At 30.2% G+C, this 72,089-nt stretch overlaps 1 protein-coding gene across 1 annotated transcript; it reads right to left on the bottom strand.

Moving 5' to 3' along the window:
• Nucleotides 1-26,660: 26,660 nt before the first annotated feature.
• LOC107447591 (lachesin) lies at nucleotides 26,661-60,780 on the bottom strand. Its single transcript, XM_087153613.1, has 7 exons — nucleotides 60,649-60,780; nucleotides 56,141-56,250; nucleotides 53,749-53,880; nucleotides 46,154-46,253; nucleotides 35,949-36,221; nucleotides 33,339-33,626; nucleotides 26,661-30,066 (listed from the first exon to the last, which is right to left on the bottom strand). Exons 1-7 carry the CDS (start codon nucleotides 60,692-60,694, stop codon nucleotides 29,942-29,944), a joined length of 1,074 nt encoding a protein of 357 aa, XP_087009739.1. The 5' UTR covers nucleotides 60,695-60,780; the 3' UTR covers nucleotides 26,661-29,941.
• Between the last annotated feature and the right edge of the window lie 11,309 nt (nucleotides 60,781-72,089).

Below are 72,089 nucleotides of genomic sequence, written 5' to 3'. Positions count from 1 at the left end.
TGAATTTATTTCTTATTTTATTGCGATATAATAATACACAAATAATACTTTTAAACTCGATATATTTTTTTAAAGAAAATTATATTAAATTGAAATAGTTTATCATCTTTCCTAATATTTTTAACATATCGAAAGAGTAACTCCACGCGAGTCTACTATTAACTGATAAATAATTTTTAAAAATATCATGGCACATTATGTTCAATATTATTATTTACAATAGAAAATACATAAACTATTAAAATCTCCTTTCATTCAACTGCAATTTAATTATAATTCATTTAAAAAAATTACCTAATTTTTTTAAATGATCTTAATACTCTAGAGCAGGGATGGCGAACCAATGGCACGCGTGCCATTTATGGCACCCGACACAATATTTTGGGCACGCCATCGATCACATTTGTTATTACACTATGAATTGTTATTACACAAATGTTATTACGCTATAAAGCATATGTAACAATTAAATTAAAATTCACAAAAACACACAAAATAATAAACAATTATTAATAAAAAAATTTATAATTAATGCTAAAAAAACAATTAATAACCATAAAAAACAAGCTAACAAAAAATAACTAGCAAAAAAATTAACAGTCCTGCTTAAACTAACATCTTGCAACCTAATCTAAGTTATTTGTCATCTAATCTGCAACAACCGAAGTCAGACTGATGTTACTTTAAGTTGAATTACGCGTATAACTGAGACATTGCAAAAGTTTTTCTTTTTTTTTTCAATGTAAATAAAGAGTTTTGAGTTGATAGTATTTAGTATTATTATTTTCCCATTAATCACGAAGTCAAAATTATTTGGCGGCACGTGTATGACATCATTAAACAATTTTTTAGAAAAGAATGGCACGTTGGTGTATAAAGGTTCGCCACCCCTGTCCTAGAGTAATAATTTAATTGCATTAAATTCAGATTCAATTATTCGAACCGAATCGAATATTAAATTTATATAATAGTTAATAAGGTTCGTAGCATTTCCATGTCACAGTTACCTCTGAAGTTACCTCGGCAAGGTTGACTCCGCCTTTCATCCCTTCAATGATTTGATTAAACGAATACTGAACATAAGCTTGGAAACTGAACTTTGGGATTTTCGGGTTTGGCTGACCACCTAACCATCTGCTCCTTCACCCCAAAGTCAAAACAACTGGGATGGTCCTTGGCCCTCCATGGGTTGTCAGGCTATTTGATTCTATCGTTAACGGGACGTCAGCTAAAACGGCACTATGGACCTTATCCCAGACAGCAAAATGAGGTTTATTTTCCACTCAGCAAAAACTTTTCAATGTAAACCTAAGAAGGTTTGTAATATGGTTTACGTGTAAACCTTCTAACCTTAAAAAAAGCTCTGTGACAATCTGCTCTATTCTACGCACATTACAATAATACAAAAACCATGGAAAACAACTTGCTATATAAAAATCTTAAATTGAGGTTGTCTTAGGGTTTCCAAGCGTTAAAAAATTCTTATAAAGAAGCTAGTCTCAAGGTGAAAATAATCTTAAATCTAGGTCATTATAAGGTTTCTTTTCGCAAAAACTTGTGTCCTCTCCTCAGCTAACATCCACCTGGTCATGAAATTTTCATGAACGATGTCATTTGACTAGTGTGACATCAGCTGACTTTACTTTTTGTAAAGCTTTAAATAAACTCTAATAGCAACAAGCTCAGACTGAACTGTTATTAAGAGTTTCTAAAATATCTTTGTTCTCCTGTTTTTATAAGGACACCGTTCTTCCAGAGTCAGATCTACTTCCATCAGTGTAGAAAACGAGTGCTCGGGACGGAATACTATTAAGGGAAGCAGTTCTGGGGTGTTCGTTTTGCTTGGCAAACTAAATATTCAAGTTTTAAAAGTTACCTTACTAAGAGTAGTAGGTGTCAATAAATTTTAAAAAAAAAACATACCAAATTATTAAGCGCACTATAAGATTTAATTATTCAGGTGATATACTATACAGCTCTAATGTTTTTATGAGACTGTTTACACTTGTTTACGTTCTTGCAACAACTGGTTACATTAGACGATAGATAACATAAGTTGACGATAAAATTAGACGATATATTATTTAAATATGGAATATATATTATATCAGGCATTATATTAGTATACTATAATAATTAGATCAAATGATTAGAAGCACTGTAGTTTTTTAATAATGACATGCTTTGCACGAGTATCTATGCCAGAGGTCGCCAAAGTGGTCTATATAGACCCCCAGGGGTCTATTTAACATAAGCGGGGGTCGATCTAAGCCTGGGGGTCGATCCGAACCGGAAGGGTCAATTGGTCAAAGGATTATCAGTAATTTTCAGATAAGTGACAATTAGAAATAAAAGAAGAAGACTTGGAAATATATACAGGTAATCTTCAAAAATTGAGCGACGATTTTAAACTGCGTTTTGTTGATTTGGAAAACATTGACATCTCTGATTGGATTATTGTGCCATTTTCTGCTCAAATTGAAAACGTGGACATCAACCAGTAAGATGAGCTTGCTGAATTATTAAGGGGATTTGAAGCAAAGACGCTTTTTAAAAATTTATCAATAAGCAAATTTTGGACAAATATAAATATAAATATAATGCAAAAATTTGTAAGACTTTACGAAATAGCTCAGCCATTTATGATAGCATTACCAAGTTCCTATATGGTTGAAGCCGGTTTCAGTCACGTAAATTCAATCTTAACTAAGAACAGAAATAAATTAAATGTGAAGTTTCGAGGGGATTTAAGATTAAAATTGACCAATTTTGAACCCAATATAACGAACCTTGCAACAAAAAAAAAAAAAAAAAAAAAAATAACTCCAGGCATTGATTAAGAAGCAATAAATCCGTAGTTACTTTACTTGTTATTTCTACTTACTTATAATTACTTATTATTTCATAAATATTAAGGTATTTATGTTTCAACATTAATATATTTTTCATAAAACTATTGTTACACTATGTACTATTACTTTAATAAATGTTCAAAATCATAAAATAAATGTACAAACACAGTATCTAATAGAGTTTTATTTTAATTAGCAGAAAATTACTTTTATGAGGGTCGATGGGGATTTCGAAAAATTATGTAGGGGTCGATGATCAAAAAAGTTTGGCAACCCTTGATCTATGCAATACTTTTATATTTAAACATACATGTAATGGGTTGTTATTCAGGAGATTTTTTGTATATACTTCCTATTTGTATTTATTTTTAACGTATTGCATTACAATGTTAACCCATTGATAGAGTAACGTAAACGAATGCAAACCGGTGTCATCCGAGTAAAAACAATACATCTGTACAGTAATTATAATTTTCCATAAAATCTTATAGTGCGTGTAATAATATGGCCAGGGATTGTAGAGCTCTGCTCCAATATCCAACATAGTCTGTCTCCACATTTAACCAAGAGTGCTATACTATCAAATATCTTTCTGTCAGGAATATCATAAATCAAACTTTAACTACAGAAATTGTAGTTTTGTAGCATTTACCAGCACAATCCACATTTGAGAAAATTTTATATAGTTGCGAATCAAAGTCAAACTTACTAAAATATTGTTTTCAAAGTGAAAAGCAAACCCTTTGATTAAAATTTATTGAAAGGGTTATTCAATTTTTATGACAATTTTAAAGTAGGCGGGGAAAGATGAAGAATTTCTATATTTCCTTCGTTAATATTGGCTTAAATTTTAAACTAATTGGAAAGTCACGAACGGCTTTGTCATCGAATCTCAGATTACTAGCATTTTCTCTCGTTGTTTCTGCGACGCCGTTTTATTTTATCTTCACATTAAAAAGTCACCTGTTTAAATATTTTTTTTCCAATTTTTAATAATTATTAAACTTTGAGAAAAGTTATTAATTTCTAAAGACGTTTTGTTGTATAAAAAATAAGAAACTAACATTTAAGGATGATCTCACCTCGTATAATTCAGTCATCGAATTCGAATCCCCTTGTATGATTCAGTTTTATACCACCACCAATAAGTTAAAACTAATTTAACACTTTCATAAGTTTTGAAATGTTTTATTTTATTAAGAATAACGTCACACTTTAAGTTGAGAAAAAAAAACAAGTTGACTGCAAATTTATCAAAAAACACACTTTAAAGTGAGGGAAAGAGAAAAAAAAACTTTGTCTGCAAGCTATTAAAAAAAGCACGCTTTAAAGTAAAGAAAAAAAACAACTTTGTCTGCTAACGATTAAAATGTGCTTAAAGTAAAAAGAAAAGAAAGAATCCAACTTTTTCTGCAAACGATTAAAAAAAAAACATGTTTTAATGTGACAAAAAAACAACTTCGTCTGCAAACAATTCAAAAATACGCTTTTAGGTGCGAAAAATACAAATTCGTGTGCAAACGATTCAAAAATAGCAGATTTCCTTTAACAGTTCGAAGCTTAGCTGTTGAATGGAATATGACACTTCCAAATAACAAATTATTCTACTGCAATAGCTTTAATTTCTGCAAAATGTGAAAACTAATTTTGATAAATTTCTTATGGAAAATATAAATGAAGAGTTTGCTCACTTTAACATTTGAAAACATCAGTCTTCTTAACTAATAAAAAGAATGAATTTCTTTCATTTATTTAACAAGTGTTCTTCTTAAGTTGAAAATTGACTCTTTTTTAACAGCTTAAACAGCAATTTCATTTTTCCCCTTCCATTCCAAGAAAAAAGCTCAAAAGAAAGCTCTCAAAAAAATGTCCACTCTTTAAAAGCCGACTAATTACCCCACGAGTCCCCTCGACGATTTTTTTTTTTTTTGAATCAAAAAAGTACCTTTCCCGTGCGGTTTTCCCTAAAGAGGATCTGAAGCGGATGAATACATCAAAGGCGGCGGCACTACTTGTCTCCGCATTTTTTATTTCCGTTAAATGGCTATATATGCAGATTGAAGGAGCGACCACACCCACGCTCCCTCTGTGAAAAATCCTGTCTTTTTTGATGAAGAGGACGATCAAAGGAGGCCGCAGAGCAATCATCGACAAAAACTGAAATGATTTTGGCCGAGTCAGCAACCGCAAGATCACGACGCTTTCTCATTAGACTTAGAAGAAAGTAATCCCTGCTCATGGAATTTTTTTTCTTTTCTTTTTCCTCCTTCATATTTTTTACTTTTATTTTATTACTTGTAAAAGAAGGGTGTTGTAGCAAATGATTCAAAAATCATAAGTGAGGAAGAATATTAATCGCAGCAACATCAATGGTGTTTTTATTCGATTAAAGAAGTAATAGCGGCCCAAAAAATAAGTTTACATTGTTTCATGTTGGTTAGATTAAATTTTGCTACTCCCGTAAGACAACAGCTAGGAAATAATTTCTATCTTGTAGATTTGAGTAAAACGGGTCTAACCAGTGGTAGAAATTAAAACCCTAAATCAGCTTCGATTTAAGGTTTTTATATAGAAGGTAGTTGTCCAAGGTTTTGGGTGAGGGTAATGTGCATAGAATAGACCAGGTTGTCACAGATCTCGTTTTAAGGTTAGAAGGTTGACACGTAAACCACATTACAAACCTTTTTAGGCTTACATTAAAAGATTTTGGCTGAGTGAAAATAAACCTTATTCTGCTATCTGGGTATGTCTCTGTCTTTTTAGGTTATTAAAGTGGATTAAAATGTAAAATTACAAAAACAAGTGATGTTAAATGTTCTGATAAACGCGCTACTTTCTGACAACAACACACATATCAAAGCAGGAAACTGAGAATCAAGAAACATATGAACAACAAATGCTGGTCTGGTCGATCACTTATTGTTATTTTAGGATGATTCGAGTCAGATTTTAGTGGTCCCTGTCAACCGTTAATTTTAACTTCTGTCAAAGAGATGGAAAGCAAAGAAATACATAGTTAATTCGAACCATTTATACGAATATCAAGTAAAATGAGTGATTCAACTGACATTCCGAGGATTCAAATCAACTATTAAACAAATCAGTTTATATTCCTAAGCATTCCAAATAATGTATTGGGTGTACAAATTAGTTCGGTTCGTTTTCAAAAGATGGCTCTGGCTGTCATGAATGTTTCATAGTGACAGCTGGTTTCGATAGTTTCAGAGAGGTTAGACATCTGTCAATAATATTCAGTTTATATCACTTTGAGTTTCATACCATGTTTTTTTTACTTAGAATGTGTCAAACTTTGTGGTAACTAAGCACCATTTGCGGAAAGCTTTTATGTTTTTGCTTTAATTGCAAGAAAAGTGCAACTGAAGCGTATCGAATGCTTGTAGAAGTTAATGGTGACAATGCTCCAACTGATAAATCATGTAGGGAATGGTTTCGACGTTTTAAGAATGGGGAAAGAAGAATGGTAAATGGTGTTGTGTACTATGAGCTGCTACAACAGGAATTTCCATTACGGACGAACAGTATAGGCTATAATTGATTCGTTTGAGCCATGCATTACGAGAAAAACGGCTGGAATACGAGCAAAGACATGAAAAAGTTATTCTTTTCCATCATAACGGTTGGCCGCATGTCGCAAAAAACGTAAAAATTTTTTTGGAAACACTCAAGTGGGATATTTTACCACACCCGCCGTATTCACCGAGCATTGCTCGTTCTGATTACTGGTTGTTCCGACGGATGCAGCATGATTTGGCAGGTCACCGGTTCACTTATTTCGCAGAAATCAAAAATTGACCCCTTAACTTGGATGGCCTCAAAAGACGAGACATTTTTTCGAGATGGAATATGAAAATTGCTTGAGAGGTGGGAAAAAGTAGTAGCCAGCGATAGACAATACTTTGATTAATCTGTTTATTCATTTTGTTCAAAAATAAATGCATTTTTGGCAACAAAAAAAACGGACCGAACTAATTTGTACTCCCAATATTACGCACCATAAAGGGTAGGAAAAATTATGGAAACACTTCTATACTAACTCATTTCTTAAGAATTTCTAAAAGAATTACTTTGTAACTTGAGGAGTGTTTTAGTTACTGTTTAGGCCAGTGTTTTCCAACCTTTTTTGTACCATGTCCCACCTAAGCCTTTCTAAAATTCTTATGCTCCCCTATGTAACATATACATAATTTTTAATATTAAAAAATCGAATTGTTCACTTAAGAAACTTAGGAAATTGTTAGCGAAACAAAGTAAGTAAATTTTCAGAACATATAATGAAAAACTAAAATTCAAATTCGAAATAATTTTAAGATTCTTTATACAGATTAAGTCTTTATAAAGATTTTTCTATAAATTTAATTTATAATAAATTTTTTCTATAAATTATAATTTCTATAAATCAATTCTTCTTTTTAATTTAGTGAGATTCTTGCCCTTGATGCTTGCTGCACGTAGATTTTATCTTATGTTCCAATTTGGTTAGCTTCAGTCTCAAGTCTTCCCGTTGTGTTATATCCAGACGATTTCTTTCTTTACCAATAAAATCATTTACAGCACTAAATCCACATTCAGCTAAATATGAAGATGGAATCGGAAACAATAGTTTTCTTGCACATTTGATTGAATTTGGGTATTTGTTTTTTGTTTCCTCACGAAGCCATGTCCTCACTCCTTTCATATTAAATAAAGTTTTAACTGACTCATCATTTAGCATTTCTGCAAGTTTTTCTTGATATATTTGATATACCAGACAAATCCACTAACATGGACTGCAACATCCATGTTGGAAAATAAATTTGTTTTAAATCAGAATATCTTTCTTTTAAATCAGCCGATAGAATTTTCAGATGATAGACAATAACAAGTAAAGCGGTATCATTTACTTGACATATTTGGAGCCAATTAAACTGTTCAAAGTTTTTGTTGTTAATATATTTCTGACATAACTCAATAAGGGTAATGAAGCCAAATATCTTCGCTTTTGCATCAACAAGAGTTTTATCTGTTCCTTGAAGTTTCTTATTTAATATATTCAGTTTTTCAAAGATATTGACTAAATAACTCGCAAATACTTTACCATCAGCAAACAGATACTTCATTTCAGGTTCGTCGCTTAAAAAATCCCTAAGTCACATAATATTTATTGACCGCAATTATTTAAGAATTTGCTTTTTTCTTTCGATTTTGTCACCGAAATCTCGCATTGCGTTTAAATCGCACAGAGCAAAAGGTTTAAACTCATGTCGAGTCCATTTTTGAATTGCCCCCCTTTACAATCAAATTGCCCCCCCCCCGGTGGGGCGTGAGCCCCATGTTGGGAAAAACTGGTTTAGGCCAAGTGATTTCTGTTACATAGCAATAAGGTTTAAAGCATACATAGCAAATTGCCCCCCCCCCCCCGGTGGGGCGTGAGCCCCACGTTGGAAAAAACTGGTTTAGGCCAAGTGATTTCTGTTACATAGCAATAAGGTCGAAACAATAATGCATACATAGCAATACATATTAATACATAGCATATACAGAGCATACATAGCAATACATATTAATAAGATAAAAGATTTGAGGGACCAATAATGTTGGTCGTAATTCCGTTCAGTTTTTATAACTATACTATACAATTACTGTACATAATAACCAAAGTAATTTATACAAGTTACAAGCTTATTACTATATTTTTTTCACAAAGGGTGTTTAAAAAACGCTCTTTTTCGTTCGTAATTTATTGCCAGTCCCTCAAACCACCTCTGAAAGGTTTAAACCTTTTTGAGATGTATGAAGAATCACATGACATAAGCACTTGTGAAGTTTTTAAATTATTCCCTTCGCATTTTTTGAAGAAAAAAAATATGAAAAAATGAGTTAGTATAAAAAATGTTTCCATAATTTTGTCCTGCATGCTGACCAAGCCAGTGATGAATCGTGGATTTCATATGAAAGATTTAATACTGATGAATCAGTTTAGCTAGTGTGATTTGGACCGATACGCATCAACATTTAATAAAGCAAATAATCTGCATCAACTGATTCAGATGTATACGAATCAACTGATGTCTGAAGAAATGAATCCATTATTAACGATCCATTATTATTTTGTGAAAAAAGTTTATAAAAGTAAGGCAGTTTTCGATATAATTTTAGATCATATTACGATACAGAAAGAAAGAGCCGTTATTTTTCTTCCAAAAAAAAATTTAACTGCAATTAGTTTTCATTCAAAACAAACTTAATTAATTTTAAAAACATTCCTGACTTTTTATAGCTTCAAATTATTTTGAAGTTCCCAAAAATTTTTTGATAAAAAAAAAAGCACGGTGAAGCAAGAAAATAAACAAAAATAAAAATTGTGATCCAGGTTACCCATTGTCAAAATGGTTGTTGTCTAATTTTTTTTTACCCTCTTTATTCGTGATATTCACCTGAATAAGTATTGAAAACGATCCTGTTTGAAGTGTAGGTTAGAATTTCTGATTCTTAATTAAAACAATAAAAACAAAAATATCGTTCAAAAGATGAAATTCTCATTTATTCGCAACTCAAGAAGTATTTATGGAATCTCTCTGGTCCCATATCTCAAAAATAAACTTCCCAACTTAATGCATAACTAAATTAAAAGTGAAAAAAAAAGAATTCGAAACGAATTATCACACAGCAGCGGTCGCCATAGCAACGCATGCAACGACGACGCATGCGTACTGTTTACTATAACTCTTGAACGCAGTTGAAAAGTGAGATGAGATCCAAATAAAGTGCTCACACCATCAAACACAAAACAACACTCATTTTGCCAATGGGTAAAAAAAAAAAAAAAAAAAAAAAAAAAAAAAAAAAATATATATATATATATATATATATATATATATATATATATATATATATATATTTTTTTTTTTTTTTTTTACCTATTGGCAAAATGAGTGTACCTGCTATATATATATATATATATATATATACCTGCACTGATTAATTAGCTTATTTGAGGTTACCCCTCGTGCCATTAAGATAGAGTCTCGTGAGGATCTGATCATAAGATCAAAAATTAATCAGGTTAATTCGTTTCTTTTCCCTCTCTTCTTATTTTTTATTTTTACACACTAAACATTTAGCTTGTTTTGGAGCAGGTATTTCCTTGAAGGCATTTTCTAAATAGATTTTATTTAAAAGAAACAATAAAATAAAAACATTTTAGTTAAAGTTGAATAATTTTTAATGCATTAAAAATAAAAAGTGAATAAACATATAATATTTTTCAATTATGGTTTTGGGCATTCGAAATTCAAAACATTCGAAAATCATTGATCAAAAACCAGGTAAAAATTACTAATTTAGATTGCTCTGAAAGTGTAAAATAAATTCTTGAAACGGTTTCAAAACATTTATCATATTTAATATCCAAAAATAATTTAAAATTACTACTTCAAAATGCAGCAAAATTGCAAGATGGATGCTCTAAAACTCTTCAAAAACATTAAAAATCGTCCAATCGCACGATCATAAGTATTAAAAAGCAAATAAATGGTAGTATAACACTTATTAATTACGCAACAAAAAACTTTGCAAATTTATAGATATCATTAAAAAAAAAGACATTTAAGAATGATTATTAGTTAAACTTGTATTGCTTTCTCGTTGTTCTGGTGTTTGTCCAGATATAAATTTTATATATAGGATTCTTTAAAAGGAAAGAAAGTTTTGTGAATGGAATGAATGGAAGTCTGAAAACTCATTCGTTTCACTACGGAGATTTGCTACCTTCAACTTTAGGAAAGAAAAATAATGTCACGCAAATTATTCTATCTTTTTTTTTTCTTAGTTTATTTATATCCGAGCTATTCGTCTTGTTGACAGAATAACAAAAACGTCGGAATAGTTGCCGAATTTATATTCGGTGCAGAGCGATAAAAAAAAATTGTCTCTACTAAAAAAAGAGAATAATGGTACTAGAATCTAAACTAGAACAGTTTTTTTCCTTCCTTTTTTCAAGTACACCGTTTCCTTTTCTCTTACGTATGAAAAATGCTTTCTTCGCTCAATTATAATTATCTAATGTTGTCAAATAATAAATAAATGCCCGATATACTTTTCTCCGATTTTTAAAGAATACATAAATGACCAATACACATATTGACGAATTAAGGTGTTGTTATATTTGGAGTTGGTATAATTGACTAATTGAAGATTGTGATGAAAACAGGATAATGAAAATAACAGTTGGAGAAAAAAACTGGATGATAATTAAAATAAAACTTTTATTTAGTAGTACTTGTAGAGCTCGAAATACAAATTATAATTTTATCCATAAGACTAAGTTAAATAAATTTTGCATAATATAATTAATAAGGACAGGCCATGGGAGATAAATCCCCCATAACCAGCCTAATTAAAAGATTAAAATTAAAAAGTGATTGAAATGTTCCCAACGGTCAGTTATGAGCATGGAAGAGATCCAAGATTGGTGATTTTATAACCGTCGTTGAACAGCCGACCCAATTTTATGTGTTTACGACCACTAATGTTCAACTCCGTAGCCTTGTAATTTTGAATCCAATCCAGAAAACAAGGGAACTTCTGGATCGAGTATTGGGAGAAATTTGTCTTCGCGGAGGACTTTTTGATGGAACCAACCCGCATTTGCGTTACATGGAGATGAAGACCACGAGAACCACCCATGGTTAACCTGACGGCAAGGGAAAATGATCCGTTTACCACTGTTTATTTCACATCAGCACTAAGGTCGGTGCAAGCCGGATGCGGAATTCCTATCGTCTGGGATTCGAACCCGATTCGCTTTATTGGTAGGCGAACGCTCTATCCCCTGAGCCATCGCGTCTCAAGATTAGTGATTTATAGAAAGATAACACAGGCAAAAATATAGCCCCCCCCCCCATATTTAATGTTAGGTTTCAAAATACTTTGGCAATCTCGAATCGCCAACAAGGCTGTGAGAATTCGTATAACCATGTAAGTGAAACATATTTGTGGTAAGAAATTAATAATAAAGAGTTATAAATAGATTTTTGTTTTCGATTAGTTTCGAGACGGTGAATTAATGAGTCTACATTAGTATTGAAATAAAAAGTCAACCGTTAAATTGAACAATAAGAAAAGAATAAAATATTTTATGCTCACTTTTTGTAAATTTTAATGAAAATTAACTAATTGATTTAATTTAATTAAAATTCGGTAAAGAATGATTAAAAAATATAACTTTAATAAATTAAATCAATTTTAAAATTTAGGAAATATGCAATGCCTATTGTGGCATCACAACACTGTTTCCTTGTGTCTAATATACTTTTCTCTGTTGATTCGTAATAAATACCTGATACACCTAACTCTGATTTTTCCTTGATAAATGTCCTGTCTGTTGTTTCATAATAAATGTCCGATACACTTTTCTCTGTTGTTCCATAAATGTCCAATACATTTTTCTCTGATATTCCTTTATAAATGTCCTATACAGTTTTCTGTGGTGTTCCAAAATTAATGTCCGATACACTTTTCTCTGTTGTTCCATAAATGTCCAATGCACTTTTCTCTGATATTCCTTTATAAATGTCCGATACAGTTTCCTGTGGTGTTCCAAAATTAATGTCCGATACACGTTTCTCTGTTGTTCCATAAATGTCCAATGCACTTTTCTCTGATATTCCTTTATAAATGTCCTATACAGTTTTCTGTGGTGTACCAAAATTAATGTCCGATACACTTTTCTCTGTTGTTCCATAAATGTCCAATGCACTTTTCTCTGATATTCCTTTATAAATGTCCTATACAGTTTTCTGTGGTGTTTCATAATAAATGTCCGATACACTTTTCTCTGTTGTTCCATAAATGTCCAGTGCACTTTTCTCTGATATTCCTTTATAAATGTCCTATACAGTTTTCTGTGGTGTTCCAAAATTAATGCACTTTTCTCTGTTTTTAATGTCCGATGCACTTTTCTCTGTTGTTCCATAAATGTCCAATGCACTTTTCTCTGATATTCCTTTATAAATGTCCAATACATTTTTTTCTGCTGTTCCATTGAAAGTGCCCGATACACAGGTTCTGTTGCTTCATAATATAAGTTAAATTCTCCAACAGATGTGAGATTAAAAATTTTTTTTTTGCTTCGTTGTAAATTATGTAATTGCATTTTAATCTTTCATTCGAATTTACATTAAAAAAAATCAATAGTATTTAGTTTTTTTTTCTTTTTTTTTTAGTTATATTTCTTCCAGTTATTGAAAAGTTTTGCGTCCTAGACCCTTTTAATCCCACTTTACATATTAGTTCAATATTTTATTTACAGTGTAACTGGCCTTACTTTCATAATAACCCTTTATTCTGAAAATTAATTTTTAAATTAATTCATATAAACACTTATTTAACTGTTTAAAAGATTTTAGTTATTGTTCTAAAATTATCTTTATCTTTTACCTATATCTTATCTATTCGTGTATTTTTTTAAAAAAAAAGAACATTTGTTTATCCGCCTTTAATCGTTTTTAGAATGAATTAATCGAGTGTTTATATAATTATAGAAAGGTTAGATTTCTTAACCCCTAGCCAGTGTCACCCGAATCCAGTTCGGGCATCCATTATTTGTGATGCCCGAATTGATTTCGGGCAGGAGAAAAATTAACGTTTCTATTTTATGAAGCCCGAGCTGAGTTTGTTTCTAATTTAGGATACTTAATTCACTATTTTCCCAGTAGATGGCATTAGTGGTATTAGTTTTCCACCGATTATGACTTCAGTCAAGAGAGGGAAAATGTGGATGGGGGTTTGGAGATATACCATACTGTAAAAGATTTGCAAAATTTATGTATTAAAAATCATATTGTTGTGTTTTTATGTTATATTATACTAGTCATATTATACTTAACTTCAAAATTTTGTTTAATTTACTCTAATTGAATAAGATGTGTGTGTAATCCAGTACTTTTTTTATGATTATGTAAAAATTATAAATACTGTAGTTACTGCATTTAAAATTTTATTTTTGCAATAAAAAACCACTAATGCCATTCATTTTAATATAAAGAACAAAATTAAACAGTCAAAAAAATTTTCCGTTTTTGGTCAATTTTTCTGAAATACGGTTAAGGGGTTAAAATTGATTACAAATTTTATGTAGTAATGAAAATAAAAAAAATCTAGGAGCTAGCATGGCTGACTGTTTTGGTATTTAACTCACTTCCGTAACTTCGATCTGAGGAAATATTTTCCCAAATGTTTTTATGAAGCTCTGACCAGGGCAGATTCACTTTTAGAATTTTCTCATCTATCATATTTTGGAAACTCTTCCGAGGCTGGCTTGTCGCTCGTTTTCACCACATTACTTTCACAGCGGGGAGAATCGAATCTTTTTTCTTTTTTTTTTTGAAATATTTTTGAACAGCAAGTCGAACGTTCTTTTCACTAAATATCGAAGTATGTAGGAAGAAACATTAAAAAAAAAAAAAAAAAATGAGGAAGAAGAGAGTAGAAAGCGCATACGAATGTCGTCGCCACGAATCGAATTTTGTTTGATTTGTGGTTCCTTTCCACCTCATTACTCTAAACCCCCCGTCCCCTCTATCTATCTACTCCTTGGAAGGAATCCCTCTTTTCTTGGACACTCTTTGTTTTGAGAGGAAAAAATAATATTTCATTTCTTGATAGTGGATTGAAAATGTCAAACTTAGGGATAGTTAAGTCAAATACTTCAGAAACCGAAGTATCTGTCGTTTTGTAATGACCGCCTGTACACAGTAAAAAATTCCGAATGAAATCCTGGTATAAAGTACATGCACCATTACTATTTTAAAAATAACAAAATCCATTTTTCCCGTAAAATTTTATACCGTACTTTTTACAGTAATATTTATTTTATTAAAACGATTCAAGAAATTTTGCAGTAAACAACGCTGTTCCTAAGTGTAATAAAGTAGTAATAATAATAGTACATTAAGTACTAATAATATTCCTAAATGTATTTTTTTAATGCACTTTTGGTTATTTTTTCAAATTCAAGAAATTGTTCATTTTCTTAGGATTAACATATTAAGAAAATATCCTTACATAAAATTATAATTATATATTTCATAAACAATAAAACCTTGAGGTATTTTGTTCATACATTTCTATGATGTGTATATATACATCATAGAAATTATGAATTCGTGCCCACAATCAGTATTGCTTGTAATCATTGATTTTCATGAATCGCTACATGCTGTAATTATCATGATGAAAAGTTACAGTTACTTGATTGTAAGCATATTAGATACCTATTAACTAGTTATTTAATTAATCATGATTACAAATAATTGATTATAACGGAATTATTTTCGTAATTAACTGCAACTGTAATACTCATATTTGAAATTTACTCCATTTGTTTCAAAATTGATTATTAGTCAAGAATCGTTCTATTCAATTCCTGAGAATTGAAAATATTTTTAACAAGTTCTTTCTGAATAAAATGAAATATAAAAAGATTCTTTTAGAGATTTTTCCATATTTTTCTTTAAGGACATCAACCGCAAGTGAATCTACCGAACCCATACAGATTTGTTCGAAAATCTGATGCAGGATTTACAATATAGAATCCAGAAACTAAATAACAATTACTGAAAAGTCAAGAAATGCATTTACATAAATAAATCCAAGAGAAATCCCATCTTCTTGCGAGGAAGGAAATGCATATTCCTACTTAAGATTTAGTAAGGTTTTATTTTACTATTTCCAGGAGCCACGAACGACAACAATATCCGATTACTCGATTTCAAAAATTTTCCTTCTTTTTCTTTCCTCGTTTTAAGAAGAACGTCATTTTGTGGATTTAAGAGAATATTTCCCCACACGAAGACGAACCCAATAGATAAAGAATTCTTTTTCAAAATCTCTTTTCTCTTAAACAATAGGGGAAAAAATGAATCACTACATAATAACAATGAATCTGTTGTTGCTTTAATAAATAAATGGCGGTCTCAAGTTTGAAACATAAGTTTCGTTGAGACTTCTTTTCGAAGTAAAGTCACCAAAATACTTTTGAAATTTTCATTCGTTACAATTTCACTACTACATTTCAAATTATCTACTTTAGAGCAATATTCTACAGGAAAGAAAAAAGAGAAAGAAAGAAAGAAACAGCTTAGTTCCATTGCGAAGGGTTTCTTTAATTGCTTCCCTTTCCAATTCTTTTAAAACAAAATGCAAAAAATCAAATTTTTTTTCTACGAACTAAAACAAGTAAAACAAAACATAATACACAACTTTTAAATTTAAAATTTTAATTTTTTTCATGTGTAAAAATCAATTTACCATCTTAATTAATTTACCATCAGTTTACTATCCCGAGCTATCTCGGACAAATGAAAAAAGTTAAGTATTAGTTTTTGTACATGTTCACATCCTTATAATCTGAAAAATCATCTGTATTACCTTCAGTTTTGTACGCGGATATCATTTTTTTACTCTTTTTTTTTCCTGTGTAAATTCAGCATCCATCGTATATACACTACCGGTCAAAAGTTTGCGAAAATTTTGAAATCTACGAAGAAAAGGTCTTAATTCAAATGTTCATAGAACTGCGAAAAATCATTCAAATTGCATGAAAGTTTGGTATGTTCTAAAGTAAACCCTCTACATTCAGTTACATATGATCAAATTGCAATACTTTGTTTTTTGCGAACTGAATCCAGCTTTTCATCATGGGTTGTTTTTATGGTGAAAAAATTTGTTAAGTTTAAATACTTGCCAAACTTGCAAAAAAAAAAATTTTTTTTTTTTACTTTTTGTTAATGGAAAATAGTTATTTGAACCGTTCTATGTAAGCTCTCAGAATTTCAGATCGATTTGATTCCTTTTGACGAAGTTATAGAATTTTGAAAAACATGTGCACTTTTCTCGATTTTTGAGCATTCCACATATGCAGTCTTTTGGTCTATACATCTTCTACCAATGAACTTTTTAATTTTAATGTTTTCTATATTTTCAAGTAATTAATATCAATTAATCAAAATTCCATAACTTCGTCAAAAAAAAATCAAATTGATCTGAAATTTTGAGGGCTTACATAGAACGGTTCAAATATCTATTTTCCATTAACAGAAAGTACAAAAAATTTTTTTTGGAAGTTTGGCAAGTGTTCAAATTTAACAACTTTTTTCACCATAAAAACAACCCATGATGAAAAGCTGGATTCAGTTCGCAAAAAACGAAGTATTGCAATTTGATCATATGTAACTAACTGTAGAGGGTTCACTTTAGAACATATCAAATTTTCATGCAATTTGAATGATTTTTCGCAGTTCTATGAACATTTGAATTAAGACCTTTTCTTCGTAGATTTCAAAATTTTCGCAAACTTTTGACCGGTAGTGTACAATCAAACAAAACACGTAAACGGTTCCACTATCCAACAGCAAAACTCTGAAACAAAACTTGGCAAACTTTTTATCACATATTATTACGTTTCATTGATCTTTTTCTTTTTTTTTTTTTTCGTTTCCAGCCCAGTAAAAACGTGATACAAAGGAACGTATTGGCAAATTCTGCTACGCCCGAATTTTCTCCAGATAATAAACGTTTGCAATATATTCACACCCGAGTCAACTGGGGATAACCAGGGGGTTAAACTACTACCCCTTGTTGCGTCATAAAAGTTTTATTTTTTAAAGAAATTTAAAAAATTAAAAAAAAAAAAACAAGAATTAATATTTTAAATTTTTTCCCGATATTCAGGATCCTATTGAAAGTAACAAAAACCTTAAAACTATGTTGAATCCTTAATTTCAAACTCTGCTAATGCGTCAGTACTTTAAAACCTTTCAGTGAATGTTTAAACAATAAATCAAAACAGTTAAAACAAGATATGAATTCACTAATTATAGATTTAACTTCCAGTGTATTTGCTAAGCCAATTTAGAAACCAACTTTTTTTTTTCAAATTGTTGATATGTCGGTTTATAAAATTAGCCGTTATATAAAATCAAGTGTTCCCAAAACGAATGATGCTATTTTAATAAGCGGTGGGTACTGTCATTTGAAAACCCTACTCGGAAGACAAGGGAACTCTTGAATTAAATCACAAGGCAAATTTATCAGAAAAGGAAAGAATTAGATGTAAGAAAAGCTGAAAAATAAAAAAGAATAAGAATTAAGTCAAAATTTTCGGTTTTATTTATTTCATTATTTGTGTCTTTAGAGTCATCGTATAAGGAAATGACTCAAATCTTCAAACAAACAAAACTGAATTCAAATATGTTACTACTATAGAATTTTACAAAGTATCTCAGAATGTTTTCTCGATAATTTTTGAATGATTTTCCGTAATATGAATTTGTGGTATCAATAACGACTCAGTGGAACTATAATGCCTCAGAATATCTAAAATGTTACAGAATACCTCAGAGTATTTTTTTCCAAAAGTTTTTGAGCAATTTTCCGTAATATACATTTTTGGTTTCAATAAAGATTCAGTGAAACTATAATGCCTCAGAATATCTAGAATGTTACAGAATACCTCAGAATATTTTTTTTCAAAAGTTTTCGAGCAATTTTCCGTAATATACATTTGTGGTTTCAATAACGATCCATTGGAATTATAATACCTTCAGAATATCAATTCGAGCAGTTCCTAGAATTGTTTGACAGTTTTTGCAATATTATTTCAAATCAATAAAATAAAATAAAATAAAAGCTCGAAATTGAAAGTGATTCAGTCCTTCGAATAGAGACATTTTCGACTTTAATTAAATTGAAAACTTCAAAAAACAAATGACTTGAAGCGAAATTAAAATTCCTTCACCAGCGGAGGAATGAAAGATAATGGTGGGGAAATTCCTAATGAAAAATTTCGAAATCAATATTTATGACAACTGACTCTTTTTCAATTGTGTGTATTTTATTTACGCTGTTACTCTCATTTAATAAAAATTCATTTCAAATGATTTCTTGAGGAGTTGGGTATCGGTTATAAAATACCATGATCTAATGACAGTTGAATAAACTCAAAAAGAAAATCTATTTTTCATGCAGTTTTAAATACATGAAGAGTTGATAATTATAATTTAAAAAAAAATTAAATATAATTATTATTATTAAAATTGAAATTAATTTAGCTATATTGATAACAAAAAACTTAGTGGAAGAACCAAGTAAGTGACATTTTAAGGAGGAAAAAAGAAGTTGTGTCCGAATTATTTTATTACCAATTTTATTAGAAGGTAGGGGTAATAATTCTTTGCTTTATTAAATTTACCACTGCCTAATTTTAAATGAAATCAAGCGAGCATGTTAAAAATGCATATGGATTGATTAGTTATGTTAAAATAAAAGTGAAACCAAAAACTGTTCTTTTGAATTAACCCCTTGGTATATGCAGACGTCTGGGAGACGTCATTTGTTTCTTATGTCAAAACAATAATTGACGTGTCTCAGACGTCTTCAACACCGAGATGCCAACTTGCTCGGACAGCAACTAAATATTTCAAAGTGGTAGTTTATCAATTGTGATTCTTGGTTTATTAAATTCAATTTAGTATATTTTTACCCACCACTATTTCTAAATAATTCGTAGGCTTATATAATTCACCACTTTATAGTAGTTATGTCATGCAATACCTTTTAAAAAGCAAGCGAAAATAGTCAAATAATTGCAAAATTTAGTTTGTGGTTATTTAACTTTTTTTTTATATATATATATTTATTATTTTGGGGTGTCAGCTAGTTTGTTTATAAAAAAAATTTAAAACAAATTGTTGAGATAATGCCTTGAAAAATATTTGTGCAACTGCAATTGCAGCAATTTTCTAGAGCTTATTTAAAACATTCCGTTATTTCTAAAGTTTTAAAAAAGAAAAACAATGCAAGAAAAATCTTAATTTAACCAAATTGTTAGTAGGATAAATGATAATATATTGCTATTACCAATTCAATTTTTAGAAAATTTGAATTCTTCATTTGCGTGAATTTAATGTTAACAATGTAAAATATTTTTTGAGTAGCAATATAGTTTGAAAAGTATTTACATCATTTATTTTTATTACTATTTAAATTTTCATTATATTAATTTTAAAAAATTAACTAATCATAAAAAAATTTTTTAAATTTATTTAAAAAAAAACTACTATAAAGGGTGGTTTAAAAATTTATGTCAAAAAAGTAAAGTTAGGTAGAAAAAAATTTATTAAGCCTATTTCATAAAAGAATGTGCGTGTGGAAATACTATTTTAAGCCGATAGAGAGCGCTGTTGTTTACAAATGTTTCTTGCTTGCAAAGTTAGTGTTACCTTCTTTGGAGCAGCTATTGTTAAATGTTCACAAATCATTTTTACAAGCTTTGAATCTTTCTCCTGACCAAACTATGGGAATCATTATTCCCAGATTGCGACTGACCTCTATATTTTGGGGGTCAAAAACCCAAATCTGTTGAAAAAAAAAGGTATGTTTATTCAGAGGAAGTACGTTTTTGTGTCCGATTTCGTAACTTAAAATATCGTCTGCACTTATTAATTAGCATATTTGAGGTCAAACCTTCGAGTTATTAAGATTGATCCTAGAACATGAATATCCAATAATTAGCATGACGCTGCAAGGCCTATATATCTGTAAGAGGGGGCAATACCCTTTTTTATTACTCTGCAACGAGTGTTATTCACAATCATGCATGTGTATTACAATTGTTGAATGGTTATCTGTTTTGTATTGTATCAATAAATGTAGATATCAAATTTCATTAAAAATCAGTTCAGTAGTTCTAGAGATAATCGACTAAGTCTGCAAATTCTCCTAATTTCTAACACCAGTGTACAGGGTAACAAAAAAATATAGGGATCATTTTTGAATGCTTTTATTTCCAAAATTTATTTCATAAATTCGGCGATTATTCTCATTTTGTCGTCCTTCGGCATAATAGATTTGTCTACAACGCTTCGGACATGATTTTAAAGCCAGCAAAATTTTTTCCTGAGGGATTTTCTTCACCTCTTCTCTAATAGCTCTTTGAAGGCTTCTCAATGTAGAAATTCTTCGCTTATTCAGTTTGTTTTTCAGATGTCCCCATAGGAAATAGTCGTATGGTGATGCATCAGGACTGTTTAGAATCCATTGTTCTGGTCTCAGGAATTGCACTTGCTGATCTGTTAGGAATTTCTGGGTGACCATAGATGCATGCGATGGGGCAGAGTCCTGATGGAACACAGAATTACCATTAGGGTACAATCTGCTGTAATCATCCTTAAGAAAGGGCTTTAGTATCTTCTGTATGTAATACTCAGAATTTATTTTGGGTCCCAGGTTTCACAAACCGAGGTTTGGTCACACCATGGGCGGATATGCCCATCCAAACCATTGCGCCTTTGGGATGAGGCACCGTGGTTGACGGTGTCAAGTCTCGCCTGTTCTGCCCACGGCTAAGATATTGAACTTCAGATTTAGCATTGATATCAGATGGATGGATCCAAGCTTCATCAGTTGTAACGAACTTTTGCCATCGATCCTTACGGAGAAGCTTGTAGAGAGGCTATGAGCGTTGCCTCCTAATCTGCACCGATCTCTCACTTAAATGATGATATTCAGGTTTTTTATGGCATTTTTTTCTTCAACTTTTGCTTTAGTTGGTAGCTTACAACTTGCTGATTCACGTTAAGAGCTTTAGCCATGCTTGCCTGTGATGGTGGATTCGGTTTTGATGTCATTTTATGAAACTTCTGCAAATCTGATTTCTTCAATTTGCTTGGCCGTCCACCTCTTCTTGGTTTTGCATCGATCCGAGTTTTGAATTCTTGATGCGACTGATATGGGTGAGTGAATTCGCAATACCTTTCTTTTTAAAATGGGTTTGTATAATCCTGTGGCTCCATTGAAGTTCTAAAAATGCTTGTACTTGACCAATTAGCTTTTTGTCAAATTTCTTCAAAGGCGTTTTTGTGATTTTATGAAATAGTATTGCAATTGAAAGTTTAATAGCAGAGCTTTAGATCAGTATGCTATATATGTAAAAAGGTTTTAAAACTTTAATGGTAGATAACTACAAAAGTGATCCCTATACCTTTTTTGTTACCCTGTATTTATATTTTTCTTGATACACATTTACTTTAATAGCACTTTAAAAAAATAACATTTGCAATTACTGTATAATAAAAAGTATTTTGATATTTCATTGTTTTTTTTTATTATTACCAAAAACAACTCCAATTCTTAAGTCAAGTTTTGAGGTTATGGAGCTCAATATTTATTCTTTTTATTAACATTTCATACAGACGAAGTGTAATTTAGAAGGAAAAAAAACAAAAAAACAAAGCAATACATTTTTAAGACCTGCTTGTTTCTGAAAATATTTACTCATTTTAAAGATGAATCTTGTAATGTTTACCATCTTTGGCTTCAAAAGAAATGATAATATCAACAGTTTTCATAATTGTTTAAAATATTCAATTCTTAAAAATGTTGCCTTTTTTTTAAAAAGTGGACACTGTTAAAAATGTTACAGCAGGTCACTGGACAATACCAAAATTTTCTAATTTTATCTTACAGTGAAGCAGGATTGGTGAAAATTTATTAAAAAACAAAAAGTAAGTAAAAAACCGGAAACAGTAGTGCATACCTGACAACATAGGAGAAATAAAATAACGGATATTTTTCTAACCGACCCAATTTTGAGTTTACGACTACTGATGTTCAACTCTGTAGCCTTGTAATTTTGAACCCAATTCAGAAGACAAGGGAATTCCTGGATCAATTATGGGGAGAAATTTGCCCTTGTGGAAGACTTTTTGATGGAACTAACCTGCATTTGAGTTGCATGGAGAGGAAACCTACGAAAACCTCTTACATTTAGCCTGACAACAAAGGAACTTTATCCCGTGATCCGTCTACCACTGAGGATATTTCAAGTCAGCACTGTGCAAGCTGGATGCAGAATGCGTTATCCCCTGAGCCATCGCGGTTCGACTTAAACAATTAACACTCAACATACTGCAGTACTGGCATTAGCACCATCTGTTGAAGAATAAAAGAAGTATTTTTGCCATCAGTGGATATTTCAACACCAATTTTTTTTTAATTTCTTCAACAAATACGAAGAAATTTGAGAATGTACAGGTAAACAGGAGATAGTTGTAAAATACAGGAGTCTTTGTTGAACAACAGGGGACTTGACAGGTATGGGAGTGGATAGAATAAACAGTATGCAGCAATAGGTAAGAAAAATAATAAATAAATCCTATAAATACAGCATGATTGTAATAAATGAAACAAAATATTTTATTTTAAAAGAAAATTTTATTTTTCTACAAAAAGTCTCACGATAAATATAAACTTCATTGACAAGGCACAAACACATACACACAAGTGCAATAAGGAACATCTTCTGGATGGATTAGTAGTAGTTATACATACACTTTTCATAAATAAAATTGCAGAATCCCTAAAATCTATTTTCATGTGTAAATTACCCGTTTTTATTTTATTTTTTGCTTTTCTCAAGCATTAACAACAACTTTCAATTGTTGATTCATTCTAATTGAACATTTAAATGCATTTGTTTAACTAAAAACATCATAAAATCATTGGAATAATGAAATATATATATTGTCGTAGAAAACTGCCACAATTTAAGATTTATTCAAATTCAACTTTTTCTTCTCCATTGAAACTACTGATACAAAATAATAAATGAAGTGGCCACAAACAATGAGAAAAAAAAATTCCAGTTTGATTTTCTCAAATTTACCTGATTTCTGTAATTGTTAACTTAAATTTAAATGTTAATTTTTCAGTGCTTGTACATAAAATAAATTACATTATTTTCTTATACGTAAAATATATTACAGAACACTTTTACTTATCTGGAAAAAAAATTACCCGTGTTTTCCCTGTACATATTACACACAATATGTTGAAAGGAAATTACTATTACTGTGCTCTTGTGTGAGCTACATTGGCCTAACTATATTTATTAGTTTTAATTGTTGGAAAAACAGCTGTACATATATAAATAATGCTATAGTAAATTAAATAGTTTAGTACAGTTGAAATATCATCCTTCAATATCCAATCGATTACACATTTAGTGTTCACCATTTTTTAAAAGACAAAAATAAGAAACAAATTCCCTGTATTTCTAAAGAAAAATTCTGAATTCCTTGCATTTTTTCTGATATTTTAGGTGATTTTTAAATTCCCTGTTCTCTACTGTGGAGTAGCAACCCTGTTATAATTTAAGTTGAAAATAAATATCATAAAACGCATTACTAAAATAACTAATTAAATAAGCACATTATATGAGGTAAAAAGCAGCAGTAAGATATAATGGATGCCAGATTTATTTATTTTCTAATTTTTTTTATTTTTAAATTTGACTTTTAGGTATTTTAAAATTGAATTAATTCCTTTTTGCCGATATTTTGTTAGTTTAATTAAAATTCACTGACATTTCATTTCCAAAATTGAAAAAAGTTTCCAAACTTTTCCTTGTTTAGTGGCCATTCGGAAATAATACTAATACGTATACTTAATCAGGGTGCGTAGCCAGATTTTTCAACAAAAAATAAGCACCTTTTAAGTACTTTTTAAGCACTCAAAAAATATTTTTAATCACTTTCCAAAAAAAAATCATTATTAGGATCTGTGAGTTAAGAAATTTTTTTTCCTATCGTTTAAAGTTCTTAAGTTATAAACATAAAATCAATAAAATTCAAAAACTTTACATAATCATGATAAAATAACTAGTTTCTGATAAATATTGCAGAGAAAAGTGTGAAAATAATGCATTTTATGTAATTTAAAATGACAATCGACAAGCCAAAGAAAAAAAAAGAAAGAAAATTAAGCACTTTTTACAAACCCCAAATAAAAAATGCACCTTTAAGGGCTTTCAAAAAACGTAAATCAAAAATAAGCACCTGAAAGCACTTTTTAAAAACGCTACGCACCCTGTTAATGTAAAATGCTGGGTTTCAATAACCAAACTAAGCATAAAAAACTCCGAGAAAAGTCTTAAAATAGAAATTCCTAATACAATACTACACATTAGGGATTCTTTAAATTTACATAGGTGCATAAAAATATCAATTGAACAGTATAAACATACTCATATCAAATATAGAAACATACAAGAGAAATATATATTAAAAAAAACGTTCTCTAGAAAATATCTGTTAAAAAATGGACGGTTGTCAAATGCATGCACACCCTCAAGATTTTGGCATTAACTTCTTTTAAAGTAAATTATAAAAAGCACACAGTTCACAAATGTCTTAGATTCATATAGATATATATTCTGTAACTAAAATTATAGAAATAATGACAAAATAATAAAAATAAATTAAATTAAAATATTGTTATTTAAAAGTTATCAAATTTAAGTGATTAAGTTATTAGTAAAGAAAAAAGGTTGAAAATATATCATGAGAAAAAGTTTTCACAACTCCAACTTCAGTTCAGGTATTCTGTTAAACAAACAATAAATAAATAAAAAAAGAAAGTAGTTTTTAAGAGTGGCGTGATGGAATGTGGTCAGCACTCAACAGTATGTGTGTAAATGAATTCATGAAATGTAAAATAGATGTATAAACTTAGAAAATCATAAATATATTTAAATATTGCAAACATTTAAAAAAGCATTCCTTTAATGACAATATTTTTTTATGCATTATGCATAAATATTTTAAAATAAACTGTTTTTTATCTAAATAAAATTTCTTAAAAAAAAAACACAGTTTTTTATAACTAAAAAATTTTTTTTCCAGAACTATTTGTAAACTTGAAGGCTTAATTTTAAAAACAAATTTAAGACTTCATTTAGCATTAGCTTTAAAAAATGTAATGAATATTGAAATAATTGAGTAAGCAAATTTTAAATATACCGTTACAGCAAAAATAATTACAAATTCACTCAAAATTAATAAATATTTTTACGAATGCAGTTAAAGACAATAAAAATAGTTAAAGATAATGTTATACATAAGATAAAAATCAATTATTGCACATCATTAACAAAGCTGCTTAGAACTTAACTGTAATTGAGAAGAGGAACAATTTTTCTGATCAATTAATTGTAGCCTCTTACAAAACTGGCTTTCAATAAATCAAAATTTTCCATTTTGAAACGTTCTGCAACAATCAGAATGCACATTATTGTTGAAAAACTTCTCAATGTATATAATATTAAAAAACTGCAAAAATAATTCATGAATTTTGTGTTTATAAAATTACAAATATATATTTAGATTCATTGATCAATTTAATCAATCAACTTTGGAAGTACTTACCTTTCAAATTTAAATTAGTTTAAGAACAGTTGTATAAATGAAAAATTAACATAAATGTAAATTTTCTTAAAACAACATTAATTTGCTTGTAAGTTGCGATTACTTTATGCAAATTGTGTTTTTTTTTACACTAACAATGATGGAAAAAGTAATAATTAACTTAGTAATTGAAACTAAAGAAAGAAAAGCAAAAACAATAAATCTCTGAAAAGTGTCATCCCTAAATAAAAATTAATCACTGATACAGTAAAGAAAAACTATTTACAAGAAATCACATAAAAATGAGAAACAGAAAAAATATAAATTTTACATCTCATTATTTATACTAGTAAGAAAAACCAAAAATATCCCATAATAATAGTTTAACCATTTAACATAATACTTATAGAGTAAATTATATCATATTTTAAAATCATTTATTAACTTAATAAGTAAAATTTTGATTTTAAACATTGCACACGAAAATTAAACTAAAATATTTTAACAGTAACATAGCTTATAACACTTCAAAATTATAATACTTTTCTAGTTTTGCTTTGATTTAACCTTTGGGTTAAAAAAAAAAAAGAATAATAGAAAAAACTAAAAACTATAGCTTCAAAAGATAATTTCTTAATCAGGTTCGAAAGTTTAATAAAAATATATAACAGGTACTAATAGAAGCAGAATGGGGTGGAATTCAAATGCGTAAATTTGAAACAAATTAAAAATTTATGCTAAAAATAAATATCTGTAATGAAATAAACATGTAGTCACATGTTTTTAGCTTTAATGATCTAATTATTTCATCACAGGCTTTAGCAATCGGTAGTACAGAGTAAGAAGTAAAACAAAATAGTACTTTCTTAATGCCACAAAACTTTTCATTTATCATGACTAAAATTTTGAAATGAAACTTATTATGTTTTATTGATATAGATGTTTAAGAATAGAATTAAACTTATCGAAAAATAAGAGTCAATGTAAGATAGCTAATTATTAATATAACCTTTCAATAAAAACTTTTTAAAAAAATATGAAGGTCTCGAAAGACTTTCTACAATAATACAAATGCAAAGTATGTAATTTAAACAAATGATAATTTACCTGGGATTTTCACTAAAAACTATTCAATAGTTGTAATAACAAGATGAAGACATAATTTTTAAAAAAAGAGAGATTAATATCCATAAAAAAATCTAAATTCAATTTAAAGACATACATTTTCATGTTTGAAAAATTATTTCAGGACTTTATCTTCAAGTTATTAGTAAGTTTTTATTTATTTGCACAAATTTTGTTCAACTGGTTTAAAATTACATACATACATACATATATATATATGATTTATATTAACAAAATGATTAAAAAACACATACACACAACCGAATATTTAAAAACACAATACATAAACAAAACTCTCACCCAGTTATAAAAATTTATATCTAAAATATAACATTTTTCTCATTGAGCAATTGTATTTGAATAAAATTACACAGATTACCTAACATGTATTGCATTAACTAACACAAAAAAAAGCCATAAAAAGAGGCCACAGTAGTGTTTTTCAAATAAATTGTAACATATAACCCTTAAAACGAAACATTTTTCTGAACAGATCATTTAAACAAGATGATACAGAGATATATTGCCTCCAATCAATTATACAAATTTCACCTTTAATTTACAACACAACATATAAAATAAGTACACAAACAAAAAAAGGGACTTGATGCAAGAACTAAATAAGTCTAGCTCATTGTTTCTCAAGTGCCAACACCTTAAATTTTTTATTTATTCAATAAGGATCTCACTTCAACAGAGCTTACCTTCATACCTAGGATTAAAATTGGATTCAATCAATCCAAGCTAAAACTGAAAAATCTTTGCACAAAAGCAATTTTACTGTTATGTGAAACTACATTGTGAGTATTAGTAGTAAAGTTTTAAGTAATTGATTTGACACAACTAGAACTGACATGTTAGTTAGCACAGGGTTGCCACAGAAAAAAAAATTAACAAAATAGTTGCTTCCAGTAGCCTAAACCATGAAAATAGTAGCCTAAAATTATGAAAATAGTTGCTTAAATAAGAACAAAATTTTTTCAGTAATATGACTAAAATTTTATTAAACGACTTCATTGTAATATACCATGATCCATTTCGCCAAGTTGACAGCCAATATGATAATATTTAAATAAATGTTAATGTTCTAGCACTAAATTTTTATATTAAAAAAATCAGTATATTTGCAGAACATTAAATACTTTTAAATGCTAGTATTAATGCAGAAAAATAAGTTTTTGTTAAAAAAAAACACTCTTTCTATTAATTTTCCCTTTGACATAATTTTTCCTTTCATCAATAATTGATTTAGCAAAAATATATATTGAAAAAGTAATTACTAAAATTCGAAATTTATGCCTCATAGTATCATATTAAAAATTGGGTTCTTTAAAATCATGCAGAGTTTCGTAGCAATAATTGTTGAAAAGGCGATTGAGAAACAAAATAGATTCACAATGGAACCTTTGCAAGTTGAGCGCATTAAAAAGTGATCAAGCAAAAGTGAATAAAAAGTGACTCAAATATGCAATTCAATATTTTTTTTATTTTTCAGGAAAAAAAAATTCATTACGTTCAGAAGCTACCGCGGGCCACAGGTTGTCAACCCAATTTATGCTTAAAAAAACATTGCTAGGAGCACAGAAAAGTCTCCCTTTCCTGAAAATAGTTGCTTTTATAGCCTTTTCAGGCAAAAAAAAGTAGCCATAGTTGCCTCAGGTAGAAAATGGTTGAAATTAGTTGCATTTTAGTCACCTATGGCAACCCTGTTAGTAACAATCAGATTAAATTGACTTTTTTTAAAATTAATTTTCTAATTGCTTGTATTTTTTATGTATTACCTACACATAATTTGGTTTCGCTACTTTGCTATTTGAACAACAAAACTAATATTTGAATTAAAATATATTTTAATTATAAGTTTAGGATCCAAATATTTTTCATTGTATGTAAATGATCCAAAACAAACTGGTGACGCTGTTCACTAGTGACACAATTTCCTATGTGTAAGGATTATGGTTCATATTAATAACGGTCCACTGAAATATTTCACTTGGCCTTTAATGGTTGAGAAACTACCTTAGTTAGTGCACAATTGTAACGCCTCGTTTGTGGAAATAAAGATGGGAAAAACTATACAAACCTTTAGTCCTTTAGGCTCTCACTAACAATTTGAGACTTATTTTGTTCATGCACCAAGCCTGACAAAATCAATATAGCCTACCTTAAATATTGCCCATTCAATGAGCTAATTCCAGTACCTGATTGAAAGAAAAATAATTTATCTTATGATTGAAAAAGTGATTTTAAGACAATTTTTCATCAACCTAAACACACACAAACAAAAATCACATAAATTGCAAGAAAAACAAATAAACAGGTAAAATTTGTTTTTGTAAAAATTAGCTCAGCAGCTCACTCATTACTATAGCTATGCTACAATAAAGTTATTAAAAAAAAAATAAGTACATTTTTTCTCTTTTAAATAGCAACACGCACATAAAACATAATCTATAGAAAATATCAGATCTATAATTTTAGCAGATAAAATCATTTTTGATTGAAAAACCAACTCATGTTATTAAAAATAATAACATTCATTCCATGTGTATGCAGAATTCTGTTTTTAAAATAAAACTTTTTAAAAAAAAAATATATATGTCATGTTTTAGACATTTTTAAATTACTTCAAGCAGTGCCTGTGACATAAACATGCAATCCATTATAATGAAGGTGAATATTGTAGTGAAAAGATGCCCATTAAAATCAAATAAACTGAATTGTCTAGAGGAAGAATACCACAACAAATAATGCAGCAAACAGAGTGTGGAATTTGAGAGTATTCCTGCTGGAATCCGATCTGTACAGATCTACACCACAGGCTGGAGGACAAATAACGTTGGGTGTCTCTGAAAAGAAAGATTTTAAAGATTTTAAAGAATTTCAAGTAACTAAGAAAATAGAAAATAAAATAAATTCAAAATGTGAGTAACTTTATTGTCTTAAAATCAGCAATCAAAAGGAAAACACAGGAAAGTGCTTATGAAATTAGTGTTTAAAGTGTATCTAGTGTTAAGGTACTTAATTCACTATATGTATATGTGGAGGCAGTGATCGTCATTATATATACAGGGTATCTGCTACATTTTAGATTTTCAAATTCATGACTTTCCATGTCCAAGAATTTTTCACGACTTAACGCAGTTACTATTTTCTCCGACAAAAACACAACAATAATTTTAAAAAAGCATTATAAAATTTTTTTCACTGAAATGATACGTATAACCAAAACTGTTATACTCGGCATCTTCATATTTATAGATTTTAAATTTAAAAAATGGAGTAAAGAAAGAGTTGAAGCAATAAAATAGCTTAAACAAAATACAAAAGCAAATAAATTTTTTTTCCTCTTTTTTTCTACAGAATTACATTTTAAAGATATCTTTCTTGTTCATCTAAAAGGTAAGAAATACTCGTGATTTTTCTGTTCTCATTTCGAAATAAAAAAATTCACCAAGGACTGGCTTGCTTCAGCTAAAATTTTAAATTGATAAAACTAAAAAATAAATAAGAACAAAAATTCTGAAATCACATAAGTTTAAAAGATAATTCGCTCTAGAAATTTCTTTCTTTCTTTCTTTTTTTTTTTAATTTTCAGAAAAAACACCATAATTTTTAAAGAACACTATAAAAACATGTTTTATTTTAATCAAATATGACTGTGAGTGGGGATTTTGTTACAAATTCAGATATTCGGAACACCATTGGGGGAGGGGGTTTAAGTAAAAATTTGATTTATTAAGTAAGAATCAGCATATTCAAAATGGCCATATTTAAAATATACAAATCATAAAGAAAGTCCCTTAATGGAATCAAGACAACATTCTCTTCATCGAGAAGTTTCGTTAGCATGAATGATATCTTCAACGGTTAAGACTGGGAGGCCCAAAAGGGCACCCCCAGTCGCCACAAATTTAAAATTGAAAGTGAATGAATTTGTTCCCAACGGACACAGCAGCATGGAGAAGAGATCCAAGATTGGCAAATTATCGAAAGATAGCATAGCCAAAATAAAGCCCATAATCAATATTGGATTTGAAAATACTTTGGTGATTGCGAATCGCCAACAAGACTAAGAATTATTATAACCCTGTAACATATTTGTGGTAAGAAATTATTAATAAAGAGTTATAAATAGATTTTTGTTTTTGATTAGGTGCGGCAGTGAATGAATGAGTCTACATTAGTAATGAAATAAAAAGTCAGGCGTTACATTGATCGATAAGAAAAGAATAAAACATTTTAAGTTCGCTTTTATAAAGATTAACTCATTGATTTAATTTAAATATAATTCAATTAAGAATGCTTAAAAAAAGTATTTTAAAGTAATTAAAGATATTTTAAAGGCTAGGAAATATGAAATACCAATTATGGCATCATATTTTTAATACTATTAAAAAAGTAACACAATAGAGATAAATAGGTAACGAAATATAGATTTCTGAGAGTTCTTCAAGAAAGTTTCTAAGAGAATCACATTACTATCCTAAAAAGCAGGTGTGGCAAAAATAATGTTTTTTTTTTGAAAATATAAAATAAATTTTTAATTTTATTTCATTAAAAATTTTTTTTAAACATATACTAATCAAAGTTTCGATAAAATATATATGAATCCGATATTAAAAACAATGTTATACCTTAAGTACAGAATATTTCTAACTAAAATGGTTAATATAATTATATAAATAAAATCTAATTACTGAAAATACAAAATCTTAGTGGTTTTAATTCAAGCTCAATACTTTCATGAATTGGTGAAGACAAACACACAATCATGAAACAAAGAATAAATTAATTTAGATCAAGAAATATAAACAAAAACAAATGTATGAATTGTTATAAGTTATTCTTTACAAAACAAGTTACGTCTTTTTGTGCATTTTATTATAGTATAAGCTATGTGTTTAATAAGTTTTAATACATTTGAATTTAAACTAAATTGGCATAATAAAAATATGCTCGCTAAATAGCAAATTATTTTAAATACACAACTAATGGAAAATTATATAACAATTGAATAACAATTTACATCTATCTCATTATCTTTCTGAATAAAACCTTCAGTAGCAAATGAAATCAGACTTTTAGAAGAAAACAAATTACAACCTGCATAAATTATAGTAAAATAAATTTCCTATACAAGTCATCCTAAATAATTTTAGAAAAAAAAATCAAATCATTTCTTGATAAAATTAAAGATGATGAATAATAATTTTACATGCATATGTATAATAATACTCAATATGAATCCTATATGAACATACACCGATGGATCAATAGTGGGATGTCCCAATATTTTAATATTTCTCCTATATAGGGCCAATATCAACCTATATACACTAAAAATAGAGAATAGGAATAATGAATATTATAAAATATCTGGTGAATCTGAGAACTCTATATAGGGCCGATATTGATTGTAAAATATTGTGTGAATCGGACAATTTCATATAGGGAATCGTAATATAATGGAAATTTGTACCCTTATTCATAGCTGCCAACATGGATATAAAAAATATCCAGTAGATTTTACGATATTTCATAATTGTTGCATGATATACTAAATATTTTACACAAAGGGTATTTTAGGGATTTTTAAAGTCATTAAAATAGAAAAAAAAAAGGCAATATTTTCCAGTTACGTTTAATCATACTTGAAATGTCATGTATTATGTTTACTCATAATTTCTAATAGTAATAGGCATTTCATTCATCAAAGATAGTCAAAGAGAATTTTTTTGATTAATTTAAAAAGAGAGTTCTGAATAAAAATAAACTGAATATTTTAGAACAAAAAAAGTTTTGAATTGATTTCTATAAATGGGGTTCTCTTCAATATGCATTAATAATACTGATTTAAGTATTCAAGCAAGCAAGCAATAATCTGTACAAAAATTCCATTTCAATAGTAATTTTTTTAGGAAACTTACTCAATTTTCTAAAATGTAAAAAAGACCAAGAGAATTTTAAATTAAACCAGTAGACCAGGAAAAACTGGCAACATCCAGTGGAGTTGGCAGCTATGCCTCATTGAGCCAAGATTCGTGAATATTGGTTCAAAGTTATTTGGCTGCAAGGAAGTTTGATTCAAATCATGTCTAAAAAATTGTATTAAGCATACCGAAAAACTCGATGACTTTCTCGTGGGATCCCAGCTTGTTGGTAGCTTTGCAGGTGTAGAAGCCGTACTGCCTCTTCTCGGCAGTGATGATGCGGAGTGTCGTGTCGGTGAACTCGTCCGCAGTGGGATAGATTGATATCTGGTAGTGCTGGTTATCATTCAATTGCATATTGTCTTTTATCCACACAATGGAGGGAGAAGGAAATGCTTCCACGTGACACTCCAGGATCTGGTCAAATTGCAACGCCTGGCCGTAACGAGGACGCTCGATAGTCACGAAGGGGCGAACTGAAAATAGAAGAAAAAAACTTTGCTTTCATAAAACTTTTAGCGAGTTGACATTTTGTTAATGTGTTGCATTAGTAATGTGTGCCTTTTTTTTTGTCGAAAGTTGTTTTCAAAGAAAAACTGTTCTAACTCTGGTTATTCAATGTACAGTGAAACCTGTTTTTGTGCGATCCTTTTTTATGCAATTTTATTTTTGCGCGATTGGTTTTGTGGAATTTTATTTCTATGCAATTTATTTTTATGCGGTATATGAATCTTAGCGGCGTTAGCACCAGTTTAATGTTTCCTATCAATGTGCATATACATGTTGTGGACGAACACTGATTACGTGGTCTCCTTGACAACGATGTATCTGGACTGCGCGATGCTCTGTTTATTTACTTTCATTAGTTCATTTATTACCGTCAACTCGATTTTCCCTTCTGTTTAAAACTTATTCTGCACTAAACAAGTTGAAGTAAATCAGTAAAAAATTGTCTGCTGTGTTAAAATACTTAGTATTTTAAAATTAAACCGTTATTTTTATTTTGTAAATTCTCGTCTGCGTGTATCTCAAATACTATACACTTCGTATTCAGAGTTTTATACACGATTCATTTGATTAAGGATTCATTTTATAGTGAGATTAAAGGTAAATAAATTAATTACTTTTGTTTCTATTTATATGTAGTTTTTATAATTCTATTACAGCAGATAAAATATATGCAGAGATCCAGATTTCGAAAAAATTGGAAAAGCATTTTCTTAAAATAGATACCAATGCGGAAAGAAGCTTAAAATTCCAAAAAGAGCTGAGATCATGCATGTCTCACTATCGTGATGTTTACAAGCAATTGACCAGTCGACTGTCGTCACAAAAACTGATCACTGACTTTATGGTACCAAAAAACAAATCAATTGAAATCCTATCTTCAAGCGACGAAAGCGGTTTTCAACCAATTCATTCCAAGAAGATGCACGTTTTGGATTACGATGAGTAGCAGCAAACTATTTAACGTATAATTTTAAAACTTCTCTATATATATGTACAATGAAGAATTAAATATTTTTACTATTTCTTTAGGTCTAATTTAATTATTGAATTTAATTGAAAGCATTCTCACATATATTTCATGAATCATCGATGTATTTTCTGAGTGCGACGTTTTTTATGCGGTCCCTATCCACCGCATAAAAAAAGTTTTAGGTTGTATATCATACAAAGTTGTTATTATATGTAAGAATTTATAAAATTTTTGAATATTTTTTTTGTACGATTTCTTTTATGCGGTCCCTATCCACCACACAAAAACAGGTTTTACTGTATATGCATAAGGTAAAAAAACTACCAAAACAGAGTAGCTAACAATCAATTTTTCAATTTGATGAAAAAGAATTAATTGCATAAACATTTATTTAAATGGAGTTTATAGTTTGTCTATTTAAGAGAAGTCCTACTACAAAAACTATTTTTTAGAAAACTTTTGATGCTTGTTTAACTCCTGATTTTAATAAGTTCAACCATATAACCACTGTCACAGACCGTGCTTTGGCGACTGGCCAGATAGACAGACTATAATTATTAGTTATAAAATTAATTACTAAGTAAAAAATTATGTGGGGGCAGTAGTTATCGATAATGTCGACTTTCATCTATAAAAAGGTACTCCAACAGAGAATCAAGTTAACATGCCCTACGTACAAGTGAATTGGAATTGTATTTTTGTAGTGGTAGATACACTACAGTAGTCCCCCGCCAGAATTATAGCTGTGATAGAATTGGATGAATGGATACCACTAGTTGATTCCTTGCTGTTTTGTGAGAAGCTGAGAGAGCTGTATTAAAATCACTGTACTTTTGAGTGCTAATCGTGAGAGATGTTTTAAGTTCATGTTCGTGGTCGCTCTTATGTTTCCTTTAGCAGTCGAGTGAATACATTGTACGTTATGAGTGATTAAGACTGAGTAGCAACAGCACAAGAAGGTGGTTAATGTTGCCGTTCACAAGTAGCAAGTCAACTGTTCAATGTGGACCATCCATAGAAGTAGGCGTGTTCAGATCGAAGTGGGTGTTTCTGTCAAGATAGGCGTGTTCAAATCACGTCCGGGTCTCCAATGCAGGGAGAAGAGTTATCGACTATGTCAACCCTCATCTATGAAAAGGTACCCAGACATAGAATCGAGTTAATGTGCCTTATATACCAGTGAATCGGAATTGTATTTTTGTAGTGCTAGATACACAACATTTTATATTATTATTTATATCTGTACATACAAAAATCAAATATCTGTCACATAAAAATCAAAATTCATAAAATACAATGCAAACCATCAAAGACTCACATTCTATCTCTAATCCAATATTTCTGCGAGCACCTTTACCAACACCGTTATCTGCTATGCAGTAATATGTGCCCCTATCATCCTTTGTGATGTTAAAGATGGTAAACTTGCTGCCGATGAACATTGCACCACCCGTCGGAAGAAGCTCATTGTTTTCTCTCCTCCAAGAGATTCGGGGCTTCGGATAGCCAGAAGCAAAGCAATGCATATCCACTGTTGATCCCGTACTCGTGATCACAGATCTGGTGCTGTTGTCCGATATGACAGGTGGTACTAAAAAGAAATTTAAAAGGATGTCAATTGAATGACAAAGTTGGAAAAATCATAATTTTTAAAAATATATATAGTAGAGTCCCAATTATCCGAGTTAATGTGGATCATGACTTAACTCGGATAACGGAAAAACTTGGTTAAAGCGAAGAGTATAAAAAAGGAAAGAAAAAGAGTAGGTATGAATGTAATATATTTAACAAATACAAAATTTATACGAGTACACCATACACAATTCATATCGTAATATGTAGCTTACTTAAAAACACTTAAAGAGCATACTTTACGAGAATTAAAGTGTTTTTACTTAAAAAAGTCCTTAATCGTTATTTGTTTTTCATTACTTTAGCCCTTTCCGGAGCAATGTTTCGCCTTTCTTTTCAGGGATAACAGGAAGGCTGGTATTGCCAACACCTACTAGAAGGTCAAGACCTGCTGGCTCAACGATTTCAACTCCGTGACGTCATGAAGAGAAGGCAATAGCGTCTGTAGCTCTAACATAGGAACGCCATTGACGAGAGCAGTTTACACGTGAATGTTGCAGCAAAATTTGATTTTATATCGAAGATTTAAAGAGATATCGAAGTAAGTAAAAGTTACTATTTTTTTTATGAACGTGTTATGTTTGATTTCAATAGATTTTTCTCCAATATGTTGTAATTTAAGTTTGAAATCGGATTGAAAGCACGTATATAATTTAACTTGCATTGGTGTTATGTTGTGAGACGTTATTTGAGTCTCTAATGTATTTATATGTGTTATCTGATCTATTTCCATTTGAATTATAAAATAACATAATTTAGTATTCAAATATAAAATTTCAAAAGCATTCGATTGTATTTTATATTCATACTTCATGAGCTAAAGCATCTTAAATGAATCTAAGCGATTTAAATAGACTGCTCAAGATTTTAAGTAGCCCTAGAATTGTTTATAAAATATACATTTCAATAAATCGGTTAAAATATGTTTGAATTATACATTTATATTAGCATATTAAAATATATTAGTTACAATCCAATATGTTTTACTGCTAAACTTTTTAGTGTTTGTAAGAATAAAATATGCAATCTCTTGAAATACTAATACGATGTTTGTAATGTTTTGTACATTATGTATGTTAGATTAGAGATTTGTATATATCTTTCTCAGTAAAAATACTAAATAATTTGAAATGTAGAATTAGCAGTTGGTATAAGTTTACCAATATTTTAAAACTACTTTTCACTAATAAACAAGAATTACAAAGAAATTTAAACTGTATTGGTGATGAAAAGTAGTTATTTTTAACTCTAATGAAATTATATTTAAACAAATTTTAGTAAAAAAATACCATATGTATTTATCTGAAGAATGCTGATAGAAGTTACATTTGTTTATATTTAGCTATTAGAATTTTAAATTTAAATATGCCTGAGAAGAATTTTAATATTGAAGAATTTCTAAATGTACCAATGTTCGGGGATAAAATTATTAGTTTTTAATTCTATTTCAAGATTTGGTGTCATTGTTAACTTATAGTTCTTCTAATGTGCTGTTAAAATACTTTTAAGTATTTTAAATAAAGAAAATTTTAGTGAATAAATTACTTAATTTAAAACTTTTTTTAGAGATTGTTGACTACATTTAGCAGAACTTTGTTTTTTTTGAACCAAAACTTTAGAAAATTTATTTAAGAATCTGTAAACTAAGAAAAATATTTTTTAAGATATTATTTGAAATGTAGAATTACCAGTTGGTTTAATTTTAGCAATATTTGAAAACTACTTTTCACTAATTATTATAAACAAGCATTACAAAGAAATTTTAACTGTTTTGGTGATGAAAAGTAGTTATTTTTAACTGTAATGAAATTAAATTTGAACCAATTTTAGTAAAAAAATACCTTAAGTGTTTATCTGTAGAATGCTGATAGAAGTTACATTTGTTAATATTTAGTTATTAGAATTTTAAATTTAAATATGCCTCAGTAGAATTTTAATATTGAAGAATTTCTAAACGTACCAATGTTCGGGGATAAAAATATTAGTTCCGAATTCTATATCAAGGTTTGGTGTATTATGTTAACTTATAGTTCTTCTAGTGTGCTGCTGAAGTACTTTTAAGTATTTTGAATAAAGAAAATTTTAGTGAATAAATTACTTAATTGAACACTTATTTTAGAGATTGTTGACTACATTTAGCAGAGCTTTGTTTATATTAACCAAAACTTTAGAAATTTATTTAAGATTCAGATAACTATGAAAAATATTTTTTAACATATTTTTTGGGAAGTAAAACAATTTTTTTAAATTTTCATTATTCCAATGACAAATTAAGGTAAGTGTTGATAAATTAATATTTTAGTTTCAGCCACGAGTCTTAATGTCTGTTTATTTTTCAGGCTTCAAGCATGATTTATGCTTGTTGTGTTCTCTTGTGTGGAGGGAACTATGATGATAATCACAAGGTATTTCGTTTCCCCCAAGACACACAACTGCAGCAATTGTGGTGTGATTCATTTATGTAAAAAATATTTAAAATTTGTATTTAACTTTTAACTAAGAATATTTGTTTAAATTAATAAAGATTTATTATATGTTTAAATTAACAAGGATTATCACTTTTAAAATGCTTTCCTTAAGTAGATTGTTTTTCATCACCCCTTTTAAAAATAAATATATAATTATCATTGTGAATTGTAAGATGATTAATAGGATGTCTTATATCAAGACTTTTAAAAATAAATATTTAATTACTAACATAAATTGTAAAATGATTAATAGGAAGGTCATAGGAATTTAAACCTTCAATTTAATCTAATGTTTTTAAAGTTTTAAAAATGTATTGTAAACAATAGTCTTTTTTTCATGAACTTCTTGTTTACTTTCAAAACTTTTCTTAGTCTTAATTATTGGGTGATGTAATGCAACAACTTTGCATTATTTACATTATATTTTGTGGTATATTTCATCAGAAACTGCAATTTTAAGAAACTACAATTTTGTTTTTACTAGTATATATTTCTTATTATCCTATAAAAATAGTTAAAAGCTCCATAAGTATGAGATATTTGTGTGTTTTTCTAAAAGGAAAATTTAATTGGTAATTTACTTATAACTCCAGATTTAATTTATAATATAGAATAGTATTTAAAAAATAAGAGGAAAATTTAGATTATGTAAGGACATTTCGCTCAATATTTTATTTAATTTACTATCCTTTTTCATTTCCTTCTTTCGGATAATTAAATTTCTCAAAATCAACAAGTATTTAAAATATGTTGTTACAGGAACAAAAGTGTCGGGTAATTTGAATGGTTCATATACGGTAAAGTATTTAATAACTACTATACAATCTATATTATATAAAACGCTAATATGTATGTATCAATAAAACCGATGACATTTCTTTTAGAACGATGGCAACAGTTTTCATTTTTAACTGATAGGCTTCGGCGCGCAAGAGCACGTAGTGAGCATCATATGTCTAATCGGGAGAATTCTCACCAAATTATCAAAAAAATTCTCACAAAATTATCTTCATCGAATCTGATGCTTTACATCCGGCTTTCAGTACTATTTCATATTGTTTTACAACACATGGTTTTAGCCCTCTGGTGGAAAAGACTTTAAAACAAAACTTACAACATTTACTTTTCTCAACAACTGAATAGTGTGATTAAGAAAAATATGTGAACTGTTTTCAATTTTAAATTAATATTGAAATGCACTGATTTAGAATTTTCTACAGTGAAAAGTTTTCGAACTTCAATGTTCAAAAAAGTATACAAAAGCCAGACGTTAAGAACGTATCCAATGAGCGAGCAAAGCGAGCATCGGATTGCGAAGCAATCCGAAATGAACTGCGAAAGCAGTTCCAGGGGTTGGCGAGCGCTAGCGAGCAGGGGACGAAGCCTCCTAGTCATTAGTAATTTACTGTGTTATTTTTACATGTATATTAACAGTTTTATCAATGGGCAACATTTTCGAAAAAGATTGTGTCATTAATATGCACGGAAAAATACAGTATGTAAGCAAATACTTTGAATTATCAATGAAATTTTTTTTACCAAATTTTTGTTTGCTCTCTAGGGTATGTTTTAAAATAAAATGTTTGTAAATTTGGTCATTTAAAAATATACGACATTTACAATATGTTTTCTTCAGAAGTATAGTAATCTTGAAATTGCAAGTGATGAAATAGTTTAATAAGTAAAAATTGCATTCATTATTTATTTTGGTGTACTTTTTATGCTCCTGTTATTTTATTAAGGGAAGACATAAACAAATAATTTTTGGTCAGTATATAAATTTGATATATTATGGTAGAGCTTTGTAGATATTTTGCATATGTCTTGTATGTTGGGGAGTTATGTTGGGAATCTTAGTCAGAAAAAAATTTTGCCTCTGCACCCATGATTATAATGAAATTAAATTGATAAAGTAAAAATTTTCCCTGGTTCCAATTTTTTGTTCGCTTTATGGGGTTATATTTTAAAATAAAATGTTTGGAAATTTGGTCATTTAAAAATATATGACAATTACAATGTTTTCTTCAGAAGTATAGTAATCTTGAAATTGCAAGTAATGATATAATTGAGTCGCTCAGAAGCCAATGCGGTTAAGTCCAAAACACAAAAATTGAGAAAATTAATGTTTTTTGATACACTAGTTTTTAAAATTCTTGGTTTATTAATTTAATTAGAAAAGTGTATAAAGACTTTTTTCGAGGTGTAAACTCTGCAAAAAAACAAGATATGTACAGGATGAGTAAATAAAAACGTAAGTATTTATTGAAATAATGACAGCATCCTAAAAATTTTAGGACTTATACCTTTTGGCAGCTGAAAAAGATAAAAAATTTATGTAAAAAAATATTGATAAAAGGTGGACTTATTCATAATGGCTTCTGAAGTTATTATACAATATATTCAGAAGCTATTAAAAAAAGGGCTGTCTAACCTAGAAAAAGTAACAAACGAGTAAATCCTTTAATAACTAAGAAGATTATTATTTATTTCATCAAAATTTCCAAAAATCAGAAAATATCAAAAAATGGACGTAACCGTATTGGCTTCTGAGCGGCTCAATTAATGATATATGTTTTAAAATAAAACTTTTAAAAATTTTATTTGCTTTTGTAAATATATTTTCTCCTTACTGATTTAAATAAAGCTTTTGTTCTATATATATGTTTGTGTCATTATTAAAGCATACTTATACTTTATGATAAAATTAATCTTCATATACTTAAATACCTCATTCACAAAGTTTTAGTCTATATCATCAAAGTAATGATTCAGCTTATTTAATAAGTCATATTAAATCACTTTTATCACATGTATACAAAACAAAAGAACATAGAAAGAAATTAAAGGGACAGATGTTAATTTGTCAGTTTACTGCAGTAAATAAAAAAATTTCAGAATAATTATATACATTTGCTATAAATATTTCAAAAGTTTATAAAGGATAAACATTTTTGTGCTTTTTTTTTATAGAATTTTACGTTAAGTGTTTTTTCCAATAACATTTTGTTTACATGAATGTAATGTTAAGTACTAATTTTCAATTCTTAGGAAAATATTTTTATTTTTAATCAATCAATATTTATTTAACATGATTGATTACTCTTAAAATAGTTTAAAATTGAAATTTATCCTTTGAAAAAAGGTTTGGATAAATCTTATGAAAATAATCAAACAAAAAAAATCTTTAAAAACTAATCTAAAATTACTTACTGCATTAATTTACTTATTTTTTATCATGGTTTTAATATAATAAATTTAAAATGAATCTTTGCCTTAATATAATAAATTTAAAATGAATCTTTGCCTTAATATAATAAATTTAAAATGAATCTTTTGATTCATTTTAAATTTATTATATTAAGGCAAAGATTATATATACACAATTATTCAGATCATAAAAAAATTTGGATTCTTATTTTTAGCTTTTAAAAATGAAAGAAACACAATAAAACTAATAAGGAATCGACTATCCTCATGTCTTCACAACCTCCTCTGATCACTCTGAAGGTAGAAAACAGCAATGATCTTTTCTACCTTCTGATCATCACAAACAAGCTCCTAGGCCTTCTACTCTAGGTGGTTATGGTATTGACCTTCTTGTTGTTCTATATCAGTGATTCTCAACCACTGTGCCGCCAAATTCTTAAAATGAGCCGCCAAATATTAGAAATTATACAATAAAAATTATAATGCTTTTTTTTTATTACAAGTAAAGTTTAAATTAAAGAAAAGTGTATATATATATTATAATTTTTCCACGCTTAACTGCGTGAACATCTTTGTCGGCGATTGTCTTGTCTCTGACAATCTCAAAATAAGTTAAAATAAGAAGGAAGTGTTTAAATTGTCTTTGACAATTTTAAAAAATGTTGAAATAAGTAGGAAATTTAATGATTATTAAAATGATTAATTAACAAAGGAAAGCAAGCTAAATATTAACTTTCAAACGGAAATAAAAGCTAATCATTAAAATAAGCTATGCAATTAATTGTTCTTAAAACAAATTAACAAAGGATAACTAACAAAAAAATAAGCTAACAATTAATAATCAGCAAAAAAACTAGTTAACAAGAAATCGCAAAAAATAACAGTTAATAGCTATAGAAAACAAGCTAGCAATTAATAACTAGCAAAAAAAATAACTGTTACGAACTAACTAAAAATCAGTCGAAAGAAATACTTAATCCCTTATAAACGTGCTTTTGTAATACATATTATTTTACTTCACATTCAAAATTATTATCACAAACTATTTAACACAGTGTATTATAGTTAAGTAAACAAATCTTAAACTAATTTTTTTCATTGTGTGCCGTCAACTTCCGGAATCGCTAAAAGTGTGCCGCCCCACAAAAAAGGTTGAGAATCACTGTTCCATATATTCAATAACACTTTTGATAGCTTTTAGTTCCTTTGTATGAGAGATTTTAATACGATGATTTTTATCGTCACTGTCTTTATCATCTTCGCTAGATTAATTTTCATTAGTGATGATATTAATGATAATTTCCTCAGTAATCTTGTGTTATCTTTCAGCTTGTTTTCCCGAGTGTTTGGAAGATAAAACTCAGAATTGTTGGTGGCAGTAGTTTTAAAAATAAACTCGAACAAAAAAATCCTTGCAATATTTGATAGCTCGGTTAAAGTGGAAGCATAGATAATCAGGGCTCTAGGGTATATATATATATAACGTCGTTGCCGAGTAGGAGGATTAAAACAGGTCTTAGGTCGGGAAGGAGGGGTCAGGGAAGACATTTACGCGCTATAGCGCGTAAAATGCGCAAAAAATTGAAATCGGACGCAAAAAAATGATCGCTACGCGTCCCGCGGGACGCGTAAATTTTTGAAGAAAGTTTATAAATTTCCCGACTTTTTAATCTTTGATATCGAAACATTTTAATAAAATCGAAAAATTGGGACGCAAAAAATAAATCTGTATGCATCCTCGGTATAAAAAAAAAAAAAACCCTGTCTCCAGAGTTAGACCAACACATGTTAGACACACAGGTGGGAAACCAGTTCTATGACTCAAAATGTTGACCATTATAGCACTTAGAGGAGATATTAGGGTAGAGAGAGCTAGTCTATTGTTTGGGCTCTGAAAACTTGTTCCAAGATGGGGGTTTCCATTTTGGCGAAAAATTCATAGCTGGCGGTCGCATCGTACAGGAATATTTTCAAGAGTACTAAAGATTTTTTCTCTCTTTTATTTTATTTTGAATGCTTTCCCAATTTTATTCGTGATTGTAAAAGATAAGCTTTCAAATAAAAATACATTATAGGATGTGTGCTACATTTAGTTATTTACTTTTAATTTCTTAATCTTAAAAAGCTAATAACATATTATTTAAGTATGACTTTGCCAGACAATGAAATAAAAATAATGATTTAAACGATAGTTAAAAAAGGCACTAGCATAAAAATTAAAACCCGGAACAAGGCAAAATCAACGGAATTCAAAAAAAAAAAAAAAAAAAAACTAATGATAAAATTTATGAATAGAAAGAATTAATTTATTGAGTGCGAAATTTATCGCGAAAAGAAAAAAAATCAAACATAGTGGAATCAGAAAAACAAAACTGTAATCTGCTTCATAAAATAATCCTATGTTTAAATTAATAAACAATTCTCCTCTTATTTTATTTTTTTTTTGTTGATAAAAACAACATTTTTAATTACTGCAGATGTGATTCCACACCAAGAAAAACCGCAACCAATTGATACCGCACTTCCAAAGAATAAGAATTTATTCAAAAGAAAAAGATTTTATTTTTATTAGTTGATGTCAAATAAATATATTTTTCTTTTTCTGTTCACTGATATGCATGCAATGCATTTTCCCCACCCCCCTCGTAAATCAAGCAGAAAACGAAATCAGCATGCCACACCCTTGAGTTTGATTGACGGCCTAAAGGAAAAAATAAAACATTCCTCCCTTCCCTGCCTTCAAGGTCACAGAGGAAATGACGTTTCTCTGGGTAAACGGGGAAAAAAATTTTCCCCTTCCTTACATTTTCCTCTACTCAACTTCAAGGATGAGTCCAAATTCCGCTTTTTTCATTCTAGTTTAAAATGGTGGGAAAATCGAGCAAAATTTTTCCCGGTTTTCTGGTTTCCCGGTTATCTGGATACCGGATAAATGGTTCTCTACTGTATTTGTTTAAAAATTTATGTAAAGGACCCATTTTTTTTCAAAAGGACCCAGTTTTTTAAAAGTCATGGGTCCCAGGGACCCGGGGTTTTGAAAGCCTAGTGTCTTCCCTGAGGGGTACAAAATTTATTTATTAATTATTAGACAACAGCAGTCATGAGAGTGAGTAAAAGTGAAAACGAAAAGTTGTGCTCCTTGGTTATATGTTACGGAAAATCTTGCAAAGTAAAATCCGTAAAATGTCTTAATTCAGGGAAAGAGGGAAATCTTAGTAGTTGCTATTGGTTTATGAAATAGATCGAATGTTTCCCACACAGAGCAGGGGGAAATATGTCCTGCTTTTAATTAAATGCATACTTGAGCCAAAAATAGATTTAAGAACAGGATGTGGCTTTTAAAAGTGTGAGAAAGTATTTCGATTAGAATAATTAATTAGGATAGCATAAAAAGATCAATTGAAGCTTTTTATGTTACATATATATAAAAAAATTTCTTAATATAAATCTTATTATTTTTTTTTTTAAATTTAAATTACAGATAAGTAATGAATAAATAATTTATAATTATTTTTTGATGAACTCCAGCATCTTATCCTCATGATGTAATTAGATATCAAATGAAGAGTAAATTAGTTTAAATCTGAAAATATTATTGAAAAATTGTCTTAAATTACTCTGAACAGAACAAGTATTTCATCATTATTGATATACTTTAACTAATTTAATAAGTTTTCAAAGCATTTAAACTCAAATAAACATAAAATTAAATTGGTACAATTAAAATATTATTATTAAACAGCAAATTATTGTATAAACAGTTAATGGAAAATTATTGCTTTTAAACTTTCATCCACAAGTCTTTTTTATTATTATATTTGTTTATTTTGAAATATGATATTAATTATATATCGCTTTACCTTATTTCCTTCTCCTTATTTTCCTTAAATCTCATTTTCAAAAAGGGGAAATTAAGCACTTTTTAATAAAACCCAATTAAATAAGCACATTTAAGGGCTTTTACAAAACAAAAATCAAAAATAAGCATCTTTAAGGACTTTTTAAAAACACTGACATCCTGACGCATCATGACAAATGAACTTGAATGATTTTTCGTGGTTTTTACAAGCATTAGATAAGTCTGTTTGAGTTCATTAGAAGCAAGTTCATCAAGTACCCACAACACATAAAATTAACATTCCTGTTAAAACTACATATAAAAGTCAAACAAAATAAAAAGTAAGAATTGTCCTCAAAGAACACTAATGCAACTTACATCTTACATGAACCCACACATTGGCTCGCAGCTTACTGGCGGCCCCTATAATAATCTGGCATTCATACAGCCCAGCATCAATTTCTTGCAGCTTATTAATCTAAAAGTACAACAAAGTGTTAACAAAAGTTTAATATTGTTGGTCTATCAAAAGCTCCAAACAGTAAACATGCTTTAAAGTTATCATTATAAAAACAGGATACCATTTAAAGAGGTATAAGTTACAAATAAGAGAATATGTTAGCAAATATCTTACACTGGATATGTTTTGATTTTAAAAACAAAAAATACAGTATTTATTAATGATTAACATTTTTCTATTATACAGTCCAACTTCCCAAAAGTGAATCTTTGGTTCCCCATAACCAGGAATTCAATATAACCGTTCCGCAAACAATTTTAATTAATGGTTCTAAACTCCCCCCTTTTATTACATATTATTTAAATAAATGATCATTAAAATGAAATACAAAAATGACTAAAAAATAATATATAACAAAAATGTGCAAACTTTGATTTTTTTTTATCTTGCATACAAAAAAATTAGTAATCTTTAGCTGATAAGCAATCCTCAACATCAGATATGGAAACACTTCCCGGCTCACAGATAATTTTTCCTGAGTTTATCTTATTCCGCTTTTTAAACCTGTCTAACTAGACATTCAAGCACATAAAAGTTGCCTTACTAAATCGCTTAGCAAATTCATCGGCTCTGATTTGAAGCATTTGTTCAGATACAGGAAGATTGTGACTTCTTTGAATGCTGAACCAATTCAATAATGAAGCAAACAAGAAAAATACTTATCGCTACATTCCATGCTATAAATGGTTTTAAATACCGGTATACATATTTATTTAGAAGTAGAAATTTCAAAATTATTATAAAAAAATGAAGAAAATAAATCAGTCAATGAGAGAAAAAAGTTTATAATATCCAACTTCTTCTCATTTTTTAGTATACTATATCCACAAAAAATAACATACGTGCATAGCAAGGTATGGGAGCGATTATTTTGTTCCTCATATCTGGGAATTCACTATAAACCGTGTTTTCTATAGCAGGGTTTGACTGTATAACATTTTCAATTCATAAATGTAAAACAACAGTATGAATAAAATAAAAATATATATTCAAATGAATGAGATTATTAAAAAGAAAAAAATGCAAGTTATGAATAGAATAAAACCATTAATAGTGGTAAAAATTCACATATAAGAAAATAAAAAATAACTAATTTTAACCCACTGGCGGTTAAGGAAATGGGCGAAATTGGGAGAATGTTGTTAGACAAATGATAGAAGTTAAAAGGTATGAGGTTCGATTTTCCGTCGTCGATCTCATGCATTCAACTTGCGTCGGTGACGTCATGGTCTGCGGGGATCGGCCAGTTTATTTTCATTTGCTGTTGGTCGTTCTTGCGTGGATCATGACGTCACCTGCTATCTGTATTTAAGCTTCTGTTGAAGCAGATCATTTTGTATTCTTTCTTTTCGTCACTCTGTGTGTGACATTCTTTATTACTAATGTTTTAAATAAACTCATTTATTCAGAAACTTCGTTTCTCTTTTATTGTTGACATGACAAATATGATATTCTGCGAGAATCTCGGCTGTCAAGGTTATGGGCCTAGTTTATGGCATAACCGGGATTCATGTTCTATCGTCCTGAATATCTAGTTTTGCATTAGCCTGGATTTAGCCGAGTCTTTCTCAACTTCAAATGGAGAATCTTAAAGATGGGGGCCGTTCCCGCCCGCCAAATTTGCGAAGTGAATCGTCAGCTTAAATCACAAGTTTGCTGTGGAGTACTTCAAGGTGCTGTGGATTTGAAAAATAATACCACATTTAAGAAAATATGATGCTTCTAAAGAATTTTTCTCCAGTTGACAAAACTAACAGTAAGAATTTATTTAAAGAATTTTAGACCGGAATTTGAAGTCGGCACATCCAAATTTGATGGCTACTGCTAAAGATTACGAAGTTTGGTATCTAGTATAGTACGAGCAGTGATACACCCTTTTGCTTTTAAAGAACCTTTTGAGTTATAATTGTTTCATCATGGAATCTTCGAACCTGCATATAGATTTCCTAAATTCGTCAAATTGGAGTACGTGGAAAGAAAATATGAAAGTAATCCTTATGGACCAAGGAGTGTGGAGTTTTATCTCCAAAACTGAGCCTGCCCTACCTTCAGAAGCAAGTCGAAAAGAAAGTCAAGAATACCTCTGGAGACGGGACAAAGCGTACACGTCAATATTTCTTAGTGTGGAACCTGAATACCGAAGTCTGATCTCGGCGACAATGGATGGTGCTGAAGCTTGGGAAATTTTAAAACAACATTTTGAGCCGACTACGAGAGCGAGAGTTATTCAACTCCTAGACCAGTTCTTCGACCTGAAATACACCCCAGGAGAAGAGGTTGGAATATTCGCTGCAAGATTAAAGAACCTGGTTTCTCAATTGAAAGAAGCAGGACATCCTGTTGACGACCTATACCAAGGATTCCAACTTATTAGATACTTACCCAAGGACTTTCAAGGTATAGTTCAGATTATTTATAGATGGGAGGACACTAAATTTAAATTTAAGAACATTTTAGACGAATTACTTTTGGAGGAGAGTAGACTTAAGCAACTTAATTTTGATTTAAATAATGTTAGTGATATTGCTTATAATGTCAATTCAAGTTTTAATGAAAAGTTAAGCATAACTAATAAGTTTAAATCTGGTTCTTCTAATAGTAAGGGAAATTTAGAATCTGCTAATATTAAGTCTAAATCCAAAACTAGTTGTGATAAATCTAAGATAGGACCTTGTTATCGTTGTAACAAATATGGTCATTTAATATCAGATTGTAAGCAAAAATTAAGGTGTAATTCAAAGAATATAAAGAGTAAATTTAAACAAAATGCAAGTGATAATTCTTATTGTAATGTAACTACAAATGTTTTAGATAATAGTCTTTATATTGTTGAAGCAAATGTTGGCAATGTGAGTCATGAAATTGAGAAAGAAAGTTGGCTTTTTGACACTGCCGCTTCAACACATTTTTGTAATAATTTGGATTTATTCTTTGAATATGAAACTGTAGAAAATGCTTCTATGTCTTTAGCCATAGGTGACATTGAGAGCCCAATTTTAGGTATTGGAAAGGTGCAATTTTTTAATAAGTTAAATGGTAAAATGCACAGAGTAACTTTACAAAATGTCATGTATTCTCCTAAACTTAGAAGAAATCTTATTTCTGGTTCTGTAATAGAGAAAGCTGGAGGTTATTTTGTGGGTGTTAAAAATTGTATTTCTGTGTATAATCGGGTAAATGAGAAGATTTTCTATTGTAAAAGATTTAATGGCTTGTATTATTTTAAACCAAATGCCTATACTAAGCCTGATAAAGATTTAGTTATTGACAGAAGTGTTAGTGACGCGAATGAGCAATTGTTTAACGCATCTGTTCAGACAAATGATTTAGACATCTGGCATTTAAGGTACTGCCACATAAATTGTGATTATATAATTCAAACAAGTAAAAATTCTAGTGTGAAAGGATTACCTAATCTCAATTTTTCAGATAATAATTGTATAGAATGTAAATTAGCTAAATCTAAAAGAATTTCGTTTAAACCAATTTTAAATATAAGGTCTAAGAAACCTTTGGAACTTTTACATATGGACGTATGTGGTCCAATGCCCGTCATTTCACATGGTGGAAGTCGGTACTTTCTTTCTATCACGGACGATTTTTCGAGAAAAGTTACTACTTTTCCCATTAAAAGGAAATCTGATGTTTTTGATTGTTTCATAAGATTTCAAAAGCGAACAGAAAGATTTTTAAACTGTAAAATTGTAAATGTTAGAACAGATAATGGTATGGAATTTTGCCATAAAGAATTTAGTGATTTTCTTGAAAATGAAGGTATAAGAGCTGAGCGTACTAACGCTTATACGCCAGAGCAAAACGGTGTTAGTGAACGCTATAATTTAACCGCCTTAGATAATGTAAAAGCAATGTTAAAATCTAGTAAATTAGGAGATGCTTTTTGGGCTGAAGCTTTACTATGTTTTACTTACACTTTTAATAGAATTTGTCATAAAAACCAAATTAAAACTCCCTTTGAATTGTATAGTGGAAGAAAACCATCAGTCACTCATTTGAAAACATTTGGTTGTTTAGCATTTGTGGGTCAACCAAAACAGTTGCGTAATAAACTTCAAATGAGAGCTAAAGAAGGGATTATGTTAGGATATGCAATGCATACGAAGGGTTATAGAATTTGGATTAAAAACGAAAGGAAACTTGTAGAAACAATAAATGTTCGTTTTGACGAAAGTGTAATTGGTGTGGAAGCTGTACTGGGCACCAAATTCATTAAACGCAATTTTGCTAGTTTTATACCGGAACGTCCCGATTTGGGCGGAAGTTCTTCAGATGAAGACTTAGGTAATTCAAGCTTAAAACCCGATTTAATTCCGTGTAAAAACATTTCATGGATTAGAAAAGCTGTACCCCGTCCAGATAATAGTCGAACTGATATTTATTATAACATTGAAGGAGTAAATATGAGATTAAGATCCTATAATGATGTAGAAAATTATTGCAACAGCAATAATATTAAGTATGATAGGGATTTATTTAATTTCAGTGGGAAAAATGCTTTTTCGGGTAAAGTTTCAAATTTTCAGGTTAATCATAATATAAAACATGAAGCAAATCATATTGAAATAAAAATTCCTAAAAATTATAAAGACTGTTTAAAATCTCCTCAAGTTAAAAATTGGGAATTAGCTATGTCTGACGAGATCACTACTATGAAAGAAAGAAAAGTTTGGGATTTGGTACCACCTCCTAAAAATAAAAGAATTTTGGGAAGTCGTTGGGTTTATACAACTAAAGTAAATGAAAAGGGGGAAATTGTAAGATACAAAGCACGTTTAGTTGCACAGGGATTTAAACAAATAAGAGGTGAAAGTTATGATGAAGTATTTAGTCCTGTGGTTAATTTTGTTCTTGTAAGAATGTTTTTCACAATATTAGTTTGTATGCTAGGATGGTATCATTCCCAATTAGATATAAAGTGTGCCTACCTTTACGCAAATTTGAATGAGGATGTTTTTATGTATCAACCTCAAGGTTTTGTTCATTTAAATAAGCAAGACCACGTCTGTCATTTAAAGAAAGCTATTTATGGACTCAAGCAAAGTGGTCGAGAGTGGTTTTTTGAACTTGATAATACACTTGAAAATTTAAAGTTTGTAAGATTGAAGTGGTGTAATTGTACATATGTATATAAAAATGTAATTCTTATAATTTATGTAGATGACATAATTATTTTTGCTAAAACAGAAAATGAAGTAGACAGTGTTATTAAACTTTTAGGTGATAATTTTGATTTAAAAATTTTGGGTAATACTCGTAAGTTGTTAGGTGTTGAATTTGTTCAAAAAGATGGTGAGATGTTAATACATCAAAAGAGTTACATCCAAAAAGTTTGTAAAATGTTTTCTAGCTTTAAATTTCCTTTGTCATCGTTGCCGATTACTAAGGGTAACTTATTATCAAAAGCTGACTGTCCATCTTCTAAAAACGAAGTGGATGAAATGGCGAAATTGCCGTTTCGAAGCCTTTTGGGTTGTTTGGCTTATATAGCTAATCGCACAAGACCGGATATATCCTATGCGGTAAATATATTATCACAATTTCAAGAAAACCCAGGTTTAAAACACTGGAATACTTTATTAAGATTATTAGGTTATGTTCAAAATACTCAAGATTATTTCTTAAAATTGTCAAATATTGAAGAATTAAATGTTAATTGTTACTGTGACTCAGATTTCGCTGCTAACAGGGATGACAGAATATCAGTAGGTGGTATAATATTGTTTTTAGATAAAACTCCGATATTCTGGAAAACTTTCAAACAAAAATGTGTGAGTCTATCTACAATGGAATCAGAATATGTGACTTTAACTGACGCTGCCAAAGAGGTAATATGGATTAAGCGAATAATAGATGAGTGTAGAGAATTAAATTTAGAGGACATAAATTTAAGTGATTGTATTATATTTAGTGACAATCAATCGGCAATTGATTTTTCTCATTCACCTATTGAAAATAGTCGAACGAAACACATCGACGTAAGGTATCATTTTTTAAGAAATTTAATTTATGATAAATTTTTTGCTGTTAAGCACGTTAGGAGTAAATTTAACTTAGCGGACATTTTTACAAAACCTTTAACCAAGTTAGAAGTGGAAAATTTCTGTTCAAAAGTATTTGTGAAAGTTTAATCTTTTGGGTGGTTTCAGGACTGAAACAGCTTAAGTATTAGTTTAAGGAAATTAAATATTTCTTTAGTTTATTGAGGATTTTGATAAACTGTATATGTGTGTTTTTTTGTAAAAGTTGAAGGCATGAGAGGGGGCCGCATGTTAGACAAATGATAGAAGTTAAAAGGTATGAGGTTCGATTTTCCGTCGTCGATCTCATGCATTCAACTTGCGTCGGTGACGTCATGGTCTGCGGGGATCGGCCAGTTTATTTTCATTTGCTGTTGGTCGTTCTTGCATGGATCATGACGTCACCTGCTATCTGTATTTAAGCTTCTGTTGAAGCAGATCATTTTGTATTCTTTCTTTTCGTCACTCTGTGTGTGACATTCTTTATTACTAATGTTTTAAATAAACTCATTTATTCAGAAACTTCGTTTCTCTTTTATTGTTGACATGACAAATATGATATTCTGCGAGAATCTCGGCTGTCAAATGTTACTCACCTACACACAGTTCCCCTATCCATTAACATGTGAAAACAGGTTTTGCTATGCAGAAAAGACTGCAGGCTAAAATGCGACTTATTACGTGCATAACCGTCAGTGGGTTAAATCAAAAGAATAGATTTGTTTTTCCCTTCCCAGGAGAAATTATCATAAAAACTGATTTTTTTTTTAATTAATTAAAATTTTTAATTTGAAAAAAAAAAAAAAAAAAAAAAAACTTTGTTGCAATTTAAAAGACAATTGTGCAAGTTATACACTGAAGTATTTAAAGCAGTTTAACAGAACTAACTAAAATGTTTAAAACTTCAAATTATAAATAGTCCCTTCCTTTTTACTTTTTTCATGTCATATTTTGTCAGTAAAATATTTAGTACAGTGAAATCTGCTTCTAAATCTAAGGATGTATTGCTGGCATGGTCAACTAAAGCTGAAAGTCAACTTAAGGCGAAGATTTTTTTATCATTTTCTTTTTTAACTTTTTTTTATAGTTTTAAAGAATTCTTACGATTTGCCAACATTATAACTTCACAATAAAAAATTAGTTCATGCTATTTCATTATTAATAATAACTATTTTTTTTTTCAAATTTTTTTTTTACTAAGTAATATAAATACGAAAAGAAAAAAAATATTAATACTTAAAGAAAAAAAGGTAAAATTGTAACAAATATTAAATTGAGAATTCTATTATTTATTTTTTATACATATATAATTCCATCATAAAATAGAATTTTTAACATAAAACCCTAATAATTAATTTTAGATTATTGAACTATTCAACTATTAAGAACATACATCTTAGATGCAAGAAAAAGAATACCTTCAAAACATAAGTCTTGGTGTCATCCTTGAATCTAATAGCATAGCGCTCTCCAGGAACAATTTGGTTTGTATTGGATGAAATGAATAATTGATCTGATGGCTGATCTGGATTTGTCTTCACCCAAACAACCTGCAAAAAAATAATATTATATGCAAAAGATTTAAGTAAGATTTACTCAAAAATTATACTTGTATTTGTTAGAGCAGATTTGGAATGAATTGACAGTTATGCATACCTGCCAATAGAACTGGGCAATAAATCGATGCATCGGAAAATATCGATTCTATGCAATCATCGCCTATCCGATGTTTGGATTGGCAATCTTACAAAACATGGAAAATTGTGATTTCCTGAGATGTGTACGATACTTTCCGGTGTATCGTCGACATTGATGTCTATGCATGCAAGATTGAGGATTGTTCCCAATAGTACATCAATGTTTGCAAGCTCTCAAAAGAGCATTTTCCTCCGTAAGTGTGCAGTGATAGCTGAGGCGCATGATAATTATCTTTCTCCTAAATTTGTTATATCGTGACTTATTGTTTTGCTGTCATGATGAATCCGAATGTGATTGAGAATCAAAGTGTTGTGCAAACCTGTTGATTTTTTTACAATCAATTCATCCGTTTAATGTTTTTTAACCACTATTTCACAGTCATTTATGTCTTTAAATATTGAAAAATAATTATCAAAAAAATGCAACATTTATTTTAAAAGAAATGCAACTTACTAATTGCGAATTTACACAGTACTAAATAAAAAACATTAATGTACCGAAACCTCGTGATGCATCAAAATATCGCAATGTTAGCGTGAGGATACATCGTGATACCAAAATCTTAACACTGCCCAGTCTTACTTGCCAACATTAGAGAAATAAAAATAACGGATATTTTACTAGCGAATTTTTTAGGCACCGAGTAAAGTGTTTTAATACATCATGCATAATCATGTAAGTCAAAAAGTGAAAATTATAATTTGAAATAATAAACATTACATTTAAAAATATCTACATAAATCTTAATCTAAAGCAGATTTTTTTAAACAATTATTAAACTATTAACACCCAACATCAGTACTAGCAATAGCACCATCGGTTGAGAAATAAACAAAGTATTTTAGTCATCAGCGGATATTTTATAGACAATTTATTTTTTCAAATTTCTTCAACAAATACGGAGAAATTTGAGAATACATGGGTACACAGGAGATAGTTGTAAAATTTAGGAGTCCTTGTTTTAAAAAAAAAAGAGACTTAACAGGTATGAGAATGTATCCTAAAAGGGCATATGATCAACACATCTAAGCATGCTAAAAATATAAAACTCTCACTGTTTTAATTATGAACAAAATTAACACAAAAATTAAAGTTTTTTCAAAAAATAAAAAAAGATGGGTATAAAAGCAAATAATAAATATTACAATAATTAAAAGGAATTTTTAAATTATCTTTAACAAAAATATTGCTTTTGAAATTTTACGAAACTTTTTCCCTTACTTAAAACAAAGTAAGGTTGACTAAAAGCCAAAGTCTCTCTCTTTAAAAAAAAAAAAAAGCTTTAATTCTATTTTTAATTAAAGAAATTAAAAAATAAATATATATATAGAGAGAGAAAATTTGAACAAGTTTATTATAACTAACCAGTAAATTATTTCAATAATTTAAATGTACTGCTTAAAATAAAAAATATATTTAAAAATCAATTAACAAAGAAATTCTTCTTTCTAGAACAGGGTGCATAGCCAAATCTTTCAACAAAAAATAAGCACCTTTTAAGTTTTTTTTATGCAACTCAAACAATATTTTTAAGCACTATATACATTAACAAAATGCAAAATAATTTTCAAAGACTTTACATGGTCATGATAAAATAAATAATTTCAGACAAAGAACTGTTTTCTTGATTATATTAGCCAATATAAATAGATTAAGGGACTTTTCGATTTGAAAAATGAAATCTGAAGTTGAGAATATCTTGCAAAATACGGTAGCGTTGCACACGAGAGTGCAATAATAGTAGCGAACCCAGCTCAGTAGAGGCACATGCAGACTCTTAAGTGTTTCACTAAACATGTAAAATGATTGGCGTTTTCGTACGCTATGGACCGATGGTATGCCGAAATAGACTGTGGTTGAATGCATTCTGAAAACACTGAATAATGTGAAAACCACGCATTTTGCATAATATGTGGCGAAAATTGACATGGTAAAGAAAAACATCTTATTTTTAAAAGGGAAATTTAAGCACTTTTAAACCATCCAATGAAAATAGCACCTTTTAAAGAATGAAAATCAAAAATAAGCACTTTTTAAAAGTGCTACGCAGCATGTAAATTGTCACCACCTACTATTACAAATTGAATATCATAGAGAAGAAAATTTCCATACCGAATAATCTTCAGCATACTGAACTTGACATTCTAGCTCTACTGTGTCTCCCACATCAACAACCTTTTCCTGGGATATGAAAGAAATGGTTGGACTTCGTTGAGAAAATCCTAAAAAGGAAAACAAAAATTCTATGTACCTTTTAGCTAAAAGTTTGTATAATAAGGAATTTGTTTTCCAATTATGTCAGAATCTTAGATTTAATTTTAATGTAAAATTGAATTTAAATGATAAATTACAATACAGCAAATTTATAGTTTATCTAAAGTAAGAATTCCTCAAACCATTTGTCTGCATCCGCGGTAGTGACTATGGAAAGAGGTATTGCTATTTTGAGCAGGGGTGAGGGGTCACTGTTTAGGGCAGAGCTCATTCTAGGCAGAAAAAAGGGCAGGGTGCAAAAGTTTAAAAAAAGGGCATTATTATTCTAAAAAAGCAATAATTTCGTCCTATAGGCTTTACATGTTCAATTAAAAAACATTATCAATTAGTAAAAGAATTTTTTTTTTTACTTTACAAAAAGTAGCAAAGCAATTGTATTAATTACTAATTTTTATTAATAAATTAACATATCTATCGAATTAATTAGCTAAGTACAAATAATTTATTTAAAATGCGTGCATATATTGATAAAATAATAAATGTATGTTTTTAGGTGTCTGTAGTTATGATTTAATAATTAAAATGATTAATAATAATTATGATTAATAATAATTATGATTAATGGAAGTAACTGCAAACTTTCAAAGTAGACAAGTGCAACAAGGGGGATTCATGGCTATCTTTCCTTTCCCTTATAAATCTATGTATTGACAGCAATGACAAACTAAATAAAAAGAGTTAAAAATAAAAAAAAGTTTAAGAAATCCACTGTAGAGTTTGGGGAAAAAAATAAAGAATGGTTGAGGAAAGAAAGGGTATGGCGTCTATTACATCAGGGCACTAATTTACTTCAGGGGCAACAGGGTGGATTATTTTGATTAAAAAGGCAACAGGGTGCTGAGCCCTGTTTACCCTGCCTACAATGAGCTCTGGTTTAGGGCAGGTTTCGAGTTGGCAAGAGAAAGGGAATCTTTTTTTTTTCTTTTCGGTCTATTGTTCTAGCCCTAGCATGAAGAGAAGCTACACTTCCTGAAATGCGCTAATCTTGTTTCCATAGCAGCAGACAGCCTCAGACTTTGCGACAGGGGGAGACAAGCTATATAATATTCACGGTGATGATGAAGCATGTTATTTTATAACAATAAAATGGAGTGAAATATGAAACACGAAAAAAAAAAAGCATATCATCCTATATAAAAAAATTATGCAAATAAAATCTAGATTTTGATATTTAAACAGTTCTTCAGATAAAGTTTGGTTTTACTATACTCATCACATAAAATACTATTTCAAAATTGCAGTTAATTTTAAATTCTTAAGAAACTCATTAAATTTACTTTTTCTTAAGTGTTGCTTTTTAGTTTTTGCTTATTTTAAAATGATATATTAAATAGCTTAAAAATTAATACAAATATTTCTTTCTGAAAACTGATTAAAAAATAATAAAAATATTTTTTCTGAAGAGTTTTTTTCACTTAGGTTGAAAAAAAACCTATATCTTCTGAATCAGGTTTTTTTTTTGTCACTTTGAAAGAAACTTGCCATCCTGTTTTAAAAGAATCAAAAAGAATCTTATAAATTGTAGGAAATCTACCTTAGAGCACCTACTGCCACTTATGTAAAAAATTTTGCAAGATTCCTATTAAAAACAAGATTCGTATTAATAAAATTTTCCTACCTCATAAAAAAAGTAATAAAATTACAGACATTTTTGCTTTAGCAAAATTTTTAAACTTTTGTTGTCAAGTTTTTGATAATTGACAGTTTTATCCGGCTTTAACCATGGTTTTATTTGTCACATCAAAAACCTTTTTTTGACATGTTTAAAAAACCTAAATTTTCAGAGTAAGGGAAATTATTAGCTATTATAAATAATAAGTCAGAGCTCATTCTAGGCAGAAAAAAGGGCAAGGTGCAAAATTTTTAAAAAAAGGGCGTTATTGTTCTAAAAAGGCAATAATTTACACATTCTATTAAAAAACATTGTCATTTTTTTTTTAAACTTTACAAAAAGTACCAAAGCAATCATATTAATTAATAATTTTTATTAATAAATTAAAAAATATATATATATATATATACATATATAAATATATACATACATATATATATATATATATATATATATATATATATATATATATATATATATATATATATATATATATATATATATATATATATATATATATATATAACGAGTTAATGAGCTAATTAGCTTAGTAATTTATTTAAAATGCATGCATATATTAATAAAATAATAAATGTATGTTTTTAAGCATCTCTAGTTATGATTTAGTAATCAAAATGATTAATAATAATTATGATTTAATGATAGGGAAGTATAATGCAAACTTTCAAAGACAAGTGCAACAAGGGGGTGTGATGGCTATTTTTCTTTTCCCATATAAATCTATGTATTGACAGCAATGACAAACTAAATAAAAAGAGTTGAAAATAAAAAAGGGTTGAGGAAAGATAGGGCAAAAAGGGTACTATTACATCAGGGTACTAATTTACTTCAGGGGCAACAGGATGGACTCTTTTGACTAAAACAGAGGCAGCAGGGTGCTGCGCCCTGTTTACCTTGCCTAGAATGAGCTCTGAATAAGTATTAATAAATAAAGACACATATAAAATTACAAGTGATCAATCATGCATGTAATTTTTCAGGCTCTTGATTAGAGACGATTTAACCACTTAGTCATCCATCGCATTGACTGTTATAGCTAGGGGTTTCACATGACTTTAAAATCTTGATCTTTTAATGCTATAACATTTTGTACAGTGAATTATTAAATAGCGCATTTAAGGATTCACTTTTAGATGTGTCCAATTTGCAATGATTCATCGTAAATCTATTAATGGCTAGCAGTTAATGCTACAGGTTCTCACATGGATTTTAAAATTTTTCTTTTTCAATATAACAATATTACCATACATAAATCCCGAATCGCACACTTGAATTCTCACTTTATCATGATTTCTAGTCGTGACAATTCCATCACAAACAGCATAAAATGCAAATTTTTTAGTTAATTGGTAGTTAAATATTCATTTTAGTCGAGAAAAGAATATGTTAGTTGTGTTGTGAAATAGCATAATCGCAAAAATTCAGATTTAGCTTAAGTTTTATATCATAAAACAACGTCCCATTGCTGATTTCAGTGCACAATTGATTAATCACGAAATATGGAGGGAAATTTAGTGTACAGATTTGCAAAATCCAAAAGATTTGGGTCTCTTCACAATTTGAGGAGTGCAGTTATGGACCATGTCAACCTTCATCTATGAAAATGCACTCCAACAAAGAATGGAGTTAACATGCCTTATATACTATTGAATTGAAATTGTATTTTTGTAGTGGTAGACACACTACAGTACTCCCCCACCAGTATTATAACTTTGAAAGAATTCAATGAACGGACACCACTAGTTGATTCATTGCTGTTTTGTGAGAAGCCAGGAGAGCTGTAGTAAGATCACCGTCCTTTTCAGGGTTGATCGTGAGGGCTGTATTAAATTCATGGTAGTGGTAGCTCCTGTGTTGCCTTTAGCAGTTCTGTAAGTACAATGTGCATTGGGTGTGATTGAGACTGAGTAGCAACAGCGGAAGGAGCTGGATAATGTCGTAGTCACAAATAGCAAGTCAATAGATCAGTGTGGATCATCCATCATAGTAAGCGTGTTCAAATCTCAAACGGGAGTTTCTGTCAAGGTAGGGGGTTGAAATCAGGTCCTGGTCACTAATGTGGGGGAGAGAATTATAGACACTGTCAACCATTATCTATGAAAAGGCACCCCAAGATTGATTGAAGTTAACATGTCTTATATACTAGGAAATTGGAATTGTATTTTTGTAGTCGTACACACACTAAAACGGTATGGCGAAAAGAGTTGGTAGCTATGTAACATTTATCACAGCTGTTTCTTTTATCATAATCAAAATCAATCTTAATCTAAACAGCTGCAACAGTAATTGATGAAAAATTAAAGACATTTTTTCCAAAAGCATGCTACCATTAGCAATAAGTAAACAAATAATTGAAGAAGAATGGAGAGAGAAAAAATAGCTACGCTAGTCAAATGTAATTTATTTCTGGAAAAGCAACCTTCACACCAATTAAACTACCATTTTGCTACCAATTGATTTAATATGTATAAACAAAGAATTAATCGATACAAAAATTCCAAAGAATTATGAGAATCATTAGATACGTAACTATATCATTCAAATGAGGTAAAGGAAGTTAACGTTGAAAAAAATAAACAATCAACAGCATCATTCAACCATACATTAAAAATGGAGATCTTTAAAAAATCAGCCATTTAGGTTCGACATAATATTCAATAACAATAGCCTAAGAGTGAAGATGAAGATTTTCACAATAAGAGCATGAACTTACCAAAATCACAGGCAAAAATAAATATAAACACTACTAACGTAAACATTCTTAATTTAAAAAGTCACGCCTATTAGGATAATGAGGGGTGGGGTGAGAAGAGGTTTGAGTTTCCAGAAAGGTAGTTGACGCGTTATTTACGAATCGGACAGTGGCTTTTAGCTTTCTCTTTTTCTAACTTTCTCCACTACCAGTGAGAACGTCGTTTGAACGTTTCAAAAGATTCAGATGGATTCTTGTTAGAAAAGGCCTTTTTAAACAGTTCGTCAGAAAAAATAACCGTTTTATCTCAACATTTGATAAGTAGGTAGGTCTGGGAAACATCCCTGAGGATGATCTGAAGACTTGCCATTACAATTTTGATCCTCTACAGAGAGGATGGCAAACCTCACGGTCAATAAAACTTTGTGGGCCCCATTGCACCCCCCTAATTCACCTACAAAAATTTCCTGCAAAAAACATGTTTGAACTATAGACCCTTATTTAGGGTCCAAGTTTGAAAATTATACCTTAATATTAAAGAGAGTTAGACAGCTTCGAAATTCGAACCCCAGATCGCATTTTATTTTATTTTTTATTTTCTTATTATTATTCCATTATGCGTCCTTTAACAAAGAAAGGTGTACAATTTTAATCCTTGAACACCTTACGCATGAGAAACTGTCGAATATATAATACTGTCGAATAATTTAAAACAATGGAAATAAGCCAATTTTCCTGGATTTTTCCAGTTTTCACACATAATTCGAAATTGTACCAATTTATAAAAAATATTTCTAATATGTAGGATACTCTAAAATAAAGAAAAACACATTGAAAAAATAATATAATGCAAAATAGGCTAAAGAAAAAAAAAAGGAAATTTTTTTGAAAAGTTGATAAAACTGGGATTCGAACCTGCGCCCCCTCTCCCCAGCCGTTAGTTACAAGTCGGTGTCTTGACCACCAGACCACTCGAACACTAGAAGCCTGTCACAATTTCGCTTCAAAAGCCCTCTGACTGTCAGTTATGCAATAGATCTTTGAGGGGGGCCCTGCTAACCCTAATTAACCTATGAAAATTTCCTGCTGCAGATATGTTTCGACCATAGACCCCTACTTAGGGTTCGAGTTTGAAAATTATAACTTAATATTAAAGGGAGTTAGACGGCTACGAAATTCGAACCCCAGAACGCCATTTTGTTTTATTTTTATTTTTTTATTACTATTCCATTATGTGTTCTTTAACAAAGAAAGATGCACGATTCTACATATAGAACACCTTACGCATGATAAACTGTCGAACATATTGTAAAAATAATTTAAAACAATGGAAATAAGCCAATTTTCCTGGATTTTTCCAGTTTTTATCCATTATTCGTTATTTTACCAATTTAAAAAAATTATTTTCTATATGTATGACCCTCTAAAATATGGAAAAACACATTGAATAAATAATATAATGCAAAATAATGGGAAGAAAAAAAAAGAAATTTTTTTGCAAAGTTTATAAAGCAGGGATTTGAACCTGCGTCCCCTCTCCCCGGCCGTCATTTACTACTCCGGGGTCTTGACCACCATACCACTCGAACACTAGAAGCCAGTCACGATTTCGCTTAAAAAGCCCTGTGACGGTCAGCTATGCAACAGACCTTTGAGGGGTCCCCTGCCCCCCCTAATTAACCTATAAAAATTACTCCAGCGGACATGTTATGGACCAATGACCCCTACTTAGGGTCCGAGATTGAAAATTATAACTTAATATTAAGGAGAGCTAGACGGCTTTGAAATTCGAACCCCAGCCTGCCATTTTATTTTATTTTTTTACTATTATTCCAATATGCATTCTTTAACAAAGAAAGATGCACGATTCTTCTTATAGAACACTTTACGCATGATAAACTGTCGAATATATTGTAAAAATAATTTAAAACAATGGAAACAAGCCAATTTTCCTAGATTTTTCCAGTTTTTACCCAGTAATCGCTATTTTACCAATTTACAAAAATTATTTCCTATTTGTATGACCCTCTAAAATATGGAAAAACACATTGAATAAATAATATAATGCAAAATAATGGGAAGGAAAAAAAAAGAAATTTTTTTGAAAAGTTGATAAAGCTGGGATTTGAACCTGCGTCCCCTCTCCCCAGCCGTCAGTTACTACTCCGGTGTCCTGACCACCATACCACTCGAACACTAGAAGCCAGTGACGATTTCGCTTAAAAAGCCCTGTGACGGTCAGCTATGCAATAGACCTTTGACGGGTCCCCTGCACCCCCTAATTAACCTATAAAAATTTGCTCGAGCGGTCGCGTTTGGACCTTTGACCCCTACTTAGGGTTCGAGTTTGAAAATTATAACCTAATATTAAAGTGAGTTAGACGGTTTCGAAATTTGAACCCCAGCCATCCATTTTTTTTCCATTGTTTTTATTATTATTCCATTATGCGTTATTTAACAAAGAAAGATGCATACTTTTACTCAAAGAACACCTTACATATGAGAAACTGTCGAATATATTGTAAAAATAATTTACAACAATGGAAATAAATAAATTTTCCTGCATTTTTCCAGCTTTTACCCATTATTAGTCATTTTACCAATTTAAAAAAATTATTTCCTATATGTAGGACCCTCAAAAATAGGGAAAAATACATTGAAAAAATAATATAAAGCAAAATAATCATAAGAAAAAAAAAGAAATTTTTTAGAAAAGTTGAAAAAGCTGGGATTTGAACCTGCGTCCCCTCTCCCCAGCCGTCAGTTACTACTCCGGTGTCTTGACCACCATACCACTTGAACACTAGAAGCTATTGACGATTTCGCTTAAAAAGCCCTGTGACGGTCAGCTATGCAATAGACCTTTGAGGGGTCCCCTGCACCCCCTAAATAACCTATAAAAATTTGCTCGAGCGGACGTGTTTGGACCTTTGACCCCTACTTAGGGTTCGAATTTGAAAATTATAACTTAATATTAAAGAGAGTTAGATGGTTTCGAAATTTGAACCCCAGCCATCCATTTTTTTTATTGTTTTTATTATTATTCCATTATTCGTTCTTTAACAAAGAAATATGCATACTTTTACTCAAAGAACACCTTACGCATGATAAACTGTCGAATATATTGTAAAAATAATTTAAAACAATGGAAATAAGCCAATTTTCCTGGATTTTTCGAGTTTTAACCCATTATTCGCTATTTTACCAATTTAAAAAAATTATTTTCTATATGCATGGCCCTCTAAAATATGGAAAAACACATTGAATAAATAATATAATGCAAAATAATGGGAAGAAAGAAAAAAGAAATTTTTTGAAAAGTTGAAAAAGCTGGGATTTGAACCTGCGTCCCCTCTCCCCTGCCGTCAGTTACTACTCCGGTGTCTTGACCACCATACCACTCGAACACTAGAAGCCAGTGACGATTTCGCTTAAAAAGCCCTGTGACGGTCAGCTATGCAATAGACCTTTGAGGGGTCCCCTGCACCCCCTAAATAACCTATAAAAATTTGGTCGAGCGGACGTGTTTGGACCTTGGACCTCTACTTAGGGATCGAGTTTGAAAATTATAACTTAATATTAAAGTGAGTTAGACGGTTTCGAAATTTGAACCCCAGTCATCCAATTTTTTATTTTATTGTTTTTATTATTATTCCATTATGCGTTCTCTAACAAAGAAAGATGCATACTTTTACTCAAAGAACACCTTACGCATGATAAATTGTCGAATATATTGTAAAAATAATTTAAAACAATGGAAATAAGCCACTTTTCCTGGATTTTTCGAGTGTTTACCCATTATTCGCTATTTTACCAATTTAAAAAAATTATTTTCTATATGCATGGCCCTCTAAAATATGGAAAAACACATTGAATAAATAATATAATGCAAAATAATGAGAAGAAAAAAAAAAGAAATTTTTTTGAAAAGTTGATAAAGCTGGGATTTGAACCTGCGTCCCCTCTCCCCGGCCGTCAGTTACTTCTCCGGTGTCTTGACCACCATGCCACTCGAACACTAGAAGCCAGTCACGATTTCACTTAAAAAGCCCTGTGACGGTCAGCTATGCAATAGAACTTTGAGGGGTCCCCTGCCCCCCCTAATTAACCTATAAAAATTTGCTCGTGCGGACGTGTTTGGACCTTTGACCCCTACTTAGGGATCGAGTTTGAAAATTATAACTTAATATTAAAGTGAGTTAGACGGTTTCGAAATTTGAACCCCAGTCATCCATTTTTTTAAATTTTTTTTATTGTTTTTATTATTATTCCATTATGCGTTCTTTAACGAAGAAAGATGCATACATTTACTCGAAGAACTCCTTACGCACGATAAACTGTCGAATATGTTGGAAAAATAATTTAAAACAATGGAAATAAGCCAATTTTCCTGGATTTTTCCAGTTTTTACCCATTATTCGCTATTTTTCCAATTTAAAAAAATTATTTCCTATATGTATGACCCTCTAAAATATGGAAAAACACATTGAATAAATAATATAATGCAAAATAATGGGAAGAAAAAAAAAGAAATTTTTTTGAAAAGTTGATAAAGCTGGGACTTGAACCTGCGTCCCCTCTCCCCGGCCGTCATTTACTACTCCGGAGTCTTGACCACCATACCACTCGAACACTAGAAGCCAGTCACGATTTCGCTTAAAAAGCCCTGTGACGGTCAGCTATGCAATAGACCTTTGAGGATTCCCCTGCACCCGCTAATAAACCTATAAAAATTTGCTCGAGCGGACGTGTTTGGAACTTTGACCCCTACTTAGGGATCGAGTTTGAAAATTATAACTTAATATTAAAGTGAGTTAGACGGTTTCGAAATTTGAACCCCAGTCATCCATTTTTTTAAATTTTTTTTATTGTTTTTATTATTATTCCATTATGCGTTCTTTAACAAAGAAAGATGCATACATTTACTCGAAGAACTCCTTACGCACGATAAACTGTCGAATATGTTGGAAAAATAATTTAAAACAATGGAAATAAGCCAATTTTCCTGGATTTTTCCAGTTTTTACCCATTATTCGCTATTTTTCCAATTTAAAAAAATTATTTCCTATATGTATGACCCTCTAAAATATGGAAAAACACATTGAATAAATAATATAATGCAAAATAATGGGAAGAAAAAAAAAGAAATTTTTTTGAAAAGTTGATAAAGCTGGGACTTGAACCTGCGTCCCCTCTCCCCGGCCGTCATTTACTACTCCGGAGTCTTGACCACCATACCACTCGAACACTAGAAGCCAGTCACGATTTCGCTTAAAAAGCCCTGTGACGGTCAGCTATGCAATAGACCTTTGAGGATTCCCCTGCACCCGCTAATAAACCTATAAAAATTTGCTCGAGCGGACGTGTTTGGACCTTTGACCCCTAATTAGGGTTCGAGTTTGAAAATTATAACTTAATATTAAAGTGAGTTAGACGGTTTTGAAATTTGAACCCCAGTCATCCAATTTTTTATTTTATTGTTTTTATTATTATTCCATTATGCGTTCTTTAACAAAGAAAGATGCATACTTTTACTCAAAGAACACCTTACGCATGATAAATTGTCGAATATATTGTAAAAATAATTTAAAACAATGGAAATAAGCCACTTTTCCTGGATTTTTCGAGTGTTTACCCATTATTCGCTATTTTACCAATTTAAAAAAATTATTTTCTATATGCATGGCCCTCTAAAATATGGAAAAACACATTGAATAAATAATATAATGCAAAATAATGGGAAGAAAAAAAAAGAAATTTTTTTGACAAGTTGAAAAAGCTGGGATTTGAACCTGCGTCCCCTCTCCCCAGCCGTCAGTTACTACTCCGGTGTCTTGACCACCATACCACTCGAACACTAGAAGCCAGTGACGATTTCGCTTAAAAAGCCCTGTGACAGTCAGCTATGCAATAGACCTTTGAGGGGTCCCCTGCACCCCCTAATTAACCTATAAAAATTTGCTCGAGCGGACGTGTTTGGACCTTTGACCCCTACTTAGGGATCGAGTTTGAAAATTATAACTTAATATTAAAGAGAGTTAGATGGTTTCGAAATTTGAACCCCAGCCATCCATTTTTTTATTGTTTTATTATTATTCCATTATGCGTTCTTTAACAAAGAAAGATGCATACTCTTACTCAAAGAACACCTTACGCATGATAAATTGTCGAATATATTGTAAAAATAATTTAAAACAATGGAAATAAGCCACTTTTCCTGGATTTTTCCTGCTTTTACCCATTATTCGCTATTTTACCAATTTAAAAAAATTATTTCCTATATGTATGACCCTCTAAAATATGGAAAAGCACACTGAATAAATAATATAATGCAAAATAATGAGAAGAAAAAAAAAAAGAAATTTTTTTGAAAAGTTGATAAAACACGGATTTGAACTTGCGTCCCCTCTCCCCGGCCGTCAGTTACTACTCCGGTGTCTTGACCACCATGCCACTCGAACACCAGAAGCCAGTCACGATTTCGCTTAAGCCCTGTGACGGTCAGCTATGCAATAGAACTTTGAGGGGTCCCCTGCCCCCCCTAATTAACCTATAAAAATTTGCTCGTGCGGACGTGTTTGGACCTTTGACCCCTACTTAGGGATCGAGTTTGAAAATTATAACTTAATATTAAAGTGGGTTAGGCGGTTTCGAAATTTGAACCCCAGTCATCCATTTTTTAAAATTTTTTTTATTGTTTTTATTATTATTCCATTATGCGTTCTTTAACAAAGAAAGATGCATACATTTAATCAAAGAACTCCTTACGCATGATAAACTGTCGAATATGTCGGAAAAATAATTTAAAACAATGGAAATAAGCCAATTTTCCTGGATTTTTCCAGTTTTTACCCATTATTCGCTATTTTTCCAATTTAAAAAAATTATTTCCTATATGTATGACCCTCTAAAATATGGAAAAACACATTGAATAAATAATATAATGCAAAATAAGGGGAAGAAAAAAAAAGAAATTTTTTTGACAAGTTGAAAAAGCTGGGATTTGAACCTGCGTCCCCTCTCCCCAGCCGTCAGTTACTACTCCGGTGTCTTGACCACCATACCACTCGAACACTAGAAGCCAGTGACGATTTCGCTTAAAAAGCCCTGTGACGGTCAGCTATGCAATAGACCTTTGAGGGGTCCCCTGCACCCCCTAATTAACCTATAAAAATTTGCTCGAGCGGACGTGTTTGGACCTTTGACCCCTACTTAGGGTTCGAGTTTGAAAATTATAACTTAATATTAAAGATAGTTAGATGGTTTCGAAATTTGAACCCCAGCCATCCATTTTTTTTATTGTTTTTATTATTATTCCATTATGCGTTCTTTAACAAAGAAAGATGCATACTCTTACTCAAAGAACACCTTACGCATGATAAATTGTCGAATATATTGTAAAAATAATTTAAAACAATGGAAATAAGCCACTTTTCCTGGATTTTTCCTGCTTTTACCCATTATTCGCTATTTTACCAATTTAAAAAAATTATTTCCTATATGTATGACCCTCTAAAATATGGAAAAGCACACTGAATAAATAATATAATGCAAAATAATGAGAAGAAAAAAAAAAGAAATTTTTTTGAAAAGTTGATAAAACACGGATTTGAACCTGCGTCCCCTCTCCCCAGCCGTCTGTTACTACTCCGGTGTCTTGACCACCATGCCACTCGAACACCAGAAGCCAGTCACGATTTCGCTTAAAAAGCCCTGTGACGGTCAGCTATGCAATAGAACTTTGAGGGGTCCCCTGCCCCCCCTAATTAACCTATAAAAATTTGCTCGTGCGGACGTGTTTGGACCTTTGACCCCTACTTAGGGATCGAGTTTGAAAATTATAACTTAATATTAAAGTGGGGTAGGCGGTTTCGAAATTTGAACCCCAGTCATCCATTTTTTTAAATTTTTTTTATTGTTTTTATTATTATTCCATTATGCGTTCTTTAACAAAGAAAGATGCATACATTTACTCAAAGAACTCCTTACGCATGATAAACTGTCGAATATGTTGGAAAAATAATTTAAAACAATGGGAATAAGCCAATTTTCATGGATTTTTCCAGTTTTTACCCATTATTCGCTATTTTTCCAATTTAAAAAAATTATTTCCTATATGTATGACCCTCTAAAATATGGAAAAACACATTGAATAAATAATATAATGCAAAATAATGGGAAGAAAAAAAAAGAAATTTTTTTGAAAAGTTGATAAAGCTGGGATTTGAACCTGCTTCCCCTCTCCCCTGCCGTCAGTTACTACTCCGGTGTCTTGACCACCATACCACTCGAACACTAGAAGCCAGTCACGATTTTGCTTAAAAAGCCCTGTGACGGTCAGCTATGCAATAGACCTTTGAGGGGTCCCCTGCACCCCCTAATTAACCTATAAAAATTTGCTCGAGCGGACGTGTTTGGACCTTTGACCCCTACTTAGGGTTCGAGTTTGAAAATTATAATTTAATATTAAAGTGAGTTAGACGGTTTCGAAATTTGATCCCCAGCCATCCATTTTTTTAATTGTTTTTATTATTATTCCATTATGCGTTCTTTAACAAAGAAAGATGCATACTTTTACTCAAAGAACACCTTACGCATGATAAACTGTCGAATATATTGTAAAAATAATTTAAAACAATGGAAAGAAGCCAATTTTCCTGGATTTTTCCAGTTTTTACCCATTATTCGCTATTTTACCAATTTAAAAAAATTATTTCCTATATGTATGACCCTCTAAAATACGGAAAAACACATTAAATAAATAATATAATGCAAAAAAAAGTTTAGAAAAAAAAGAAATTTTTTTGAAAAGTTGAAAATGATGGGATTTGAACCTGCGTCCCCTCTCCCCAGCCGTCAGCTACTACTCCGGTGTGTTGACCACCATACCATTTGAACACTAGATGTCAGTCACAATTTCGCTTTAAAAGCCCTGTGACGGTCAGTAATGCAATAAACCTTTGAGGGGTCCTCGCACCCCCTAATTAACCTATAAAAATTTGCTCGAGCGGACGTGTTTAGACCTTTGACCCCTACTTAGGGTTTGAGTTTGAAAATTATAACTTAATATTAAAGAGAGTTAGATGGTTTCGAAATTTGAACCCCTGCCATCCATTTTTTTTATTGTTTTTATTATTATTCCATTATGCGTTCTTTAACAAAGAAAGATGCATACTTTTACTCAAAGAACACCGTACGCATGATAAACTGTCGAATATATTGTAAAAATAATTTAAAACAATGGAAAGATGCCAATTTTCCTGGATTTTTCCAGTTTTTACCCATTATTCGCAATTTTAAAAATTTAAAAAAATTATTTCCTATATGTATGACCCTCTAAAATATGGAAAAACACATTGAATAAATAATATAACGCAAAATAATGGGAAGAAAGAAAAAAGATATTTTTTTGAAAAGTTGATAAAGCTGGGATTTGAACCTGCGTCCCCTCTCCCAAGCCGTCAGTTACTACTCCGGTGTCTTGACCACCATACCACTCGAACACTAGAAGCCAGTCACGATTTCGCTTAAAAAGCCCTGTGACGGTCAGCTATGCAATAGACCTTTGAGGGGCCCCTGCACTCCCTAATTAACCTATAAAAATTTGCTCGAGCGGACGTGTTTGGACCTTTGACCCCTACTTAGGGTTCGAGTTTGAAAATTATAACTTAATATTAAAGTGAGTTAGACGGTTTCGAAATTTGAACACGAGCCATACATTTTTTTTATTTTTTTTATTATTATTCCATTATGCGTTTTTTAACAAAGAAAGATGCTTACTTTTACTCAAAGAACTCCTTACGCTTGATAAACTATCGAATATATTGTAAAAATAATTTAAAACAATGGAAATAAGCCAATTTTCATGGATTTTTCCAGTTTTTACCCATTATTTGCTATTTTACCAATTTAAAAAAATTATTTCCTATATGTATGACCCTCTAAAAGATGGAAAAACACATTGAATAAATAATATTATGCAAAATAATGGGAAGAAAAAAAAAAAGAAATTTTTTTGAAAAGTTGATAAAGCTGGGACTTGAACCTGCTTCCCTTCTCCCCGGCCGTCAGTTACTACTCCGTTGTCTTGACCACCATACCACTCGAGCACTAGAAGCCAGTCACGATTTCGCTTAAAAAGCCCTGTGACGGTCAGCTATGCAATAGACCTTTGAGGGGCCCCCCTGCACCCCCTAATTAACCTATAAAAATTTGCTCGTGCGGACGTGTTTGGACCTATGACCTCTACTTAGGGACCGAGTTTGAAAATTATAACTTAATATTAAAGTGAGTTAGACGGTTTCGAAATTTGAACCCCAGTCATCCATTTTTTTATTTTATTGTTTTTATTAGTATTCCATTATGCGTTCTTTCACAAAGAAATATGCATACTTTTACTCAAAGAACACCTTACGCATGATAAACTGTCGAATATATTGTAAAAATAATTTAAAACAATGGAAATAAGCCAATTTTCCTGGATTTTTCGAGTTTTTACCCATTATTCGCTATTTAACCAATTTAAAAAAATTATTTTCTATATGCATGGCCCTCTAAAATATGGAAAAACACATTGAATAAATAATATAATGCAAAATAATGGGAAGAAAGAAAAAAGAAATTTTTTTGAAAAGTTGAAAAAGCTGGGATTTGAACCTGCGTTACGTCTCCCCAGCCGTCAGTTACTACTCCGGTGTCTTGACCACCATACCACTCGAACACTAGAAGCCAGTGACGATTTCGCTTAAAAAGCCCTGTGACGATCAGCTATGCAATAGACCTTTGAGGGGTCCCCTGCACCCCCTAAATAACCTATAAAAATTTGCTCGAGCGGACGTGTTTGGACCTTTGACCCCTACTTAGGGTTCGAATTTGAAAATTATAACTTAATATTAAAGAGAGTTAGATGGTTTCGAAATTTGAACCCCAGCCATCCATTTTTTTTATTGTTTTTATTATTATTCCATTATGCGTTTTTTAACAAAGAAAGATGCTTACTTTTACTCAAAGAACTCCTTACGCTTGATAAACTATCGAATATATTGTAAAAATAATTTAAAACAATGGAAATAAGCCAATTTTCATGGATTTTTCCAGTTTTTACCCATTATTCGATATTTTACCAATTTAAAAAAATTATTTCCTATATGTATGACCGTCTAAAATACGGAAAAACACATTGAATAAATAATATAATGCAAAATAATGGGAAGAAAAAAAAAAGAAATTTTTTCGAAAAGTTGATAAAGCTGGGACTTGAACCTGCGTCCCCTCTCCCCCGCCGTCAGTTACTACTCCGGTGTCTTGACCACCATACCACTCGAACACTAGAAGCCAGTGACGATTTCGCTTAAAAAGCCCTGTGACGGTCAGCTATGCAATAGACCTTTGAGGGGTCCCCTGCACCCCCTAAATAACCTATAAAAATTTGCTCGAGCGGACGTGTTTGGACCTTTGACCCC

The sequence above is a fragment of the Parasteatoda tepidariorum genome, chromosome 10 (genome assembly GCF_982258835.1).
Source record: "Parasteatoda tepidariorum strain Cologne lab strain chromosome 10, Ptep-v5.0, whole genome shotgun sequence".
Classification (NCBI taxonomy): domain Eukaryota; kingdom Metazoa; phylum Arthropoda; class Arachnida; order Araneae; family Theridiidae; genus Parasteatoda; species Parasteatoda tepidariorum.
This window is presented reverse-complemented; position numbering and strand designations above follow the sequence as displayed.

What these genes read in the sequence shown, in the direction of transcription:
- LOC107447591 (XM_087153613.1), bottom strand. Translation starts at nt 60,694, where the DNA reads ATGTTTACGTTAGTAGTGTTTATATTTATTTTTGCCTGTGATTTTG. An exon ending in TATTTTTGCCTGTGATTTTG is followed by an intron (nt 56,251 to 60,648) that starts GTAAGTTCATGC and finishes TTTCCTTTTTAG; the next exon opens with GATTTTCTCAACGAAGTCCA. An exon ending in AGTATGCTGAAGATTATTCG is followed by an intron (nt 53,881 to 56,140) that starts GTATGGAAATTT and finishes ATTTTTTTGCAG; the next exon opens with GTTGTTTGGGTGAAGACAAA.